Here is a 72089-nt window from a genome sequence, read left to right on the forward strand (position 1 = left end):
CCAGTTGTTTTTTACAAATAAACTAGATTCAGGCAGTGCCGAGTGTCAAATACTGTTGTAACCGTACGCTCTTTACATATAAGCTGTTTCAGACCCCTGTTCCAACCACTATATTTCTAATTGTCAAGAAATATAATGGCTTTCCAAGCGTTTTTTAAAAATTCCTTCTTCTTTGGCCGACCAGAAGCCTGAGTGTAGCCTGTCAAACAACATGCAGTGCAGCCCCCCTGGATGAGTACCGGCACCTATTTCAGCCCACTTCAAGCACTGCTTTTGGCTGATCTATCATGAATGTTGGACCGCTGGGTATGCTGTGGGGCAGTATCAATGAGTTCGCCAGCTAACTTGCCTGGATATTTTTAAAGAACTTAAGTTTTAAGCAAATTGCATGTAATTCTTCTGCTTATTTTGTCATGGGGCGGAGAGAAAATATAAAGTTTTGTAACGAGTTTCCTGCAATTCTACACATGGGGTGGAGAGAAGTGTTTGCAGTTCTGAAAATGGTGTCTGAGTGTTTGGCCGTCCGACCAAACAGAGCAACCAAGAAAAAAGGACAACAGTCTCTACAGCACTTAACCAATTTGGGATTTATGGGAAAGTTGCCATACGGAAGACCCTCCTGAGAAAAAGACACATGACAGCACGCCTGGAGTTTGCAAAAAGGCACATGAAAGACTCTGAGAGCATAAGGCAAAAGATTTTGTGGTCTGATGAGACAAAAATGTAACTCTTTGGCCTGAATGCAAAGCGCTATGTATGGCGAAAATCAGGCACAGTTCATCACCCGTCTAACACCATCCTTACTGTAAAGCATGGTGGCGACAGCATCATGCTATAGGGATGCTTTTCACCGGCAGGGACTGGGAGACTGGTAAGGATAGAGGGAACAATGAATGGAGCCAAATACAGGCAACTCCTTGATAAGAACCTGCTTCAGAGTGCAAACAACCTTAGACTGGGGCAAAGATTTACGTTCCAACAGGACAATGACCCCAAGCGTATAGCCAAAGCAACACTGAATGGCTTCAGAACAAGAATCTGAAAGTCCTTGAGTGGCCCAGCCAAAGCCCAGATTTAAATCCCATTGAAAATCTGTGGAAAGACTTGAAGATTGCTGTTCACTGCGGCTCCCCATCTAACTTAACAGAATGGGAGAAAATCCCCAAATCCAGATGTCCAAAACTGATACAGACATACCCAAGACGAAGAGATATTAAAAAAATTATATAATCATCAGCATGATTGGTCAGTTTTTTAAAGTTATGAGATCATTTGCCGCGACCTAACAAATGTCCTGAGAACTTTCATAGAACCAATTTTGGTTTGCTTGGAACTCATGCACAACGTTCCTATGTTTTGGTGGAGTTTTCAACACATGGTACCAATGGAAGATAAACCCTGGTTTTAACCATCATCAACTCTAATATGAAATGTTATATTCTCTTTACAGTACAACAAGGTCACTTGAGGCAAATCTCTGTTTGTATCCTTATATACCGTATGTGTATGGATCAGAGGTTGGGGAGGTTTGGGGCACAGAATGGAGTTGCTCTGACATGCCCTGAGGCCCACACACTGACACAGTTCGTTAAGCACAGTTAAAACAATTATTTTAATGAATCCATGACTGATGTTATTTCTAACACTATCCACAAGGACAAAAAAGCATCGGTTTTGTGTCACTATGCACTTTTGACATGGCTCTTCCTCCCTCTCTGTGTTCATAATCTAATGTCCCGATATTATTTAAGCTACTTAAACTGGATGGTGATTTTCATTGACTTAGCAACTATTACATTTAGCTGTGTTGAACCTGCATCGTCCTTTGGCTGTGTTGATCCTGGAGCTTAATTTAGTTGTGTTTACCCTAGACCGTCATTTAACCTAGCTGTGTTGTTCCTGGATCCTTATAACGTTGCCCCTAACCTCATAGTAATACAGCAAACACAAACAAACACCCTCATCCCCTTCAGGAAGTTGCCCATTAAGACTAAATATGTAGTCTCTAAAAAAACATACAATTGAAGTCAGAAGTTTACATACACTTAGGTTGGAGTCATTAAAACTAGTTTTCAACCATTCCACAAATGTCTTGTTATCAAACTATCATTTTGGCAAGTCGGTTAGGACATCTACTTTGTGCATGACACAAGTAATTTTTCCAACAATTGTTTACAGACAGATTATTTAACTTAAAATTCACTGGATCACAATTCTAGTGGGTCAGAAGTGTACATACACTAAGTTGACGGGGCCTTTAAACAGCTTGGAAAATTCCAGAAAATTATGTCAAGGCTTTAGAATCGTCTGATCGGCTAATTGACATAATTTGAGTCAATTGGAGGTGTACCTGTGGATGTATTTCAAGGCCTACCTTCAAACTCAGTGCCTCTTTGCTTGACATCATGGGAAAATCCAAAGAAATCAGCCAAGACCTCAGAAAAAAATTGTTGACCTCCACAAGTCTGGTTCATAATTGGGAGCAATTTCCAAATGCCTGAAGGTACCACGTTCATCTGTACGAACAATAGAACGCAAGTATAAACACCATGGGACAACGCAGCCGTCATACCGCTCAGGAAGGAGATGTGTTCTGTCTCCTAGAGATGAACGTACTTTGGTGCGAAAAGTGCAAATCAATCCCTGAAAAGCAGCAAAGGACCTTGTGAAGATGCTGAAGGAAACAGGTACAAAAGTATCTATATCCACAGTAAAATGAGTCCTATATCGACATAACCTGAAAGGCTGCTCAGCAAGGAAGAAGCCACTGCTCCAAACCTGCCATAAAAAGCCAGACTATGGTTTGCAACTGCACATGGGGACAAAGATCGTACTTTTTGGAGAAATGTTCTCTGGTCTGATGAAACAAAAATAGAGCTGTTTGGGCATAATGACCATCGTTATGTTTGGAGGAAAAAGGGGGAAGCTTGTAAGCCAAAGAACACCATCCCAACCGTGAAGCATGGGGGTTGCAGTTTCATGTTGTGGGGGTGCTTTGCTGCAGGAGGGACTGGTGCACTTCACAAAATAGATGGCATCATGAGGATGGAAAATTATGTGGATATATTGAAGCAACATCTCAAGACATCAGTCAGGAAATTAAAGTTTGGTCGCAAATGGGTCTTCCAAATGGACAATGACCTCAAGCATACTTCCAAAGTTGTGGCAAAATGGCTTAAGGACAACAAAGTCAAGGTATTGGAGTTGCCATCACAAAACCCTGACCTCAATCCCATAGAAAATGTCTGGGCAGAATTGAAAAAGCGTGTGCGAACAAGGAGGCCTACAAACCTGACTCAGTTACACCAGCTCTGTCAGGAGGAATGGGCCAAAATTCACCCAACTTATTGTGGGAAGCTTGTGGAAGGCTACCCGCAACGTTTGACCTAAGTTAAACAATTTAAAGGCAATGCTACCAAATACTAATTGAGTGTATGTTAACTTCTGACCCACTGAGAATGTGATGAAAGAAATATAACTAAATAATCATCTCTACTATTATTCTGACATTTCACATTCTTAAAATAAAGTGGTGATCCTAACTGACCTAAGACAGGAATTGACAGAAAATGTCAGGAATTGTGAAAAACTGAGTTTAAATGTATTTGGCTAAGGTGTATACAGGACTTCAACTGTATCTGCAAGGCAAGCTCTAAAATCATGAGATTAGGATGAGCACTGAACAAACAGTAAACCAATGTCTAAACTTGCAGTGGCATTGGTCTACATATTATTTAAATCTAGGAAAACATTAAGTGTATCAACGTTGTATTTGCATTCCATCAGCCTTAATTGTTGAGTGTTTAATTGAGCCTGCCTGGAGTGCCAGATGGGTGGGGTTTGCACTTTTGGAACTATTCAATTTGCAATCATGTGCAGCTAAAATATTTTGAAAGAAAATGAATACTATTTGAACCCAAGTCTGAGCTATACAGGCATCCATGTTTGTGAACAGAAATGCACAAGAATGGCAACATTTGGTCTTGGCACCTGTTCCTTTCAAAAAAGACTAGCAGTGCAAACATTTAGACGCCCTCCCACCACCTTTCTTATCAGCACATTGTCTGCAAAGTGTTAATTCAATCACGCCAAGGCTCTTTGCTCTGTCACTCGCTTCTCCCATCATACTTTAGGCTCAGCGGAGCGTCCCTCAATGATGGCACCTTTGACTCTACAATAGAAGCTAATTTGTTAGAATCTTTCACAGGTCAGAAGCTGCTTAAAGGTGAAGAGTGTGCCTTGGCCAACAGGAAAATTAAGCCATCCACCGTGCTGGTTATGGTGTTGGTGGGGCGGAGGGGGGATTAAATGCCCACCCCCGCTTTATGACCATAGACATACAATACATAAATATACATTTTCCTCCCCCCGATGCCGGGAATGAGATCTTGCCACCCTTCCCAGATTGCACAGGTTAATAGATTGTTTCCAATCACATGGCTCACAATGAACAGCGAATTGTTTTCTCTCTTTAGTCTTACTTGGTCAGCCAGGAAAACATATGAGGTAATATGGCTGTAGCTAAATATAGCATATAATAGATCTCTCGCTAAGGCATAAGGAGAGGGGTGACGGCAGAGCTATGATTAATGAAAATAATAATGCTCTTGAAATTGACATTTTTCTTATTCTTTTTTGGCCCTTCAACTTTTTCCTCCATGGTCATTCTGACTGTTCATGCGCGATGTGATTTGTGTGCAATTGCTGGCATGTTTTTTGATTGGGTCCATTTTTCCCGTTAGGCTTCGTCTGGCCATGTCGTTGATTGGAAAAGTCCTCTACATTATTTGCACTAAACTTATTTCATAAGCCAAATAATGAGGTAAAATAAGAGGAGGGAAGCAGACCAGAGGGATCCAATCAATCTAAAATTAAATCCATTATCCAGCCCTCAGGAATTGACCTTCTTTCTTTGTACAATTTACACAGCAACCACAGCACACACAAAAAGACATTGCCCTGGTTCACAGTTCACGCTCAATAGTTGCCCAACAAATCCCTTTACGCTCATAATAGCCAATAATGTAGCTTTGCATCTCCACCATCTGATTCCACTGAGCTAAAGGTATCCATCTGGCTGTGAGCAAACATTTACAACATATGGCCTCAGATGGAAATAGTTTGTCTATTACATCAGAGTGTTAACGCAAACAGCAACAAAAGGAGACATCAATTTAATTGTTCCCTTACGAAAAAAGATTGCAGTCGGAGTGCAGTATAACTGCAGTACACTGCAGTATAACTGCAGTTAGAATGTAGTATAACTACAGTATGCTGCAAATACTGCATCCAAAATATACGTTTTTGTTACTCCATACATTTTATAGTGAAACTGTAGTTCCAGTGCAGTATAACTGCAGTTATTCTGCAATTACTGTGTCCAAAATACCACAGTCGACTGAGGTTAGTGCGCTTTTTACAGCAGTTTCAAAACTGCAATCTTTTTAGTAAGGGATTCTTTCAGTAGTTTTTCTTTAATCTCATATTGAATCTTTGGAAATAAAAATACAGTATAGTATAGGATTTGTTGACTTGATGTCATACTCTAATTGAGCATACTTTCATAATGAATTCAGAACATTATGTTAACATCACTTTGACAATAGATAAAAAATATGTTATGTAGACACAATCTGGGTTGACAGTATGTTTAGTGCTGTCAGGGCAATTCCTTAAGAGGCCTTTAAAAAATGATGCTATCCTCCTTCACATAGACAACTGTGAAATGTCTTTGGACATAATTTACAATATGTTTTACTGTAGACACCACTTGTTCCTGACAGTGCAAATCCCTGAATTCTGAGAGGTGTGTGCTTTTTTCCGATTCCATTCTCTCACAGTTTTGGCTATCCAAGACACTCCTGAACATTGAGGTCATCGCCAATAGAAGGTATTTTTACTATTTACTTCATGTTTGCTTAGTTACTAGTTTATCACTGAGAGTTTTTTGAGGCAGTTAGGTTAAACACATTTAGCCTGATATTGTTAGAGACACACTGTAGCCTACCTTCATATCATTAACTTGCATGTTTGACTGCTTCACAATTCAAACAATAGAGGGTGGGCTTGGTATTAAGTCACATGGGAGAAAAGATAAGTAGAAGACAAGGAAGTCTTAAACAAGTAATTAACAGTGTGGATTAAAATAATGTTTCATTCTGTTACCCATCATATTCTCCTGGTGAGGAAGCTTTGGGTGAGTGCTTGATGTACAGTATAGTGTTTTAGTGCATTACTAAAAGAGAAATACCCTCACTTTTGTCTTTTCAACAACAAAAAACACATGCAAAAATCAATGCCTTTTAATTCAACACTATTGATATACCTAGATAATGCAGCAATTGAACTCTGACAGTGGTGATGAGACGATGTAGATGAAGAGTAATTGTGCCCTGACCCATGTAACGCCTTGGCCACCATATCACCTCAGCTTCCCACTGCACATTCCACCTTACAAACCCTTGGCTTTGGCAAGGTGATAAATTACAGTTCTTAACTACCATTGATTACTTTGTGCTTCTCCACTTTGTGTGACAACTGTTCAGTCACTCTGAATGGACCTTAATGGCACATTAGAGGGAGGAAAGCATACAGCTTCCCTAGCATTGATTAAACCTGCTTGTTGCTTAATAACTTAGACAAACTGACACGTACTGGCCTTTGGTGGCTAGAGACCAAACAGAGACATGAGACCAATATCTGGCAAAACTGGAGGGCTTTATGGGTCTTCATCACCTAAGGTGACATTTAAAACCAGGTTTCAGAGGATTGAAATGGACAGTGACAGTGACAGTGCAGAGCTCATACAACTGTGGTTGTATTTTGGAGCTGCCATTGTTTAAAATAAGTCTTCTCTGGTACTGTTATGGCCTTGGGGAGAATGAGATATCTATCCAGTTTGACCAGTGGCAACACCTAGCTAGTAGAGTTCATGGAATTGGCACGTATTATGACAGGACAGTTCTAAACAAACGTAATTGCACATGATTCATTTAAATCATTACTGGGAGGAATATTACTCAATATGAACAGGAATTGGGTCTTCTTTGTTGAAGTGTCTCAAGCATTACATTTTAGTTAACCATTTTTAGCAATTGTTAAAAAATCCTGAAATTATGAGAAAAGAGTAAATGCCATATAAAATGGTGGTCCCACATGATGTCAGACAAATATTACAGACAAGTGTTACTCTTCTCCAGCACGGGATAAGCAAGTCTGATTTTAAAGCCAGAAGTAAAAAAGGATTGAGAAGCAGGGTTGATCTGTGAATGTAGTTCCAGTTGAAGATGATGATAGGTACAAGGCTGCAATCTGAAACAATCAATTTTGACATTTTTGTCAGCTTGTGACCTATTGGTGATACTATTGACCCAGTCATCTACAAAGTGTCAACAACATGTCAACCAACGTCAGATAAAAAAAAAGAAATAAAGTAACACTCATTAGAATAAAGATAATATAATCTCTGAAATAATAGTGGCAGCTTGAGGAGTCTATAAGAATCTGTCTCAAAGATGTCTATTGTCTCTGAACTGCAAGTCAAAATGCCACGAGAGATTTCCCCTGGCAGGTCAGCATGCCTCTGGGGTCGAGGCTTTTGCCCTGGCCTGGTGCTCCAGGCCACCATCAGGCCACAGTTAGTTCAGAGTGGGCCTGGCACTGCTGTCACCCACAGATCATGTGAAACCACAGAGAGTCAAGCCGGTATACTCAGGGTTAAACTGATTAGTTATGCACTTGTGCTCCGTGGGTCAGAGTTTAAAGAACAAAAGTGTTATTATAGGATCTGTATTTCTCCTCTGGGTTACTTAATGCCATCATTTCTTTTAGCACACAAAATTCAGTTGAAGATGGTCCCTGAAAGAGTTGTGCCATTCCTTCTCTTCAGCTGTCCTTTCTTTCCTCTTTCTGTGGCAATCACAAATCCCCTACACTCCCTGTTACTTTCCCACCAAACCCCCATTCCAAACTCACTATACCTCTAGTATAACACACACAAACTCATTATACCTTACCATACCTCTCTTTTATAAAACACACAAATTCACTATAGCTCACCATACCTTTCTTTTATTTTTATTTTTGTATTATATTTAGCATTTATTTAACTAGGCAAGTCAGTTAAGAACAGATTCTTATTTACAATGACGGCCTACCAAAAGGCAAAAGGCCTGCTGCGGAGATGGGGGCTGGGATTAAAAATAACAAATAAAATAAAAATATAGGACAAAATACACATCACGACAAGAGAGACACCACAACACTACATAAACAGAGACCAAAGACAACAACATAGCATAGCAGCAACACATGACAACACAGCATGGTAGCAACACAACATGACAACAACATGGAAGCAACACACCATGGCAGCAGCACAAAACAGGGCACAAACATTGTTGGGCACAGACAACAGCACATAGGGCAAGAAGATAGAGACAACAATACATAATGCAAAGCAGCCACAACTGTCAGTAAGAGTGTCCATTATTGAGTCTTTGAATGAAGAGATTGAGATAAAACTGTCCACTTTGAGTGTTTGCTGCAGCTCGTTCCAGTCGCTAGCTGCAGCGAACTGAAAAGACGAGCAACCCAGGGATGTGTGTGCTTTGGGGACCTTTAACAGAATGTGACTGGCAGAAAAGGTGTTGTATGTGGTGGATGAGGGCTGCAGTAAATATCTCAGATAGGGGGGAGTGAGGACTAAGAGGGTTAAATAAATAAGCAACAACCAGTGGGTCTTGCAACGGGTATACAGAGATGACCAGTTTACAGAAGATTATGGAGTGCAGTAATGTGTTCTATAAGGAGCATTGGTGGTAAATCTGATGGCCGAATGGTAAAGAACATCTAGCCACTCGAGAGCACCCTTACCTGCCGATCTTTAAATTACGTCTCCATAATTTAGCATGGGTAGGATGGTCATCTGAATCAAGGTTAGTTTGGCAGTTGGGGGTGAAAGAGGAGCATTTACGATAGAGAAAACCAAGTCTAGATTTAACTTTAGCCTGTAGCTTTGATATGTGCTGAGAGAAGGACAGTGTATCGTCTAGCCATACTCCCAAGTACTTGTATGAGGTGACTACCTCAAGCTCTAAACCCTCAGAGGTGTAATCACACCTGTGGGGAGAGGAGCATTCTTCTTACCAAACCATATAACCTTTTGTTTTGGAGGTGTTCAGAGCAAGGGGAAGCTTGCTGGACACTAAGAAAGCTTTGTTGTAGAGCATTTAACACAAAATCCGGGGAGGGGCCAGTTGAGAATAAGGCTGTATCATCTGCATATAAATGGATGAGAGAGCTGTCTACTGCCTGAGCTATTTTGTTGATGTAAATTGAGAAGAGCGTGGAGCCTAGGATCAAGCCTTGTGGTACACCCTTGGTGACAGGCAGTGGCTGAGACAGCAGATGCTCTGACTTTATACACCGCACTCTTTGAGAGAGGTAGTTAGCAAATTACAACCCACAGACTCACCATAACACACTATACCTCTCTATTATAACACACACAAACTCACTATACCTCACCATACCGCTCTTTTATAACACACACAAACTCTCTTCCATTCTCTCTTCTCTTTCTGTTTTTCTCTGGCTTTCACTCAACCTCCTGCTCTGTTTTACAGTTTTCCTCTCACTTTCACCCACACTCCTCTCTGGGAAATGTCGATCTTTTCCTGACAAGTTCTTCACTGACTGGAAAAGAAGCAAGGCCTCTGGAGATTATCAGAGGTCTTCTGCCAAAAATATGTGTGGGAATAGTTTGGATGGGAAGGGACTTTTAATTGTTGTTGTTTTTTTCTTCTGGAATTATCCAGTGGAAAAATTCAGTGATTCTTCATTTGTTTACCTTATGTAAAAATAAGGCATGAAACTGTGGGTGGCAATGATTAAATATGAGTAGTCATAAAATGTGATAGAAGCATAGATGAAGAGTCAATTTTAGTTTGTTTTTGGTTTATCAGTGTTATACTTTAACTTTTTCTCAATTAGAAAAATATAATATTGCTATATAGTACTTGTAAGATACATAGGGGTAATTAATAAATCAGCCAACTTTGAAGAGAGCATATTTAGTCTCTATGTTTATACACTTAGGAACCTGCCTCTACCAACAGCTGGGATAACAAACGCTGTACTTTCAGATTCATTAAATGCACAATCAGATGGTTTCCTGACTGGAGCGTTTTCAGGTTCAACTAAGAGTTAGAGGACTTGGAGGGGGCTCTGGAGGTTCATGGATGTCTAGAGGCAGATGTTATTTTTGTTGGCCAAATTGTCGTGATCTGTAATGATTATATCCCAGACATCCTCTCCTAAAAGACTCAATCAACTGATTGATTTATATACAGTAGCTACTGTATGTATGGATGGAAATTGCACATTAATGCAGGAAAATATATGTCATTGCCTGTACACTTTAAGCTTTGTTCATACTACAAGCTTTGTTTCAGATTCAGCATTTTATTCATATTGAAGTAAGAACATTGTAATTTATAAAGTAAAAAGTCAAGCAAAAGAAGCTTGGGCTGACCTGACAAGCTAATAGCCATTTGTTTGCCAAACAAGCCAGGTGGAATTTCGTTTGATAATAATATTTGTGAACAGAAAAGAAATGCACACAACATGCTGTATCAGCCTGGTATCAGTTTATAATAAGCATCACATTGTGAAGCTTTTGCAAAAATATATACATCACAGTAATTGACACCTAAGTCAATACATTGCATTCAATGTACAAAACCTTTGAGTCAACCCTGCAACGCTTTTCAAATGTGTCAGTGTATTTGACGCATAGGTTAAAACACTGGATTCAATGTACAAAATGTTTGTGCAACGCTTTTTAAATGTCAGTATATTTTATTCATATGTTAATACATTAGATTAAATGTACAAAAAAATATATACAATAAAAACACTTGTGTCACTATGACGACACATTTAACATGCATTAGAAAGTAGATGCATTTTAAGTTAATGATAAAGCTGCAATGGGTAAATTCTACTTATTTCTACTTGGAAAGAGACATATACAGGCAAACAGACATACAGACAGTACAGTATTTGCCTTGTCAAAATAAATGGACCTAATGTGGAAGTTGATTTAGACCCTCAGGAAATCTATTTCAACTGTTTTGATTGAGTTTTCTGGTGAGCATGGCAGTGAGAATGTTTGGTTATTTGTTATTGTTTGGTACATAGGAGTCTAAACAAAACAAACCTTTGAGACTCAAATTTTTGGGAAAAGGGATTCAATATAAAGTCCCAGTTTACGTTCTTTATTCCATGTAAACATATCCCAGTGATGTTGTTGGCAAGAAGTTGATACTGCATTGAGTGATTCCTCTCTGGTGGCACTATTTCTTAGAGATGTAGTCATGTGATACAGAGGGATAACTTTGAAAAGGGGACGAGTTTCCCATGTTCCCAGAGAAGGGGTAGGCAATCACTGAGGCATAGTCTGTTGCTTTTCTCTCCGCACAACGCAACTGAAGTCCTTCAACGGATCAATTTAGCTAGGTCAATCTGTTGTTACAAAATGTCACTTACCATCTTTGTTCCGTAATAGACTTAAAAGGGCATTTATTGCTGGTGCACAATGAGGCTAGATTCGTATAGCAGATAAGCATAACAAAGTGAAGGTAGGGGGCCATCATAGAGCACAGAGAGATGTGTCTAAGCAACTGTATTTACACATTGTTTCATGCTGATGAAAGGAACGGAATGTTGTTGAATAACATTACTGATTAATAAATTCTGCCCAATCCTAAAGTTGACGGTCTCAAAATTATACTAATTATTATACTAATAATAATTGTCTTGAAAATCAGAAAATGCTTATCAAACTTTTAGAATAATATTGTATTGATTCAAAATGTCCCACGCAGCAACCTTTTACATTTGCCCTTTCTTAATTTACCTTAATGTCAATGTTAAATATGTGAACAGAGAAGGTCAACGAATGACACAACTGAATTAGTGCGGCTAAACAATGCATCTGTTATTTTTGAAATGACACTGTTATTACATTATGAGCAGCTCCTATGGTTGAAGAATAGTTGTTGATAGAATGGAGCATTTTCAGTTCCTCTGGACCACCAAGCGTAATCAATGACTACATGAGTCTTTTTAATCATATCCTCATGAAATATAAAAAATACAATATTTTGGTAGGTGTTTCCTTTTGTTTACATATTTATTCAATTATTTTTCATTTTGAATTTCATTTTGATAACTTGAATGACTCAGCCCCTCTGACATGGCGTCTGGGGATGCATGCCTACCACAGTGATGGCCTGGGTCTGGCTGCTTTGTCCATATCACAGAGAGAACACCAATAGAGAAGAGCAAGGGAAGCTGGCTAATGTAAACCAGGGGACGCAGGGTGTGAAAGCCCTGCTCTGTTTTGACACGTTTACAAAACAATACAAGAATCTACATTAATCTGGAGCTGGAGTGGCTGTGGGAAGCAGGGTGAACCATCCATATGTGGTGTGATGGTGGCGTGCAGGAGGAAGGAGGCTGAGGAGCTCCCCTAAGCCAAGGCCTGGGATTTGAATCACTGCTCCACAGGAAGCTTGACTGGCTGGTTTGTTTAGCTGGATGTGATTTTGAGTGGCAGGAGGGGTGTTGCCTGGTCATAAGAAACACAATGGGGCATACTTTCTGAACACGACTAATAGGCAATAATGACGTGGCCACCGTCCAAGCAATTCGTTGTCCATGTCTGCAGATTAAGATATGCCCCTCCTTTTATTAATCACGCAGGGCCCCAGCCTGTGCAGTGGTAGGAGAGTATGAGCATGTATTGAGAGTTAATTTTCTATGGAGTCATTGTAGTTTAGTCATTTGTAACCCTGAGTTATTAATCCATAGCTTGCAGGTACAGGTCATTGGATTATTTAGAATTCCTTATATTTAGATATGCATAACCTGATGCAAAATGTAAGTGCAATTTTGTCTGGACAACATAGATGTTCAGTCTTACTAACATTTGGCTAAACACGCTAGTAACATATTGTATAAACAGACAGGACGAAAAAACCCAGGAGTATCCTATTGCAGGAAATAACTAATCTCGCTCTCTCAGGAACTGATTCCAGGAAAGGGGGTACAAGAGAGAAAGAAAAAAGATAGGGAGTTAGGCATTGGGATTTAGAACACTGAACAAGATAGATTCTTCCAAATTCTAATTGGAGAACAGTTGATTTAATTGGCAAGGGTAGTGGGCAGGCAGGAATGCCCCTGGGGGCGATGTGAACATGGAGTGGCTCTGCTCAACGCTCGGGGACGGATCACTTCCAAAGACAAACCGTGGGAGCTGGCAGGACAGATTGCAGTGGGGGGGAAGGGGGAGACCAAATTCATGGCGGAGTGAGAAGCTTTCAACAGAGAGGCATCTTTATTTGGAGGACGAAGGCTATTTCAGAGGCAGAGCCGCTCGGGGTAGTGATGTGTAATGTGACTCTGACCCTGGGAGGACAGAAGTGGATACGGTCCATCAGTCCCTGTAACCCGAGGCTTTGGTGGCAGATAAACCTAAATTAAGATGATCACAACAAACTCCTAAGTACTCTTAGCATTTCAATCTCTCTCATTGTATCTGCTTTGTGAAAGCTGAAGATCTATACATAAAAAAAAATGTAATCACTTCATAGGAGAGACAATTTAAAAAAAATTTTTTTAATTAAAACGCTTTTTGTTGTTGCAGAACTTCCTTCTTGAACATGTGAACTTTCATGTGCCTTATTAACAAAGTGCTTTAATAACAAACTCGTATGTGATCTGTGTTTGCTCTTTCTACCATCAATAAAACCAACAGAACATATGTATTCACATATGTATCAGAGGGGGAAAAAGTGTGGGTTACTGACAATTGCTTGTCAACTGGTGTGTGCTCCCATATATAGGCTAGTGAGCAGCAAATGTCTACGCACGGTATTGAATAATACACAGTTGCTTAATCAAGCCCTCTTTACTGATAACATTTTTTCTGAGTAGAACTTCAACAGCTAATCGTAAAGCTTGTGTCTGCTGTCCATGTAGATGATAAACGATGTCTATGGGATGGAGAGGCTCATGTGCAAAGCGAAGCAATGCAAAGGGGGAACCCAGGTGTTGGAGTGTTTTTTCTGTCTCTGCGAAGAGGAAGGGTGGGGGAGTGAGGACAGATGACCTACAGAGGGTTCAGAGGCAGGGGCCAGGCACTGGAGACCTTCACAGTCTGCCTCAGGGGAACACAGACACTACTTATCTCTTCCTACACTTTTACTTATTTTTTATGCTCTTCCACAGTCCTGCTTTCATTTCCCTTTTCCTCCCAGTTCAGGAGAACAACGATTGTAGCATTATTTCCTACTTAAAAGTGTTGTATTAAATATGCTGGCAAGCATTTTAAGAGAGGAGAGGGGTTGTTTTTGTTGTTTTTAATGTAACCTCATCTACAGTTATGCATCATTCTTATAATACATTATAAACCTACAGTATATTGTGTAATGGTATTTTTATGCAGTCTGCCCCCTTTTCAGGAAAAGGAAAAAAAATAAGTTTACTGGAACATACACACATACCCCCCTCCCACACACACACCTATTATGAAATGAATGGCTCTGTACAATGTTCTTCTTGCTATTCCACTGTTAAGTTTAAGAGTATAGTCAGTGCTGCTTCTCTGCTTTTGTAGCGACCGTAGCAGATTTAATCCCTTTACAGTATATGACAGGCCTGCCCTCACCTTGCCCAGCACTTAAAGAAGTAATCTCTCAAAAAGTCGTCGTTCAATTAAAGCCTGTGTGAATGTGCGTCCATGCAGAGGAGAGTGCTGTATGCTGAGGAAGAATGGGCCCATTCCTGATGTAAATGCAGAGATGCATATCAGTGTTAATCCATTGCTTTGTAGTCAAAGCCATACCCAAAGTCTGTCTAATTTCCCTCGCCCTCCCTTTTGCAGCCAGAAGTGTATCGATCGGCAGTAATTGAAGTGTACTTGATAATCCGCAAGGCAACAGGGGAGAGGGACACCCTCATCTCTCACATCGATGCACAGAGAATGGGGTTGTGGGGTTGTGTGTGTTTGACTGTGAGTGTGTGGCGGAGGGGAGCTCTCTAAGGTATGGGCGGGTAGAGCAACACCCCCTTCACCATTTCTTCTCAGCTGATTAAACTCATTGAGAGCCAGACGAGTGGAACAAATAGATATAAAGGTTTGCCTGGCAGCTTACAGCCATTCAGATTTCTTCATTGAAACAGACAGAGCCTAGTCTCCAAGGCCTGTTTTATACTAACATTACGCCGCTGGAGTGCCTGTTTCTGAAATGAACCATACATTATGCATCACACACGCTAAGATATCTCAGGTGGAAACTTTAAGAGTGTTTAATTGGCTTATATGGTTAGATACCTTTCTTGGACCAGTGATCACTAAAAATGCATGTTAAAACTTTACACTGCTGTATGATCAAATACTTGCCTTACACATCATAGACAGAATGCACAATACCTTATACGTCTGAATGAACAATACCTTATACGTCTAAATGAACAATGTACGCAATGTACAGAGACATCATATGACTGATCCAGTCAATCTGCTGATGTCAAAACTGGCTCAAGATTTGACAATATATGAGCGGAATCCGAGTCCTTTCCCCCCTCCAAATATTTACTATATTCGTCAAGTTGGTGAGTTTCCTCCTGAAAGGTTTATGGGTGGGTTCAGTGGGTAGGACCCTCCAGGCCATGTGGACTAAGGAGGAGTCTTAATCAGAGGTCAAAGTAAAAACTGAGGTCACCCAAGAGGTGAGAGAAAACGAGGATGCTTCATAGGGTTTAAGAAGGGAAAACCCCATATCATTCATGACAAGAATTAGAGGCCAAGAATGTTCAATACAAAGAAGTATACAGGAGATTCCCGGATAAATGTGGAAAAATATGCCCCCTGTGCCAGTATATGATACCAAATATATATATTTTTTAAACATAAGTCTTGAAAAAAGGAGGCATAGTGGTGAAATAGCTTGAGTAGGGCTTGGAAAATGCGCTCAATTCTTGAATTGCTCTGGATAGCGATAACAGCCTTTAATCAAGAGTTATTGATATATCAACATCTATGTAGAGTCTGGTTGTGAGGTCAGGTGAAAAGGATACCTTTCTAGGACCCTTCATCGCTCTTCCATAAACATTATCACACTGTCAAATATGTTAAACGGCATACGTTTTTGTTCATGAAGGTTTAGATTTTAGATTTTTTATTTTTATTTATAAATGACTTTGATGAGCAATACCATGTAATTAAATAATTTATGTTAAACATCAATGAAAGCACAATTGGTATTCTATGTAAATGTCATTCAATAATTTCATTGGCATGACCACAAGGCACGCTGAAAGTGCCAGGGTCCCTACTGGAGGGGGATTAGGGGTATGAGGTATCATATTCATAATCAGTATGCTTCAGCCTGCTCTCTCTCTCTCTCTCTCTCGCTCGCACACACACACACGCACACACGCACGCAGGCACACGGCACGCACGCACGCACGCAGGCAGGCACAGTGGCTCACTGACATAGAGCGCCTGCCCTGCAGAGAAAATAAGAAATAACCATAACTCGTCTCTCCGTCGGCTTGCCCTGTGTGACCCCTGTTTTAAGTGGGCAGCAGGTAATTGCTGAGGCGGTGTTGCCCATCAGCCTACAACTCCATGTGTGTCATCTCTATTTATTATATTCTACACGCTCCTCAGGCCTTGGTAATCCATTTCACAAGGATACAGGGCTGATATCAGCTGCCATGCGCATTATGAGGCGAGCCCTCCTCTTATCAAGTGCAGAATTGCCGGCTAGAGGTCAGGAACAGATAACCAGGGGTGTAAACCCCCCAGACAGAGGTGAGAAGGTGATGTTGAGAGGGGGTACAAAGAACAAAATACACAGCAAGGGAAAGGTTACGACCCTTGTAAGGTGCCTCTTGTTATGGCTGACCTTCAGAATTTCATCATCAGCGCTCCTGACTGCTTAATAATTCGGAGGCACCGGTCTCATCTCGCTCTTGAGGCAGGCGGGGCGAGACTGCAGACGCCCCCTCTCTGATTTTCTCCCAGCACTATAAGCAGACCTTTATAGACCGGCAACAACTCCATCAATCACAGGGTCTACCTCCCTACTCCTTAGGCTGCCCCATGTCCCCTATCTCCCACCACACCAATGCTGGGCTAATATTGTTGTGTCTGAAGAAACAGCTCTGTGCTTGTACACATTTGGCCAGAATAGAGCGAATTCTGTCTCCAAAGTGTTGGGTTTTTATGATTCATATCTATCATGTTTGGGGGACAGAGAATACATACGGACCACATAGGTCCCATGTTTGTAGAAAGCAATATATACAGTAAATATACAGTATATACTACACTACATGATCAACGGTATGTGGACACCTGCTTGTTGAACATCTAATTCCAAAATCATGGGCATTAATATGGAGTTGGTCCCCCCTTTGCTGCTATAACAGCCTCCACTCTTCTGAGAAGGTTTCCCACTAGATGTTGGAACATTGCTGCGGGGATTTGCTTCCATTCAGCCACAAGAGCATTAGTGAGGTTCGGCACTGATGGGCGATTAGGCCTGGCTCGCAGTCTTCGTTCCAATTCATCCTAAAGTTGTTTGATGGGGTTGAGGTCAGGGCTCTGTGCAGGCCAGAAAAGTTCTTCCACACCGATCACGACAAACCATTTCTGTATGGACCTCGCTTTGTGCACGGGGGCATTGTCATGCTGAAAGAGGAAAGGGCCTTCCCCAAACTGTTGCCCCTTAGTTGGAAGCACAGAATCGTCTAGAATGTCATTGTATGCTGTAGCGTTAAGATTTCCCTTCACTGGAACTAAGGGGCCTAGCCCAAATCATAAAAAACAGCCCCAGACTATTATTCCTCCTCCACCAAACTTTACTGTTGGCACTATACATTGGGGCAGGTAGCGTTCTCCTGGAGTCTTCTCGGACCAGACCCAAATCCCCATTATTCGCATGAAGAGGAGACCACGAAACAGGGGGCTCAGATCCGGGTGCTTGGTGAGAATTTGTCGGCAAGTGGATAACCCGCCTTTACCATCCATCCTACTGGAGAACATGCAATCACTGGAGAATAAACTGGATTAGCTCCGTTTGAGACTATCGTACCAACGATATCTTATGTTTCACCGAGTCGTGGCTGAACGAAGACATGGATAATATACAGTTGGCTGGGTTTTCCGTGCATGGGGTGGTGGTCTGTGTATATTTGTCAACAACAGCTGGTGCGCAATCTCTAATATTTAGGAAGTATCGAGGTTTTGCTCTCCTGAGGTAGAGTACCTCATGATAAGCTGTAGACCACACTATTTACAAAGAGTTTCCATCACAGGAGGTTGGTGGCACCGGGTTCGTGGTAATGACTGCCGAATGTGGAATGGTATCAAATATATCAAACACAGGGTTTCCAGGTGTTGCACCACTCCAACCGATGCTTAGGCTTGTGTGCGGCTGCTATGATATGAAACCCATTTCATGAAGCTACATGTAACAGTTATTTTGCTGACATTGCTTCCAGAGGCAGTTTGGAACTCAGTACTGAGTGTTGCAACCAAGGACAGATGATTTTTACACGCTACGCGCTTCAGCACTCGCCGGTCTTGTTCTATGAGCTTGTGTGGCCTACCACTTCACGGCTGAGCTGTTGTTGCTCCAAGACGTTTCCACTTCACAATAACAGCACTTACAGTTGACCGGGCAGCTCTAGCAGGGCAGATATTTGATGAACTGACTTGTTGCAAAGGTGGCATCCTATGACGGTGCCACGTTGAAAGTCACTGAGCTCTTCAGTGAGGCCATTCTACTGCCAATGTTTGTCTATGGAGATTGCATGGCTGTGTACTCGATGTTATACACCTGTCAGCAACGGGTGTGGCTGAAATACCCAAAGGGATGTCCACATACTATTGTATATGTAGTGCATATTGTCCTATAGTGGACTCATTTAGTTTTGGTTCTCACCCAATGTGCAATACACTGTTTGGGAATTACCCTGTTGTCAAGTAGTAAAAGCATAGTAAAAATGTAATGTGGTTGCAACATCCTCAGTAAACATTAATTATTTGGGAGTCTGTCTGTATACTCAGCCCAGGATCCCACACAAGCAACTGTGTGTATTTGCCAAAGGGATTGGGTCTTGGGTGTATATACTTTTGATACTCAATGTAGGAATTGTGGTACAGAAACATACAGTCATGGCATTCATTAGAAACCAGGACATTAAAAACAGCCATATTCAAGTAGAAAAGTGTGCAGAAATCCACAATAGTACTACAGTAGATTAGGCTGGCACGGTAATTGTACTATTATGGATGAAGACTGTGATTGTGATGAAAATAAAATAACCGTCATAACAAACTGTAAAAAAAATTAAATGGACGAACTTTTCCCAATAGCAGTAAAGTAAAAGTAAGCCTGGTTCACATCTTAAAGCCAATATAAGGAGAGAAGAGAGGAGCCAAAACTAGCCAGCTTTAGAATTTTGTGTTGTGGAGCAAACATCTGACTGAAGACAGTCAGGCATTCAAAAAGACAAGATGTGCAGTTGAGTTAGTTTCTTGATTCCTAGTACAAACGCATGCAGTCAGGAGCGGAGGAGAGGAGAAAAGGTTTTAAATGTTTTGTTTTTCTATTCGAATAGTTATAACTATGACAATGGTAATTCGGCTGACAAATAACTGTCATCCAGAATTCAATGACCGTCACAGGCCTAACAGTATCCTTGGATCAGGACCAAGGTATTAGCACTACTGATGTCTTTGACCTGGAAAAGCTGCGAGGTCAGCTGTTGGCGGGGGTAAGGGATGGGTAAGCCAGACACCTATCCAGAACAATAGACAGGTGACCATGACCACACATCTCATTTGGGAGACTTGATTAGTGTTTTTTACTCCTTCCCCCAACATCCCTGGGCATGTGCAGTGTACATCCGCTCCATCATTAAGCCTCTACCCATGGGTTAAGGACCCAGCCATATGGTGTTGCTAGCAGAGTGTGCAGAGGCTCAGTGACGGCCATGATCTGATGAATCTTTCTCAGAAAATGTTTTTTTCTGTGATGACATTACAGTTAGCCAGCTGGACTGAACCAGACTTTCCCTGTATGAGAATGCATGTGTGTGTTTATGTGTGTGTTTCTGTGTGAGCAATTTTATCTGAAGAAAGCCAACCAATAGTTTCACTTTTCAGATTTTCGAAAATGCATTATCAATCAGGCAGACACATTGCCCCAGCTGTGTTGACAAATGTATGTTTAACTATAATCCAAACTATTCGTGACTTTCAAATGATGTGTCCATTTTGACCAGTGGTAGAACTTTAAGGGAGGGATTGTAACATGATTCAATTCAATACATATAAGTCGTGTGGAGGCTGAAAGGTTGCCCTTGGAGTCGTTAAAGGCATGTTCAATAGCTGCAACAACAATAGTTGCCAGTTTCACAGTTAAGACATAGTGAGTTGTCTGGCAACATGTTTAGTATTCGGCAAGCAGAGCGCACGAAGATAAAAGAGAAAATGTCTACTCTGAGGCTCAGACAATCCAAAAGAAGCTATCAAGTCCCCAACATAACTATGACTTTACTGATAGAAAAGAGATACTATCAGCATCCACAGGCTAAATCCATGTTGATACCGATACTATTTTGTTAGGCAGAGAGAAGTTTGTAAGACCTTTAGTGCATTAAAAACAAACACAACACAGATATCTAGCATTGTATGTAATGTATGCGAGGTTATGTGATGTTTATGCTTGAGTCAGAGGAGGGATGTTCTGACAGATCACAATTCTAATGAAATTAATCTGCTGCATGATAAAACACTTTTCCGTTTTGGTGGGAGGTGTGGGAATGGGGGGGGGGGGGTCAAATTGGCTAATAGAAGAGCTTCTTGACACATCCTGTTTAATGTTGGTGTCAGGGCTTTCGGAAGGATTGGACCAATACGCAGCGTGATCGTAGTTCCACATCTTTTATTCAGTCGTGAAACTCATGCAATAAACCATAAACTTGAAATACAAAAACAAGAAAGCAGTGACGCAGAGCAGGCATACACTACTCACAAAAGAATCACCCACAAAACACCAGTGGGACAAACATCAACTTAAATATGGCCTCCAATTAGAGACAACGACAACCGGCTGCCTCTAATTGGAAGTCATGTCAAACAAAAACTAACCTAGAAATACAAAACTAGAATCTAAACATAGAAATACAAAAACGGACAAACACCCCCTGTCACGCCCTGACCTACTCTACCATAGAAAATAACAACTTACTATGGTCAGGACGTGACAGTTGGAAACATCTGATTTCACACAGGGCATCTATTTAAACAGTTACAGCAGATCAGACATGACTTGACTCATTTTATCCCCTCATAATATTATTGTGCTATTTAAAGCGACCTACTAACCTAAAAACAGGATGAAACCAACTGTGGTCAGATAAACATGAGCTCATTCGCTCTGGAGAGATATGAACAATTGTAATATTTAAACCCAACCAGAGGACTAAGAGTCAGTAATTTGAATGTTCATTTATGATCTATGCAAAGGCTGATTAATCAATGGGGAAATCATGATCTGAGCTACGGTGGGATGGTTTGCAATTGTTATTGCCCCTATTATTGCCCCAGTCTAGAGAATATTGAAAATATCCTTAGTTATATTTTATAATATTAATAACGCTAACTTGGTGAGGTAAGGTAAGGTTGATTTCGGCAGGTTACACTTTCCCCAAGCAATCTCTTGTAAAGTTCACAGAGTCCATGCATTCTAGGCCCCCACTCATCACCCCACTCAGCACACACAGGAACATACTTTCATGTATTCTAATAGACCTTGAGGCCTCTTGACTGTTTAATTTTGCCCTTTTGTGTGTTGGAGGGTACAAGGCGAGGGGGGTAGAGGGACCTATGGGAGGCATTTAGCAGTCATTTCAACAGACCAAACTCTATTGCAGATGGGAATTATTAATTTGTATCTGCTTTTCTTCAGCTCTACCACTTACCAATGGGGAGAAAGTATCATTCTATTCCATTTTTGTATTTCTGAAGTCCCTGGGCTTCGGGCATAGACTGATCCAGGGTCGTGAGTGTTAAATGTCAAGCCTTGTAGTGAGCTGTCAAAGAACAGAATAGTGCTTGGATGATTGATGACTGGAGAGCCTGAAACCAAAACCCCCCAATTGCAAATGTTACCTTGCATCAGTCGTCTTACCCTCCACCTTCTCACCCTGATACTTGTTCACTATTCAAGGTCAGTATGCACACCCTGACACACCAACTTACTGACATCTCTCTCGGCTTCTTGACACACCTACCAGCTTCATTTTCACATGATATTAAACCGTTTAATCCCAATAAAAGGGAGAAGAATAAGTCAAAAGGGCCCTCTATTCCATTGTGCTTTTTTCTCATTTTGGCTAGTTCTGCACCTTGCTAGCTTCTCTCTGTAAACTGAGACTCAAGCCCTGGCATTCGCAGTCATTCAAGATGGGGGTTGGGAGAATGCAAGGGGTGGGTGTGGAGGGGGTACAGAATAACTTTGAGCTCTCAAATCAGATGACAAGATTATTAATGGCCCAGGGTATATCATATCTGGTTACATGCATATTCATTGTGGATCTGTACAGATGGGACTGCTGGCTGTGAAAACTTTCTGCTGTCTTCAATGATGAGGTCAATTTGTTTTCAGCTCTGCATTGTAATGGTTTACAGAAGACAGTTTACAGGACAGTTTCAGTTCTACTTATTATTCATTTATACATTTCTGTAGGGCATGTTATAACAATTCATTTCTCTGACACAATTTGAAAATTGTGAAAAAACTTAAATAAACAATGAAAGTTATTGAGCTGACAAATCTGGCTTATGTTTGTTGTAAGTTCTTAGTTTAGACCGATAGCATTTGTAGCCTAAGATGTTACACACCCCAAAACATTGTACTACAATGTTATTACTGCTTGTGCATCCTATGAAACCCAATGCAATGCAATGACCCTCCTCAGATGCCAGCCAGTGACAGTTTAATCGCGGAGCACTTCTGATTAAGAGATCTCTGTGAACACAGTTGTGATCAAAGTCTGTCATAGCATTACAATAGTTTCATTTGTTTGCCCTGGCAGGGACATGCATCGTGCTCACTGGCTGGTTAATCAGAGGGCCTCTCTATCATCTTCATCAGGTTCTCCTGTGGTCCCACAGAATGTACAGCGAGAGAGTGTGTTCTGCTCACATTACTTTATCTTCCTCTCCCCCACCGCCTCTCACTCTAGTCTCTGAGATACTATCGAAGCCCTGAAAGCGCAACCCATTCAGCAGATCAAAGAAGGCTCTCTCAAACCTCAACATGGTAATTACAATTAATTTACATGTAAGTGGTATTTAGACTTCATTAACATTGAAGATAGGAAAACACATTGTACAAAATGCATATATATCCTGTTAGCCGCCCCCCCTCCCCCCGCTCTGCATTGTGGGTGGCTAAGCGGAAAGGGTTATGAAACCAGAGCTTTGGAAAAGCACAACACCTGCCAATCTGACCTGCAGTGACAAGCCATAGTCTCATCACTCGCATTAACAACACAGATAAACATAAAGCTAAATACCAGGCCATACTCTGTTAACTTTTATGTGTATAGGAATGATTGGGTTTTTGCTTCACTACACAAGAGGGATCAAAGTACCTGGGAGGGACATCAGAGGCCTAGTCTCCCAATGGAGATGCTCCTCTATTTCCTTTTAATTTCAATGCATATATAAGTGTCACTGTTCCCTCCCAAAGCTATCTAAAACGTTGGTAGGTCTGTCACATACAAGGTATTCCAGTGACGTATTTACACAGGGGAGGGAATTTATAGCATGAGATAAACTTGTCTAAGCAGGCGACTTGTAAAACTGCTTTTGAACAATTTGACCTTATAAAACCACACTATGTATGCAATCTCTGTTTCCGGCACATCAGGTTTTACACTGCACAAACCATTTACAAAATGAAGGCCCTATTATCAAACTATGGATTTTAAATCTGAAATGTATGGCTTAGACTAGAGGAGTTGGTGACATGCAACAAAAAGTAGGACTAGAGCACCAGTAAAGCGTTTGTTAATGACCATTTAAACAGTGTGTGGGTATTGTTCTCCTTACTGAGTGTAAAAACAATTAAATGTATATTATTTAATAGCTGAAAACAAGATTTAAATACATTTGAATTGGAGGTCCTTAAAAAGCAGAGGATGCAGTCAGACGTCTGCAAATGTTTGTTTGCCACACCGCTCGCTGGTGTTGGACATCCTGACATTCTCTTCTTTTACCTCCTCTTTCTGTAGTTTGCTAACTGGTGCCAGTGAGCAGTCAGAGATGTGTGTGGGCTCTACCTCCATGGCATTGGATGCACTTGCATAGAGTGCACTGGGCCTGAGTCCAAAAGTGCAGGGCTTGTGCTCTTGAAGAGTCAGGGTAAGAGGAGATTAACCCATGTGATCTGGCTGTTCTGGGAGAGATATGACTGAGCGTGGTGCTGAGGTGCTGCAGAGGGCACTGCAGGCCGGAACAGGTTCAGCCTGCATGCTTATCTTTGGGCCCCACTGTTGACAAAACTCCCTCGATCGCAGAGTGCTGAGAGTGGTGTAAAAAACGTGTTTACAATTCGAGGACTTGAGGACCGATAACTATTAACAGAATAACCCTGCCACACCCATTCACAAGAGGGGAAAACATATGGCTGCTAGTTTTGTTTGAAGCCACACATGACATCCAGAAAAAGAGAAAGCCCTTTAGTTGAGTGCCTAGACATAGCTATACTATGGTATTAATAAATACCACATATAAATACACATAAATATGTATTTTAACTGTTTAGTGTACATAAAAATGCAACATGCTAAAAACAATTGTGTTTAAAGTAGTTTATCATTTTCCTAGAAGTTTTTACACTTTCTCTCCTAGAAGTTTGTAAACATCTTTATGGAGACCTAAAACGATTTATTCTAATAGCTATCGTTAACGCACAATGTTGTTTGCATGCTTTTCGATTGGAGTACTTGATGTCACTAAAACGTATACCTTCAAATACAAATTGAAAACATTACATTTGAACTAAATTCAGAAGATGGAATTGGCTTTGGATTCTCCTGTACGGCTAGGCCAGAATAGAACATTGTATAGCACAGGGACAAGGGGTCTTTGGGAGGCCGGGCCAGACTTAGACATGGTGTGACAATTACTCCACCTCTTACTCTTTCTCTGTAAGTTGGGGCTGCCCCTGACCTGTCCAGTAGTAATGGTTTCTTTCCAAACCCATTCCTCTTATGCTTTTACTGTATTTAAATATAAAAGAGAGGGCACGTGATCCAGCTGACCAAGGAGATAATATTGGACCTTGAAGTGTTTTTTCAGACATATGAGGGATCAATTACACATGGCTGGGTGAATGGGTGACAAAAACACAGTAGAGTACTTCACCTATAGATCGACAGTGCAGCTGCAGGGTTGATGGTCAAGGGGTGAATTGTGTCGCCCTTCTTTTGGCTGTGATCTGACTGACTCCAGCTCAAAGCATAGCCACCTAGTGTGCTACAGGATACCATTGCATCAGTGACAGGTGGATATTACTGTATAATAACTATGTCATAGTTATTGTGTGATAAAATATAATTATCCTACAGGCGAACATTTTTTAAACGGGGTGAGAACAAACCCCACATTTCAAAAAAGCACTTGTTTTGAACCAGACAAATAGGAAAGTGAAAATACAGCAGGACCCAAAGAAGGCCAATGTTATTTTACTGTTTATTTCTAGAGGCTGACAGGGATGACTGACATCTCCCCCAAAATAATGACCTCCATTTTTGCCCAAACATACTATCTTTACAATTGTTCCAGGCATTAGAAATGTGAAGCAGCTGTTTCCCTCCATGTAAATTCAATCTCAGAGCTTTTCCGACAAAATATGAGGATGGTCCTACAATAAATGTTATGTCTGGAGGATGCACATGTAGCTAGGGGCTCAATCGAACCCGCATTACCTCAAAGTCAAAATGACTGCTTTGATAAAGCTAGCTATATGTTGTTCTCTCCTAGCTAGCCAGCAGCATTTTAAAATCAGGTTGGTTTAGGCACTGTAGCCTATAAAGCTGTTGTTGATTGATTTATGAGTCTGTAAGATGGGTATGCTCTGAAGCTTGTTAGCTAGCGAGCTGGCAAATTTAGCATTGGCATGATATTTCAGCAAACATCGTGGCATCATGCAAAGTATTAGCTAATTAAATAGCTAGCTAGCTATTCTTGTGAAGTCAACATGCAAGCTACAATTTGATATAACAGAATAATCAGTGTGTTGGCCTAATGTAATTTACAATTCAGTGCTAGAAGAAATGTGTGTAACACTTATTCAGTTTATGTTGCATTCAAACGTGTTCTTCAGCAATCCATATAAAGTATTATTCCATCCATCAGAACCCTGCCCATAGAGTTTTGGCTCAATCCATTAACTTTATTATCTGACATTGAGGGGCTGAACCTGGCTTTGTGATGACATTTCATGTGGAGATCAGCCCTTCATTCAGTTCTCCACACACATCTCTCGCTGTCTATAATGCCTTGACTTTTAGGTCAGTGAAACTTACATGACATCCTTTGCTATGTCAGAGAATCCTATCTTGCTGACAGAAAAGCAGGGTAGATTTACCTGTTGACAGAGGGAAACTTATCTAAACAATTGCACCTGATAATGACAATAGATCAACACATTCTTTAGTCCAGCAGGTTAACCTGGGACAGCACTCAAAACAAACAATCAAATAGCAATTTCATGGAAGTACTGTAAGTGAACCATGTTGTGATATTTGGATTACAGGATAGAGTGCATTGGTGGAACTGAATTCACAAAAGTCAGAGATTTTTTTTTTTTTTTAGAAGTAACAATGCAGGAGATGGTAGAAATGAAACAACCTTCATGTCCTCCTGTTCTTCTGTGGAGAGTGTCTGGAGAGAGTCCGGAGCAGGAGGAGGAGAAGGAAAATGGTTCTCTAGCATGTCGTTCTAATGGACAAACCCCAGGAGGAAACGTCTTTAGGAAAAGAGGAAAAGAGAACTCAAAGAGGGAATTCCTTTTGACAATATTTTACATTTAACTCTTTGTTGGGATGTCTGCTGAAAAAAAGGACACAACTGTTAGTGACTGGACCAGCCTTAGCAATGCTGTATAAGGAGAGAAAAGAAGGCGGCAGTAGCTGGTACTTTAAAGTGTCAAGGCCTTTGTAGCCATGACTAGTTTATGATGCTGATGTCAAGCATCCCACTCAATGAGGCCTTTGTCCCAGGCCGAGACCAGGGCAGTGGGAAAACTGCCCACTCTTAGTCGGCAGGGCTATCCATCTTTCCGTGAGGCCTTGCCGTCCCCTTTGCACCAAAACTCTTGTGTATTAAACATCTCTTGGGTTAATGTGCTGGAAAATTGGCTTGCATTTTTATTGGGGGAGGCCAGCTAAATGAAAGAAAAACATCTCAGGGAGGGCAGAGAAGGATGTGAAAAATATCTGTAGGAGTGATCTGGGAGGGCTGGCCCCTCAAGACTTATATCCTGTGACCTCGATAAAAGACAAACCCCTCTCTGACACACCAGAGATGACATTGTACTCCAGGAGAGTCTAGTTCCATTCATTCATCACTACAGTCATGACCAGCAGTTGTTACTGTAGAAGTATTGACCCGGTCATGATGTCTGTATGAGAACATTAGATATAAATCTCAGAGAACACCAGAGAAAGTTCAAATAAAATAAAATAAAATGGTCTTGGTCACATGCTTCGTAAACAACAGGTGGAATGCTTAATTACGGGTCCTTTTCCAACAACACAGAGTTAAAAATAAAGATAAAATGTCATCAAAAATTTTAATAGTGACATGAGGAATAAATACACAGTAAATAACGAATATCAATAACGAGTACAAATAGCCTGGTTATATACAAGGAGTACCAATATTGAGTTGATGTGCAGGGGTATGGGGTAATTGTAGCACAATGTACACATATGTAGGGGTAAAGTGAGTTTGTACAAATAAGTGTACATGCAGATAGTCCGGGTAGACATTTGATTAGCTATTTAGCATTCTGGTTTAGCAGTCGTTTGGTTTTGGGGTAGAAGCTGTTCAGGGTCCTGTTGGTTCCAGACCTAATGCACTGATACGCAGGGTGGCAGGTAGCCTAGTGGTTAGAGTGTTGGAATAGTTACTGAAAGGTTGCAAGATTGAATCCCCGAGCTGACAAGGTAAAAATCTGTCGTTCTGCCCCTGAACAAGGCAGTTAACCCACTGTTCCTAGGCCGTCATTGAAAATAAGAATTTGTCCTTAACTGAATAAAGGTTAAAAAAACACTGCTTGGGTCCCTGGAGTATTTGACATTTTTTTGGGCCTTCCTCTGACACTGCCTGGTTTAGAGTGATGTACTAGGCCGTACTCACCACCCTCTGTTGTGCCTTGCGATCGGGTGCCTTGCAGATGCCGTACCAAGCTGTGATGCAGCCAGTCAAGATGCTCTTAATGGTACAGCTGTAGAACTTCGAGGATCTGAGGGCCCATGCCAAATCTTTTCAGCCTCCTGAGGGGGAAGAGGCGCTAGCGTGCCCTCTTCACAACTGTGTGGGTGTGTGTGGACCATGTTAATTCCTTAGTGATGTGAACACTGAGAGTCTTGAAGATCTGCACCCGCTCCACTACTGCCCCATTGATGTGGATGGGGGCGTGCTCGCCCCTCCGTTTCCTGTAGTCCACAATCAGCTCCTTTGTCTTGTTGACATTAAGGGAGAGGCTGTTGTCCTGGCACCACACTGCCAAGTCTCTGACCTCATCCCTATAGGCTGCCTCATCGTCACCGATGATCAGTCCTACGACTGTAGTGTCATCAGCAAACTTAATGATGGTGTTGGAGTCATGCGTGGCCACGCAGTCATGGGTGAACAGAGAGTACAGGAGGGGACTAAGCACACACCCCTTAGTGGCCACCGTGATGATGGTCAGCGTGGCGGATGTGTTGTTGTCTACCCTCACCGCCTGGAGGCGAACCGTTAAGAAGTCCAGGATCCAGTTGTAGAGGTAGGTGTTCAGTCCCAGGGTCCTGAGCTTGGTGATGAGCTTGGAGGAGACTGGGGTGTTGAATGCAGAGCTGAAGTCAATGAACAGCATTCTTACATAGGTATTAATTTTGTCAAGGTGGGTGAGGGCAGTGTGGAGCGCAAGAGAGATTGTGTCATCTGTAGATTTGTTGGGGAAGTATGCAAATTGAAGTGGGTAAAGGGTGTCTGGGATGATGGTGTTGATCTGAGCCATGACTAGTCTTTCAAAGCATTTCATGTCAATAGATGTGAGTGCTATGAGGCAGTAGTCATTTAGGCAGGTTACCTTGGCGTTCTAGAGCACAAGGATTATGGTGGTCTGCTTGAACCAAGTTGGTATTATAGACCAAGTCAGGGATAGGTTGAAAATGTCAGTGAAGCCACTTGCCAGCTGGTCAGCGCATGCTCTGAATATGCTTTCTGGTATTCCATCTGGCCCTGAGGCCTTGCGGAAATTAACCTGTTAAAAGGTCTTACTCACATCGGCTACAGAGAGCGAGATCACACAGTCATCATGAACAGCTGAAGCTCTCATGCAAGCTTTAGTGTTGCTTGCCTCGAAGCGAGCATAGAAGGCATTTAGCTCTTCTGGTAGGCTCGCGTCGCTGGGCAGCTTGCGGCTGGGGTTTCCCTTTTTAATCCGTAATAATTTGCAAGCCTTGCTATATCCATCGAGCATCAGAGCCAGCATAGTAGGATTTGATCGTAGTCCTGTATTGACACTTTCGTTGTTTGATGGCTCGTCTGAGGTAGTAGTGGGATTTCTTATAAGCGTCCGGATTAGTGTCCCGCTCCTTGAATGTGGCAGCTCTAGCTTTCAGCTCAGTGTGGATGTTGCCTGTAATCCATGGCTTCTGGTGGGGGTAAGTAAGGTCACTGTCGGGACAACGTCATCGATGCACTTATTAAATTAACTAGTGTAGCCCACAGCCATATGGCATAGCCTGATCAGGGCCTAACATAAGGACAACTCAGAGTATGCTATTCTGTTCTTCTGAAATAGACTACATTTTCTTCAGTAGGCTATATTAAATGTATGAATTGTTCCAAAGGTCTGCATCAGTGGCTTGTAGGCCAGGAGATAATACATTTGGAAGCCAGGAGATGCTAAACGTGGTCATGTTAATTAACGGTCAATTACCGTGAGACCAGCAGTTATTTGCTTAACAATCACCAGCTGACAAAATTCCATGACCACCACAGCCCTAGCGATCACTAACCTCGATTTGGATGAACATTTCTACTTCAACGAGTCGGCAATTGTGGACGTTCTGCTTACTCAGGACCAAGCCCTAATCCCCAGAACTCAAAATAGGAAGTGGCGGCGAAATAGAGGCAGCTGAGGCGGCATCATGACGAGACCACGTCGGTGAGCAAATAGACCGCAATTGCCCTCTGTTCTATTGGCGAACATGCAGTCACTGGAGAACAAACTGGATGAGCTCCATTCAAGACTATCCTATCAACGGGTACTGAAAATCTGTAATGTCTTGTGTTTCCCAGAGTTCTGGCTGAACGAGGACATGGATATATGGTACATCTCGCTGGTTTTTCTATGCACCATCATGACCGGACGGCAGACTAGGGTAAGATGAAGAGAAGAGGGGTGCTTGATCTCTAAAGTTAAGGAAGTCTTGAGTTTTTGCACACCTGAGTTAGAATACCTCATGATAAGCTGCAGACCATACTATTCCCAAGAGAGTTTTCATCTATATTTTCCGTAGCTGTCTATTTACCACCACAAACCGATGCTGGCACTAAGAACGGACTCAACGAGCTGTATAGGGCCGTAAGCAAACAAGAAAATGCACATTTCTCATGTTTTTAATGCAGTGAAACTGAAATCTTTTTTTTTACCAGCATTTTATCTGTGCAACTAGAGGCTACAAAACTCTAAATCACCTTTACTCCACACACAGAAATGCATAGAAGGCCCTCCCTCGCCCTCCCTTTGGCAAATCAGATCATAACACTATACTTTTTCTTCCTGCTTACAGGAAAAACTCAAACAGGAAGTACCAATGACAACCTCAATAAAGAACTGGTCCGATGAAGCGGATACTAAGCTACAGGACTGTTTCGCTAGCACGGACTGGAATATGTTCCGGGATTCATCCGATAACATTGAGGAGTTTACCACATCAGTCACTGGCTTCATTAAAAGACAAGATTTGCTCCGAATTTCGTGGTATTATTTTATACTATTTTATAGCATGAAGAATAAAATTGAACATAGCTGAATAAAATAGAAAGTATATTTTCTCCAAATGATTTCCGAGGGAGTGTGCACATGCAGCTATTCTGTGTTGAGTGGATTTATAAAGAAAAAGGTCCTCCTATATGCTTATTTTAGATGTATATATTACCTTAAGTTGTGATACAAACAATAGGCTATACGTTTAGCTTTTTAATACATTCCAAGGCTGCTTGATGCGACTGTAATGATGATTTGAAAAAAGTTGCATGAAAGGCCTGAGCACTGCTTTGTTTTTTTCTCAGGCTGCACACACTTCATCAGTCTCTCATTCACAATTTGACAAGCACTTGATAATGTTCTCACCAGGACTTGAATTCCCCTGAGGCATCCTCCTTGAGTGGTCATAATGCCCCTAAAAAAAAATCGATGCCATTTGCAGCCAAAGTAGCTGTTGTGCCCTTGGGCTGAAAATAATAATTATAATTCCCTCTCACTCACATGGCTCTCTCAGGTATCTCAATTCTTATTAGCCAATGTCCATCACCTGATCGGGTCCTTCTCACAGGCATCTCAGCTCCGAAGTAGGCAACAAGTGAAGCCAGATGCATTGGGATGCAACTGCGTGTGCCCTTCTTATTGAATTCCGAGGAGCATATTGAAGATGTTGGAAGAACTGTCCACATTTATTTTTCGTCAGTCAACAAGACGAGAAGGCCTAACAAACCGCAAAAGCACTAGCCTATGTCAATCTACTATCCCCTATAGTACAAAAGTTGACCTATTTTATTGGTCAACTTGTCCTTCTGTGTGAGAAATAAATATTTCAAATATACTCTACATCAGTTGTGGGATGCGATAGATCTCAAATTAATACAACCACTCATAAAAAAAAAATCTTTAAAAGCAATGAGGCTGATGCAACAGATCAGAATGTTTAGCTTAAAATGTTGATAAAATATTAGGCTATTTCTTCACATTAAAAGCGCAGAAATGCGCACACGGCAAATGCGCACATGACAATAGGCTATAAGCGCGGATGTTCCAAAATGTAATCAATTAGAGGGATAACACAGTATGCAAAAGTGACAGCAAATGCGAGTATGCATCTAATGCTGTATTATAAAGGTGCATTTTTAATGGTGAAAATGATCTTCCCTAAACTTGAAACTCTCACGCCGCCTATGTATGCCACTTAGGCTCTACAGCAGTTGTAAAACGGATTAATGTGCTTCATTTTAAGAAATTATTTGGCCACTTTAGTTGTGATACAAACCTTATCAAAACAAACTGTATAGGCCTGTATGTGTGCAACTATGATTTGAAAAAGTCGCAAAAAATTACTGCACACGCTGGGCATCATTCACAAGTGATAATATATAATTCACAAGTGATAATACATCATTCACAATTGCTAGTACGTCATTCACACGTAATAGATTAACATTGTCACCAATCAGACTATTCTTAGTTTAATATTGTCTTTACATATAGGCCTACTAAGTCATACACAGTGCATCGGAAAGTAGTCAGACCCCTTGAATTTTTCTACATTTTGTTATTTTACAGCCTTATTCTGAAATTTATGAAATTGTGTTTTTCCTCATCAATTTACACACAATACCACATAATGACATAGAAAATCAGGTTTAGACATTTTTGCACATTTATTAAAAATAAAAAACTTAACGTCTATGGGCTAGGTGGGACATTAGCATCCCACTCTATTCAACAGCCAGTGGAAGAGCGTGGCGTGAAATAGAAAAACCTCAAAAATGCTATAATTTCAATATTTCAAACATACGACTATTTTACATCATTTGAAAGATAAGACTCTCGTTAATCTAACCACACTGTCCGATTTCAAAAAGGCTTTACAGCGAAAGCAAAACATTAGATTATGTTAGGAGAGTACATAGACACAAATAACCACACAGCCATTTTTCAAGCAAGCATATATGTCACAAAAACCCAAAACACAGCTAAATGCAGCACTAACCTTTGATGATCGTCATCAGATGACACTCCTAGGACATGATGTTATACAATACATGCATGTTTTGTTCAATCAAGTTCATATTTATATCAAAAAACAGCTTTTTACATTGGCGTGTGATGTTCAGAAATTGTATTCCCACTGAAAACTTCCGGTGAATTTTCTAAATTACTCATGATAAATGTTGACAAAATACATAACAATTATTTTAAGAATTATAGATACAGAACTCCTTTATGCAATCGCTATGTCAGATTTTAAAATAGCTTTTCGGCGAAAGCACATTTTGCAATATTCTGAGTACATAGCTCAGCCATCACGACTAGCTAATTTGACACCCGCCAAGTTCGGAGCTCACTAAACTCAGAATTAGTATTAGAAAAATTGGATTACCTTTGCTGTTCTTCGTCAGAATGCACTCCCAGGACTTCTACTTCCACAACAAATGTTGTTTTTGTTCCAAATAATCCATAGTTATGTGCAAATACCTCCGTTTTGTTCGTGCATTCAGGTCACTATGCAAAGGGTAACGCGCAAGCGCATTTCAAGACAAAAAAATTCAAAATGTTCCATTACCATACTTAGAAGCATGTCAAACGCTGTATAAAATCAATTTTTATGGTATTTTTCTCGTAAAATAGCGATAATATTCCAACCGGACAATGCTGTATTCATTCAAAAGGGAAGAGAAAAAATGGCGAGGTCTCGTGAACGCGCATTTCCAATCTTTTAGTCACCGGGCAGACCACTGACAAACTGTGCTCCTGTTATCTGCCCAGAGACAGGAGACGCCTCAATCCGCTTTCTGAACGCTTTAGAGAGCCAATGGAAGCCTTAGAAAGTGCTACATAACCCCACGGGCACTGTAGTTTCGATAGAGAAGCAAATGGAGAACTACAAATTCGCAGAAAGGCCACTTCCTACATGGAATTTTCTCAGGTTTTTGCCTGCCATATGAGTTCTGTTATACTCACAGACACCATTCAAACAGTTTTAGAAACTTCAGAGTGTTTCCTATCCAAATCTACAAATAATATGCATATTCTCGTTTCTGGGAAAGAGTAGTAACCAGTTTAAATCGGGTATGTTTTTTATCTGGCCGTGAAAATACTGCCCCCTAGCCCAGACAGGTTAAATATCATATTTACATAAGTATTCAGACCATTTACTCAGTACTTTGTTGAAGTACCTTTGACAGTGATTACAGCATCGAGTCTTCTTGGGTATGACGCTACAAGCTTGGCACACCTGTATTTGGCAAGTTTTTCCCATTCTTCTCTGCAGATCCTCTCAAGCTCTGTCAGGCTGGATGGGGAGCATTGCTGCACAGCTATATTCAAGTCTCTCCAGAGATGTTCGATTGGGTTCAAGTCCGGGCTCTGGCTGGGCCAGTCCTGCGTTGTCTTGGCTGTGTGCTTAGGGTTGTTGTCCTTTTGGAAGTTGAACCTTCACCCGCAGTCTAAAGTCCTGAGCGCTCTGGAGCAGGTTTTCATCAAGGAGCTCTCTGTACTTTGCTCTGTTCATCTTTGCCTCAATCCTGACTAGTATCCCAGTCCCTGCCTCTGAAAAACATCCCCAGAGCATGATGCTGCCTCCACCATGCTTCACCAAAGGGATGTTGCCAGGTTTCCTCCAGATGTGACGCTTGGCATTCAGGCCAAAGTGTTCAGTTTTGGTTTCACCAGACCCGAGAATCTTGTTTATCATAGTCTGAGAGTCTTGAGGTGCCATTTGACAAACTACAAGCGGGCTGTCATGTGCCTTTTACTGAGTAGCTGCTTCTGTCTGGCCACTCTACCATGAAGACCAGATTGGTGGATTGCTGCAGAGATGGTTGTCCTTCTGAAAGGTTCTCTCATCTCCACAGAGGAACTCTGGAGCTCTGTCAGGAGTGACCATCGGGTTCTTGGTCACCTCCCTGACTAAGGCCCTTAGCCCCTGATTGCTCAGTTTGGCCAGGCAGCCAGCCAGCTCTAGGAAGAGTCTTCAATTTAAGAATGATGGAGGCCACGGTGTTCTTCTGGACCTTCAATGCTGCAGAAATGTTTAGGTACACTTCCCCAGATCTGTGCCTTGACACAATCCTGCCTTGGAGCTCAACGGACAATTTCTTTGATCTCAAAGCTTGGTTTTTGCTCTGACATGCACGGTCAACTGTGGGACCTTATATAGATAGCTGTGTGCCTTTCCAAATCATGAATATACCACAGGTGGACTCCAATCAAGTTGTAGAAACATCTCAAGGATGATCAAGGATGATCAATGGAGCTCAATTTCGAGTCTCATAGCAAAGGGTCTGAATACTTATGTAATTTAAATGTATTTTATTTAACCTTTATTTAACTAGGCAGGATTAGTTAAGAACAAATTCTTATTTACAATGACGGCCTACCCCAGCCAAACCCTAACCCAGACGACGCTGGGCCAATTGCGCGTCGCCCTTTGGGGACTCCCAATTACGGCCGGTTGTGATACCCAGGATCGAAAAAGGGTCTGATGTGTCGCCTCTAGCACAGAGATGCAGTGCCTTAGACCGCTGTGCCACTCTGGTTTTATTTTTTTAACATTTTTAATAAATTAGCAAACATTTCTAAAAACCTGTTATCTTTGTCATTATGGGGTATTGTGTGTAAATTTCTGGAAAAAAATGTAATCCATTTTTGAAGAAGGCTGTAACATAACAAAATTTGAAATAAGTCAAGAGGTCCGGCGCCGACAAAGATGGCCGCTTCGCTTCGCGTTCCTGGGAAACTATGCATGATCTCGCCATCACGGTTGACAACTCCATTGTGTCCTCCTCCCAGAGTGCTAAGAACCTTGGCGTGACCCTGGACAACACCCTGTCGTTCTCCACTAACATCAAGGCGGTGACCCGATCCTGTAGGTTCATGCTCTACAACATTCGCAGAGTACGACCCTGCCTCACACAGGAAGCGGCGCAGGTCCTAATCCAGGCACTTGTCATCTCCCGTCTGGATTACTGCAACTTGCTGTTGACTGGGCTCCCTGCCTGTGCCATTAAACCCCTACAACTCATCCAGAACGCCGCAGCCCGTCTGGTGTTCAACCTTCCCAAGTTCTCTCACGTCACCCCGCTCCTACGCTCTCTCCACTGGCTTCCAGTTGAAGCTCGCATCCGCTACAAGACCATGGTGCTTGGCTACGGAGCTGTGAGGGGAACGGCACCTCCGTACCTTCAGGCTCTGATCAGGCCCTACACCCAAACAAGGGCACTGCGTTCATCCACCTCTGGCCTGCTCGCCTCCCTACCTCTGAGGAAGCACAGTTCCCGCTCAGCCCAGTCAAAACTGTTCGCTGCTCTGGCACCCCAATGGTGGAACAAGCTCCCTCACGACGCCAGGACAGCGGAGTCAATCACCACCTTCCGGAGACACCTGAAACCCCACCTCTTTAAGGAATACCTAGGATAGGATATAGTAATCCTTCTAACCCCCCCTAAAAGATTTAGATGTACTATTGTAAAGTGGTTGTTCCACTGGATATCATAAGGTGAATGCACCAATTTGTAAGTCGCTCTGGATAAGAGCGTCTGCTAAATGACTTAAATGTAAATATAATGTAAATATGCAGTATTTAGCTTTTTTATGTGTTATTTCTTACATTGTTACCCCAGGTAAACTTAGGTTTTACTACATACAGTCGGGAGCAATGTCAACTCATCAACATTACGACCAGAAATACGACTTTCCCGAAGCGGATCCTCTGTTTGGCCCACCACCCAGGACAATGGATCGGATCCCAGCCGGTGAGCCAAGACAACGGCGCCGCTGAAGAAGGGGCAGACGGAGCGGTCTTCTGGTCAGGCTCCGTAGACGGGCACATCGCGCACCGCTCCCGAGCATACTACTCGCCAATGTCCAGTCTCTTGACAACAAGGTAGACGAAATCCGAGCAAGGGTAGCATTCCAGAGAGACATCCGAGACTGTAACATTCTTTGTTTCACGGAAACATGGCTCACTCGAGACATGCTATCTGAGTCGGTACAGACACCTGGTTTCTTCACGCATCGTGCCGACAGAAACAAGCATCTCTCTGGTAAGAAGAAGGGTGGGGGTGTATGCCTTTTGATTAACGAGATGTGGTGTGATCATAACAACATACAGGAACTCAAGTCATTTTGTTCACCTGACTTAGAATTCCTCACTATCAAATGCCGACTGCATTATCTACCAAGAGAATTCTCTTCGATTGTAATCACAGCCGTGTATATCCCCCCCAAGCAGACACATCGACGGCCCTGAAAGAACTTCATTGGACTCTATGTAAACTGGAAACCACATATCCTGAGGCTGCATTTATTGTAGCCGGGGATTTTAACAAGGCTAATCTGAAAACAAGACTCTATCAGCATATCGGTTGTGCTACCAGGGCTGGCAAAACCCTAGACCACTGTTATTCTAACTTCCGCGACGCATATAAGGCCCTACCCCGCCCTCCCTTTGGAAAAGCTGACCACGACTCCATTTTGTTGCTCCCAGCCTATAGACAGAAACTAAAACAGGAAGCTCCTGCCCTCAGGTCTGTTCAACGCTGGTCCGACCAATCGGATTCCACGCTTCAAGATTGCTTCGATCACGTGGACTGGGATATGTTCCGCATTGCTGCGAACAACAACATTGATGAATACGCTGACTCGGTGTGCGAGTTCATTAACAAGTGCATCGGTGATGTCGTACCAACAGCGTCTATTAAAATATTCCCCAACCAGAAACCGTGGATTGATGGCAGCATTCGCGCAAAACTGAATGCGCGAACCACTGCTTTTAATCAGGGCAAAGTAACCGGAAACATGACCGAATATTAACAGTGTAGCTATTCCCTCCGCAAGGCAATCAAACAAGCTAAGCGTAAGAACAGAGACAAAGTGGAGTCGCAATTCAATGGCTCAGACACGAGAGGTATGTGGCAGGGTCTACAGTCAATCACGGACTACAAAAGAAAAATCAGCCCTGTCGCGGATCACGATGCCTTGCTCCCAGACAGACTAAACAACTTTTTTGCTCGCTTTGAGGACAATACAGTGCCACTAACACGGCCTGCTACCGAAACCTGCGGGCTCTCCTTCACTGCAGCCAACGTGAGTAAAACATTTAAACGTGTTAACGCTCGCAAGGCTGCAGGCCCAGACAGCATCCCCGGCCGCGTCCTCAGAGCACACGCAGACCAGCTGGCTGGTGTGTTTACGGACATATTCAATCAATCCTTATCCCAGTCTGCTGACCCCACTTGCTTCAAGAGGGCCACCATTGTTCCTGTTCCCAAGAAAGCTAAGTTAACTGAGCTAAATGACTACCGCCCTGTAGCACTCACTTCCGTCATCATGAAGTGCTTTGAGAGACTAGTCAATGACCATATCGCCTCCACCCTACCTGACACCCTAGACCCACTCCAATTTGCTTACCGACCCAATAGGTCCACAGACGACGCAATCGCCATCACACTGCACACTGCCCTAACTTATCTGGACAAGCGGAATACCTATGTAAGAATGCTGTTCATCGATTACAGCTCAGCATTTAACACCATAGTACCCTCCAAACTCGTCATTAAGCTCGAGACCCTGGGTCTCGACCCCGCCCTGTGCAATTGGGTCCTGGACTTCCTGACGGGCCGCCCCCAGGTGGTGAGGGTAGGAAACAACATCTCCACCCCGCTGATCCTCAACACTGGGTCCCCACAAGGGTGCGTTCTCAGCCCTCTTCTGTTCTCCCTGTTCACCCACGACTGCGTGGCCGTGCACGCATCCAACTCAATCATCAAGTTTGCAGACGACACTACAGTGGTAGGCTTGATTACCAACAACGACGAGACGGCCTACAGGGAGGAGGTGAGGGCCCTCCTCCCTGTGTGGTGTCAGGAAAATAATCTCGCACTCAATGTCAACAAAACTAAAGAGATGATCGTGGACTTCAGGAAACAGCAGAGGGAGCAGCCCCCTATCTACATTGACGGGACAGTAGTGGAGAGGGTGGGGAGTTTTAAGTTCCTCGGCGTACACATCACGGACAAACTGAAATGGTCCACCCACACAGACAGCGTGGTGAAGAAGGCGCAGCAGCGCCTCTTCAACCTCAGGAGGCTGAAGAAATTCGGCTTGTCACCAAAAACACTCACAAACTTTTACAGATGCACAATCGAGAGCATCCTGTCTGGCTGTATCACCGCCTGGTACGGCAGCTGCTCCGCCCATAACCGGAAGGCTCTCCAGAGGGTAGTGAGGTCTGCACAACGCATCACCGGGTGCAAACTACCTGCCCTCCAGGACACCTACACCACCCGATGTCACAGGAAAGCCAAAAAGATCATCAAGGACAGCAACCACCCGAGCCACTGCCTGTTCACCCCGCTAACATCCAGAAGGCGAGGTCAGTACAGGTGCGTCAAAGCTGGAACCGAGAGACTGAAAAACAGCTTCTATCTCAAGGCCATCAGACAGTTAAACACCCATCACTAACATTGAGTGGCTGCTGCCAGCATACTGACTCAACTCAAGCCACTTTAATAATGGGAAAATTGATGTAATAAATGTATCACTTGCCACTTTATATTATTTATATTAGATAATGTTTACATAACCTACATTATTCATCTCATATGTATATACTGTACGCCATACCATCTACTGCATCTTGCCATCTTGATGTAATTAGATGTATCACTAGCCACTTTAAACAATGCCACTTTATATAATGTTTTCATAACCTACATTACTCATCTCATATGTATATACTGTACTCTATACCATCTACTGCATCTTGCCATCCTGATGTAATGTATCACTAGCCACCTTAAACAATGCTGCTTTATATGTTTTCATACCCTACAATACTCATCTCATATGTATATACTGTACTCCATACCATCTATTACATCTTGCCTATGCCGTTCGGCCATCACTCATTTATACATTTTTATGTACATATTCGTATTCATTCCTTTACACTTGTGTGTACAAGGTAGTAGTTGTGGAATTGGTATATTACTTGTTAGATATTACTGCATGGCCGGAACTAGAAGCACAAGCATTTCGCTACACTTGCATTAACAGCTGCTAACCATGTGTATGTGACAAATAGATTTGATTTGATTTCATTTGATATTTTCCAAAGGCACTGTATGTGTGAAATTAGTTTTGATTTAGAATGGACCATTATCATGCACCTTTCTCAGAACAGGGGGAAAATAGCAGGGGGGAAAAATAGGCTATATGTCATCTATGCACTTAAACAGTGAATGGAGGACACTTTTCCTGTGGTAAATTTTCATGCCAGCCAGGTCAGCTATACGAAGCAATGTGCTTAATATTAGGATATTTGGAATGTTAAGAAATACATATAGAAAGCCTAGAAAGCTGATGGGATCCTCCTCTTTTTAAGAGGCCATCAAAACTCTGTTTTCTCACTCAATTGCATTGCCTATAGAAAAGTTGCGCAACATGAGCTCATGGGCTCTCATGAAGTGTTTGATTTGATTTCCGATTGCATTTGCATTGATGTCAGAGTGATTAGAGAGACATTAGAGTGCTGAGTACCAGGCAGTTAGCAAGTTTGGTAGGCTACTAATGACCATCAGCAGCATCAGAACTTGGAAAGCCTAGTTACCGTGACTAAACGGTCACATGGAATTTGACTGCGGTCATGACTCGTGACCGCCTGTGTGGCGGTAATATGGTGACCGTAACAGCCCTAGTGATCAATGTTTTTTTTGGTTTTTTTTATATAAAATTATGATGGAAACATGTACAAAAAAAGTTAAGATCAGTGTAGAAATCCCAAAATAGATTTGAAGCAGTAGAAGAAATATGTTGAAATACAGTATCTTGCTTTAATAACCCTACAATCAAGGGTTACATCTTATGATAAATTCATGAGCTCAATATTGTCAGCAATATTACAACAACAGGTTCAACTAACCCCAGTCTTTTGGTCCAATAGCTTATTTTGAGCGTGCGGGTTTAATCAAAATCTATACAAAGTTCTGGTGTCACCTGGTAGCCATCATTGTTCTTGATGTGTGGGCTAAGTCAAACATGGGTATGGAACACATCTGTCCAATCAATGAGTCTGGAGTGACTGACCTACTGGACATATTTATGGATGTGGGAGTCTAATTAGGAGCGTCTTCCCAGGGTCTGAGAGAGAAGCTCACAGAACAGCTGGTCAACACTGGACTCTTGTTCCAGGGTCAAATGTGTGGCAGGCCGTCACAGACAGTGGAACAGCTATAGGTCTACAGAGGCCAATTTACTTAATTGCTAGCCCTGAGGATGCGGACTCCCTGGTATCTCTTCACTCGGACACTTGTAGATGACGCTGTGGTAGCCAAATCAACTATGCAGAGTAGGTGTACATCATAGAGAAAAGCCTTTGTCTGTTTTAATGTGTTTATGGTACAAACGTGTTTTTTATGTAAGAATTAGGGTAATAGATTGTTCAATTGCTGTAAAGGTATAGTTCAGAAAAATATTTCAAACTTAACAACTCAAACCATTATTGGTTTTCAATACAGTATAATGTGCTTATACAATTATTTCGGGAAAATGTTGGCAAAATTAGACCCCATCCAAGGGATAGGAAAAGGTAATTAGTAAAACTGTATGCAACCAAAATAAGGACATGTTTTATGAAGTGTAAAAAGCTTTCCAGTAATAGTCCTCAAGCAAACAGGACACTAAATCAAACATTGGTCATTGACATCCAGCAATCTTATCTCTAGATTTTTTCTCAGTCATTGCCCCAATGGTCAAAATGTTTTGGTCCCAGAAGTCTCTTAACACACAGATGTTACAGTAACATGGCCAGGAAATCAAGCCCAAACATGACCTCTGACCCTGCCTGTTAGCTGATCCAGCATCGCCTCTTTTGAAATAGACTCCATACTTCTATAAATTACCACATTTTCCCACCATATCCCGCCATTCATGTTGTCTGACTCCGGCCATTCTCCAGTGAGGGGCCTGCGGTCAACGAATAGTGATGGCACAGTTTGCTGAAAGCTGTCCCCTAAGGTTCAAAAAGGTCAAAGGGCTCACACCAGGGTCAGGGCCTGTCTTTATGTCTATGTCTCTTCCCACCAAAGGGTTTGTGATGAATAGGGAGCCCCAGGAAACAAAAGCTGTCAGCAAAGACAAGCAACTGTGCTCTATACAGCAGCTCTGCTAGCCGCCTGCCCTGCAAAAAGAAATACTCATTTTCGAATGAAACTAAGTGAAGAAAAGGAAAGAAAGCATCGAGGGACTAGATAATGACTTGACAGGCAACCCACAATCATCATTGGATCAGTCACTGGAGAAAATAACACATAGGGGACAAAGACATGCATAACTTTCTATTTTGGACTTGTCTCAAATCCATGTACGGGGACCTAAGCACTTAATTTGCTGTCCCCGTGCAAACTAATGGGATCATACAGTTCTAAAAAAATTCCACTTGGGTTGTATAGCTTTTTTTAATGTATTATTGAGTAACTAAATCTTATTTTTTATAGAAGACAGTTTTGTTTTATGTAAACATTTCTACATAAGAAAAATACATTTTGTTGTGTTACAACCTGAATTCAAAATGGATTAAATATAAAACAATCTAAACACAATACCCCATAATGTCAAAATGAAAAACAGAAATATCTAATTTGCATAAGTATTCACACCCCTGAGTCAATATGTTGCAGAAGCAAAGCTGTGAGTCTTTCTGGGTAAGTTTCCAAGAGCTTTCCACACCTGGTTTGTGCAACATTTGTCAATTATTGTAAAGTAGCGGTAGGTTTGTAGAAAATCGAAGGACCATGAATGTAATAAGAAATCTTGGGTGCTGGCTTAAGCCGGTAGCAACCACTACAGAATGTCCGGTCAGAACAAGGATGAGGCAGATGTCCAGGTTAATGGGGGTTTAATGGAAGAAGATGTCCACATTCATTGTGGAGTAACTAAAATGTTGTTGATCCATCCTCAGTTTTCTCTTATCACAGCCATTAAACTCTATAAATGTTTAAACGTGAGACATTGGCCTCATGGTGAAATCCCTGACCGGTTTCCTTCCTCTCCGTCAAGTGAGTTAGGAAGGAAGCCTGTATCTTTGCAGTGACTGGTGTATTGATTCAACATCCAAAGTGTAATGAATAACTTCACCATGCTCAAAGGGATATTCAATCTACCAATAGGTGCCCTTCTTTGCGAGGCATTTCCTCCCTGGTCTTTGTGGTTGAATCTGTGTGTGAAATGCAATGCTCGACTAAGGGACCATACAGATAATTGTATGTGTGGGGGACAGAGATGAGGCAGTCATGAAAAAAAATGATGTACTATTATTGTACACAGAGTTTAGGCTTGCCATACAACGGGTTGGATACTATTTGACTCAAGACATTTCAGCATTACAATTTTAGCTCTTTTTTTCTTTTAAGAATTTCAACGGACATAATTCCACCTTGACATTATGGGGTATGGTGTGTAGGCCAGTGACAAAAAAAATCTGTTTTTTTAATCCATTTAAAATTCAGGCTGTAACACAACAAAGATGTTATCGTGGGTGTAGCAAAATGCTTATGTTCATAGCTCCAGAGGTGCAGTAATACCTGGCTTTACTTTTCTTTGTCTTGATTACACAGGGTAGATAAACATGCAAATGCCCAAAATTTAAAGAAAGGAATATTTTTTGGGGGAAATATTACAACGAGCAATGTCAGAATCCAGAATATATATATGTATATGATGGTGTGTACAAACATTATGGACAGTATATGAATAGAAAAGGTGTGCATAGCAGTAGTTATATATGATGGGCCTACAGTATATACATATGAAGTGGGTAAAACAGTATTTAAACTTTATTAAAGTGACCAGTGTTCATTGACAATGTGCATAGGGAAGCAGTCTCTAAGGTGCAGAGTTGAGTACCAGGTGGTAGCCGGCTAGTAACAATGACACAATTTCAGTGTAGGGTACTGGGCGGAGGCCGGCAAGTGTTGACTATTTAACAGTCTGATGGCCTGGAGACAGAAGTTGTTTTTCATTCTCTCAGTCCCAGATTTGATGCATCTGTACTGTCTTCGCCTTCTAGATGGCAGCGAGGTGAACAGGCCGTGGCTCGGGTGGCTGATGTCCTCGATCTTTTTGTCCTTTCTGTGACACCGGTTGCTGTAGATGTCCTGGAGCGCAGTGCCCCCGGTGATGTGTTGGGCTGACCACACCACCCTCTGGAGAGCCCTGTGGTTGTGGAAGTTGCCGTACCAGGCAGTGATACTGCCCAACAGGATGCTCTCAATGGTGCATCTAGAAGTTTGTGAGTGTCTTAGGGGCCAAGCTACATTTCTTCAGCCTCCTGAGGTCCTTCTCCTTCTTAACCACACTGTCTGTGTGGATTGACCATTTCAGGTTGTCAGTGATGTGCACGCTGAGGAATTTGAAGCTTTTGACCCTCTCCACTGCTCCCTCTGTTGTCTCCTAAAGTCCATGATCAGCTCCTTCATTTTATTGATGTTGAGGGAGAGGTTATTTTCCTGGCACCATTCCGCCAACGCCCTCACCTCCTCCCTGTAGTCTGTTGATTGATGATTGAATTGGAGACGAGCATGGCGAAGCAGTCATGGGAGTACAGGTTGAGGATCAGTGTAGTAGAGGTGTTGTTGCCTACCTTCACCACCTTGGGTCGGCCCGTCAGGAAGTCCAGCACCCAGGGCCCCAAGCTTAGTGATGAGCTTGGAGGGCACTATGGTGTAGAAGGCTGAGCTGTAGTTGATGAACAGCATTCTTACATAGGTATTCCTCTTGTCCAGATGGGATAGGGCCGTGTGCAGTGCAGTGGCGATTGTATCATCCGTGGATCTGTTGGGGTGGTATACAAAATGTAGTGGGTCTAGGGTGTTGGGTAAGGAGGAGGAGATATGATCCTTAACTAGCCTCTCAAAGCAATTCATGATGATAGAAGTGAAAATTACCTTTACTTCTTGGGTACAGGAACATTGAAGCAAGTGGGGACAACAGACTGGGACAGGGAGAGATTGAATATGTCCGTAAACACTCCAGCCAGCTGGTCTGCACATGCTCTGAGGATGTGACTAGGGATGCCATCTGGGCCAGCAGCCTTACGAGGGTTAACACGCTTAAATGTCTTACGTCGGCCACGGAGAACGAGAGCTCACAGTCCTCGTGAGCTGGCTAATAAGGTTTCCGGGAGCAATTCGTCGATGACCGCAATGTGACTGGTTTTCCCTTTATAATCCGTGATTATCTGGAGTCCCTGCCACATACATCTTGTGTCTGAGGCGATGAATTACGACTCTAATTTGTCTCTGTACTGATGTTGTGCCTGTTTGATTACCTTACGGAGGGCACAGCTGGACTGTTTGTACTCATCCATGTTCCCAGCCACCATGCCGTGGTTAAATGCGGTGGTTTGGACTTTCAGTTTTGCACGAATGCTGCCATCTATCCACGGTTTTTGGTGCGTCCCACCCACGGTTCACACTATTCAACAGCCAGTGAAAAATCAGAGCGCCAAATTCAAAACCACAAAATGTCATAATTCAAAGTTCTCATACATATGACTATTTTACACCATTTTAAAGATACACGTCTCCTTAATGTAACCACATTGTCCGATTTCAAAAAGGCTTTATGGTGAAAGCATAAAGTTAGATTTTGTTAGGACAGTTCCAACACAAGAAAAACCACACAGCCATTTTCCTAGCAATGACAGGCGTCACAAAAAACTGAAAACCAGCTAAAATTATGCACTAACCTTTGACGATCTTCATCAGATGACACTCCTAGGACATCATGTTACACAATACATGCATTCTTTGTTCGATCAAGTTGAAATTTATATCCAAAAACAGCATTTTACATTGGCGTGTGATGTTCAGAAAATATTTTGCCTCCAATACTGCCGGTGAACAACAATTTACAAACAATTTACAAAAATACTCATCATAAACGTTGATAAAATATTAAACTGTTATTCAAAGAATTATAGATGAACATCTCCTTTATGCAACTGCTGTGACAGATTTCAAAAAAGCTTCATGGGGAAAGCACACTTTGCAATAATCTGAGTACTGCGCTCAGAAAAAGTCATCAAGCAATACAGATACCCGCCTTTTTGGAGTCATCTAAAATCATAAATAGCATTAGAAATATTCACTTACCTTTGATGATCTTCATCAGAAGGCACTTCCAGGAATCCCAGGTCCACAATAAATGTTGTTTTGTTCGATAAAGTCTATAATTTATGTCCAAATACCTCCTTGTTGTTTGCGCGTTCAGTAAGCTACTCCAAGTGTAGGATGCGCAGCCAAAATGTCACGAAGAAAAGTTAAAAAAAGTTATATTTACATTCGTTCAAACATGTCAAAGGTTGTATAGAATCAATCTTTAGGGCCTTTTTAACTTAGAACTTCAATAATTTTCCAACCGGACGATTCCAATGTCTTGAAAAACGTTTTGGAACACAGCTACCCATCATGTGAATGCGTGCCAATGAACTCATGTGCTTTCCTGAGTCAACAACTTCCAACTTCCTTTGTTGGCTCTCTGTTCACCATAGACGCCTCAAACAACTTTCTAAAGACTGTTGACATCTAGTGGAAGCCTTAGGAAGTGCAAAATGAACCCTAAGTCACTGTGTGTTGAATAGGCAATGACTTGAAAGGACTACAAGCACCAGATTTCCCACTTCCTGGTTAGATTTTTCTCAGGTTGTTGCCTGCCATATGAGTTCTGTTATACTCACGGACATCATTCAAACAGTTTTAGAAACTTCAGAGTGTTTTCTATCCAAATCTACTAATAATATGCATATTCTAGTTCCTGGGCCCGAGTAGTAGGCCGTTTAATTTGGGTACATTTTTCGTCCGGCCATGAAATACTGCCCCCTACCCAAGAGAGGATAAGTTCTAAACATCATAGCGGGAACAACATTCTCTATGCACTTCCTGATGAATTCAGTCACCGAGTCGGTGTATACATCAATGTTGTTCTCAAAGGCAACCCGGAACATATCCCAGTCCGCAAAATGAAAACAATCTACAGCATAGATTCCAATTGGTCAGACCAAAGTTGATCAGTCCTTTGTATTTTACCCCATTTTTCTCCCCAATTTCAATCTTGTCTCATCTTTGTAACTCCCCAACGGGCTCAGGAGGCGAAGGTCGAGTCATGCGTCCTCTGAAACATGACCCGCCAAACCACGCTTGTTAACCTCTATGGGCTCCATCAACAGCAGGTGCATTTCAAGAGCGGCAAATTTGAATCCAAATAAATGTCAAAATTCAAATTTTTCAAACATACAACTATTTTACACCCTTTGAAAGATAAACATCTCCTTAATCTAACCACGTTTTACGATTTCAAAAAGGTTTTACGGCGAAAGCATAAATTTAGAGTATGTTAGGACAGTACATTTACAAGAGTTGTGTGTAATGTTTTGTCAATTCAAAGACAGGGTCACCAAAACCATAAAACCAGCTAAAATGATGCACTAACCTTTTACAATCTCCATCAGATGACACTCCTAGGACATTATGTTAGACAATGCATGCATTTTTAGTTCTATCAAGTTCATATTTATATCCAAAAACAGCGTTTTACTATGGCATTGATGTTGAGGAAATCGTTTCCCTCCAATAACCGGCAGTCAAGTCAGCGTCACAAATTAAATAATTAAAATTAGAAAACATTGGTAAAATATTATATTGTCATTTAAAGAATTATAGATTTACATCTCTTGAACGCAATCAACTTGCCAGATTTAAAAATAACCTTACTGGGAAATCACACTTTGCAATAATCTGAGCACTGCGCCCAGAAAAATACGCGTTGCGATACAGACTAGACGTCATGTTGGGGAGATCTAAAATCGAAAATACTATGTAAATAATCCATTACCTTTGATTCTCTTCATCAGATGTCACTTCCAGGTATCACAGGTCCATAACGAATGTAGTTTTGTTCAAAAAAGCTCATCATTTATGTCCAAAAATCTCCGTCTTGTTAGCACATGATCTAAGCCAGCCGGACTTCTCGTCATGAACGAGGGGAAAAAATATATTTACGTTCGTTCAAACATGTCAAACGTTGTATAGCATAAATCATTAGGGCCTTTTTTAACCAGAACATGAATAATATTCAAGGTGGACGAATGCATACTCTTTTATAACGTATTGGAACGAGGGTACCCAACATGAACTCGCGCGCCAGGTGTCTAATGGGACATCATCGTTCCATGGCTCTTGTTCGGTCAGATCTCCCTCCAGAAGACTCAAAACACTTTGTAAAGGCTGGTGACATCTAGTGGAAGCAATAGGAAGTGCCAAAATATTCCTCAGCCCCTGTGTTTTTCAATGGGATAGGTTTAAAGGTAATACAACACATCAGGTATCCACTTCCTGTCAGAAAATGTCTCAGGGTTTTGCCTGCCAAATGAGTTCTGTTATACTCACAGACACCATTCAAACAGTTTTAGAAAATGTAGGGTGTTTTCTATCCATATGTAATAAGTATATGCATATTCTAGTTACTGGGTAGGAGTGGTAACCAGATTAAATCGGGTATGTTTTTTTTATCCAGCCGTGTCAATACTGCCCCCTAGCTCTAACAGGTTAACACCCACCCACCTAACCGGAAGCCAGCAGCACCAATGTGTCGGAGGAATCACTGTTCAACTGTCAACTGTGGTCAGCCTGCAGACGCCCGGCCCATCTCAAGGAGTCGCTTGAGTGCGATGAGCCAAGTAAAGCCCCACCGGCCAAACCCTCCCTTAACCCGGACGATGCTGGGCCAATTGTGTACTGCCCTATGGGACTCCCGATCACAGCCGGTTGTGATACAGTGCCTTAGACCGACGCACCACTCGGAAGGACCCACCGGTACTTTCTGTTTAAGTTTCTGCCATTAGAAAGGGAATAGCAGAATGGAGGGGGGATCTGATTTGCCGAAGGGATGGCGGGGTAGGGCCTTGTAGACTTCCAGGAAGGGGGAATAGCAATGGTCTTGATGAGCGAGTTGCGCAGGCGATGTGTTGATAAAACCTTGTTCATGTTTTCCTCAGATTGCTTTATTAAAACCTCTTCAGCGTCTCATCCCATTAGCGGGATCAAAATCCAGCGAAAAATCATATCGCCATTAGCATAACAAAATGTAATAATTTGAAGGAAAAAATAAAATATATATTTTTTTCGTTTTATAGATACACCTCTCCTGAATCGACCCACGTCGTCCGATTTCAAAAAGGTTTTACAGGAAAAGCAAATCATTAGATTATGTTAGAGGAGTCCATCGTAAAAAGCAGCAACGTAGCCATTTTCCGACCAACCACTTGCATCACAAATAACCAAAAAACAGCTAAATGCAGCACTAACCTTTTACAAACTTCATCAGATGACACACCTAGGACATCATGTTACACAATGCATGCATTCTTTTGTTCAATAAAGTTCATATTTATATATGAAAACAGCATTTTACATCGGCGTCTGACGTTGACTAACTATTTTCCCGTCAAAAGCATCCGATGAAACAGTGCTACATTTTACTGAATTACTATTCGAAAACATGTTTAAAATGTAATATTGTCATTCTAAGATTTATAGATGAATATCTCTTGAAAGCACCTGTCATACCAGATTTAAAAATAACTTTACTGGGTAATCACACTTAGCGATAAAAGGGGATGCGATACTCAGAAAATGACCTAGTAAATACAGCTCGGCGCCATCTTGGAACAATCGCAGATCACATCTAATATTGTATAATATTGTCAATAATCCCTTACCTTTAGTTGTCTTCATCAGAAAGCACTTCCAGGAATCCCAGGACCACAACAGATGTATTTTCGGTCGAAAAAGTCCATCCTTTATGTTCCATTAGCATGCTGTTGTTAGCGCGTCTCAAAGCAGTATCCAAAAGCTCTGCCGGCCGCGGGACAGCAGTGTCGGGAAAAAGCAATTTTTTCCCATTTAGGTTCGTTCAAACATGTCAAACGTTGTATAACATAAATTTTCAGGGCCTGTTTCAACAAGAGAGCCAATAAGATTCGAGGGGGACGATTTCAATGTGTTTCAAAACGTTTCCAAAGGTGGGGGTAGACAGGGCCGCCGGCGTCATAATGGTGATGGCCCTCCCCCTGTGACCAATTTCCAACGCGTCTCATTGACTGAGTTTCGACAGTAGAAGGCTCAAAACACTTTGTAAAGACTGGCGACATCTTGTGGAAGCAATAGGAAGTGCTCAAATAACGATAGTTCACGGTGTGAATAATAGGCAACGACGTGAAGTTGAGTCCACAATTCAGAATTCCACTTCCTGTTTCAATCGGTCTCGGGGTTTTGACTGCCCTATGAGTTCTGTTATACTCACAGACACCATTCAAACAGTTTTAGAAACTTTAGGGTGTTTTCTATCCACAGGTATTAATTATATGCATATCCTAGCTTCTGAGTCTGATTAGTAGGCCGTTGAAAATGGGCACGAATTTTTTCCAAAATGCGCTGTGGCCCCCCCTATCCTAGGGTAACGTCAAGAGGTTTTAAAGTCCCCAGCTACAATAAATGCGGCCTCAGGATATGCGATTTTCAGTTTGCACAAAGTCCAGTGTAGTTCCTTGAGAGCCATCACGGTGTCGACTTGAGGGGGAATATACACAGCAGTGATGATGACCGAAGAGAATTCTCTCGGGAGGTAACGTGGTCTACATTTGATCAAAATCAAATTAAATCACATTTTATTTGTCACATGCCCGAAAACAACAGGTGTAGTCCTTACAGTGAAATGCTTACTTACGAGCCCTAACCAACAATTCAGTTAAAAAACACACACAAAAAACTAATACTAAACAATAAATAAGAATAAGATCTAAAAGTAACAAATAATTAAAGAGCAACAGTAAAATAACAATTGTGAGGCTATATAAAGGGGTTACCGGTACAGAGTCAATGTGTGAGAGCACCGGTTAGTCGAGGTAATTGAGGTAATATGTACATGTAGGTAGAGTTATTAATGTGACAATGCATAGATAAAAACAGAGAGTAGCAGCAGTGTAAAAGAGGGGGGGCAATGCAAATCTGGGTAGCAATTTGATTAGATGTTCAGGAGTCTTATTGCTTGGGGGTAGAAGCTGTTTAGAAGCCTCTTGGACCTAGACTTGGCGCTCTGGTACCGCTTGCCATGCGGTAGCAGAGAACAGTTCATGACTAGGGTGGCTGGAGTCTTTGATAATATTTAGGGCCTTCCTCTGACACTGACTGGTATAGAGGTCCTGGATGGCAGGAAGCTTGGCCCCAGTGATGTACTGTGCCGTATGCACTACCCTCTGTAGTGCCTTGTGGTCGGAGGCCGAGCAGTTGCCATACCAGGCAGTGATGCAACCAGTCAGGATGCTCTCAAAAGTTCAGCTGTAGAACCTTTTGAGGATCTGAGTACCCATGCCAAATCTTCAGTCTCCTGAGGGGGAATAGGTTTTGTTGTGCCCTCTTCACAACTGTCTTGGTGTGCTTGGACCATGTCAGTTTGTTGGTGATGTGGACACCAAGGAACTTGAAGCTCTCAACCTGCTCCACTACAGCCCCGTCGATGAGAATGGGGGCGTTTTCGGTCCTCCTTTTCCTGTAGTCCACAATCATCTGCTTTGTCTTGATCACGTTGAGGGAAAGGTTGTTGTCCTGGCACCTCACGGTCAGGTCTCTGACCTCCTCCCTATAGGCTGTCTCGTCGTTGATCATGCCTACCACTGTTGTGTCATGGGCAAACTTAATGATGGTGTGCAGTCATGAGTGAACAGGGAGTACAGGAGGGAACTGAGCATGCACCCCTGATGGTGAGGTATTCCAGATTGGGAAAACAAAAGGACTTGAGTTCCTATACGTTACCACAATCACACCATGAGTAGTTAATCATGAAACATATACCTCCTCCTTTCTTTTTCCCAGAGTGTTCTTTCTTCCTGATGTATGGAGAATCCTGCTGGCTATATGGATGGAGACAATATATCCAGAGAGAGCCGTGAGTATGTTACAGTCCCTGATGTCTCTCTGGAAGGAGATCCTCGCCCTGAGCTCATCAACTTTATTGTCCAGGGACTGAACATTGGCGAGTTATCTACTCAGAAGCGGTGGATGGTATGCATGCCTCCTGAGTCGGACTAAAAGCCCACTCCGTATTCCTCTTCTCTGTCGGCAGAGTCTTGGAGCAGCCCCTGGGATGAGTGGAAATGCATTTGGGGGTACGAACAAAGGATCCAATTCTGGAAAGTCGAATTTCTGGTCTAAATGCTGGTGAGTGACCGCCAATCTAATATTCACAACTTCGCTTGTAGATAATAATGCAAGAAACAGTCTGAGAAAATATTTGTCTCACAAATATTTCAAAAAAGCAATAACACACTTTCTTTATACTGCAAAGTTGGCTAGTGAACATGTCTGTCCGCACCATCTTGTATTTTTTAAATAAATAAATAAATCCCTAGTACAAAGCTTCATAATAAAAACACTTTTTCCTCCTCAACTTGTTTTCCCTGACATTGTATTACATTTGACCCTTGTAAAACTGTATCAGCAAACTAATAACCAAGTTTGCCTCTAATCTATTGCCTGTGTTCCCCTCTCCTCCTTTAATGTGTTGCAGCTTCCAGTGGTTGAAACCGGCTGAGATTTTAAGCAAATGGCATCTGGCTAAAGGTCATCAGGGGGCCCAGTGGGTGAAAGGTTGAATAACCTGAAGGAAAGTAGTGGTTCTTTCAGAGGGGAGATGTTTAATAGGTTTAGACGCTAGTTCCCTTTGTTTTAGTTTTCCAGATACTACTCCAGGTTCCCCCTTATCCTTGCCTGTGTTATGTATGACACTTCAATGTTTAGCACTTGATTTATTTCATTCACCAAGCACACCTTCTTGATCAAGTACAGGTGTGTTACAGACGTAGGATCTTAATTTGATCACTTTTTTGTTGCTGAGAATTGCAGATGAGCTTCGTGATTTACTTAAATTCACAAAAAACCTGTAATAACACACAGTTATATTAACAGTATTGGACTTTTCATGTAGCCTACTTTTGTCCAGCTAATAGCTTAACCACTGATCAAGCAACAATATGCACTAAACATTCAAATCCTTTTGCTGCAGGAATATTTTGCTAAAACAACACTGGTCAAATTAAGATCCTACGTCTGTATTCACTCTATCAAAGTAGCATTTTGATCGCTTCAATACATCTGTGGATCCTTCACCACAAACTGTGTGGTAATATTACTTTCTGATTATTCATGATAATCTGTTTATTATGATTTCAAAATACAGGTGTGTAAAACAGAACCTATACTTTTCTTCCAAATTAGGCGTTGAGTACTGGGAGAGAGGGGCAGGGAAATTAGAGGAATTACTGGTTGATTTTAACCAGATGATTGCTTCAGTTGGACACCAGAGAGTTTTCATTAGGGGCTCTAATTTCAAGCCTCCCTCTGCATTCCAACAGATGGACAAACTCCCCCAGGCCTTTAAGATCATTTTACTTAGGCCATGTGGCAAGTCTGAATGCACACGCATAGACAAACAAACCACCCCCAAATCGTTTGGTGTGGAGTACCTACTATATACTGTATACCTCCATGGTAACCTCCTTGACAATACATTTCATACAGTGGAATGCAATGACCTGTGTTATCAGCTCTCGTGCGACAGAATACTACCTTGAGTTATGGCAGCAGAGTGTTTCTTGTAATGCCCTTCACATGTCACACAAATGTACTCCTAAAGGACTGAAGATCATCTTTCCTTGGAGACCAGGGTGTTTCTCTAAACATCATAAAACAGAGTAGGAGCTGTTGTCCATTTGACACCTTCCACTCTCTGAGACCTCAATGTTGTCTTCACATCAAATTTCTATTGTTTTTTTTTAGGGATCGGGTAACCATTACATTTTCAGAGTGAATTCTGGTTGATCTGTATCCCTGAATTGAAATATTTCACATACCATTGATACCTATTAGTATCTCCTCTTATTTAAATCAAGAATCTCATTGGTCAAAATTACAACCACCAATCTAAACAAGAGAGACTGCTTAGTGACAGCCCCAAGTCTGGTTAACTTCTAATCCCCCCATTAATTTTCCAGCACAATAAATCAAATCTCTACAACTGTTGGCTTGGGAATGACCTTTGATCTCTTAAAAAAAGAAGGTTAACTCACCCAGCATGAATTGTAAAAAGTGGCCAGCTATACAAACACAAGCAATTTCCCCAATGTAAGAGTCAGGGAGCTGTAGGTTGAATCAAAGTTTGTCTCTGATGTCTGGAAATGTAGGTTTAATTGAATGTAATTCATCAAATTGTTTAGTTCAGCTAATAGTTGGGAACATTTAGCATATCATGATTATTTGATAACATTCCTCCTCCCACAAATAGTTTCTTCCCTCTGGACACACATTATGTATGCATAATATTTATAGGCTGTCACAAGTCATGTTGTGTCACAATGATATTTGACTTGATATCTTAAAAATAAAGATGGTAGGCTGTAGCAGATCTCTTAACAGTAAACCAATTTGATACTGTAGCTTCTACACTCTCAGAAAAAAAGAGTTACAAAATGGTTCTTCAGCTGTCCCCATAGCATAACCATTTTTTGTTACAGGTAGAACCCTTTTTTATTCCATTTAGAACCCTTTTGGAAACAAAAAGGGGTTTTCAAAGGGTTCTCATATGGAGACACCCGAAAAACCCTTTTAGTGTCTAGATAGCACCTAAAACACAGAATTTGTAATATAGTTGTACTCCCTTTGAAATCCCTCATTTTATGACGTTATTCATTAGCGGAGGCACTGGGTCTAAATGGGGTTGTCATTGTTTCCAGTCCATTACCTTCAGATTTCTGGGTAAATGAAGCCACAGGTTGCCAGTCAGGTCCACTATCATGTACTTGCAAAATTGTTTGTAAACACTAAACAGAGAGTTGGATGCAGGGCAGTCATGTGCTTATGCTAATGATGAGAGGAGGGACCACTATGAGTGAGGCCCCATGCTGCTGTTTAACTCTCTCTGGCTGCCTGGTCATGTGTGATTAAGAGGTTTGTGTTACTGGTGCCCTGCTGAGAAACTTTCCCTTGGTGCTTTTTGTCCCATTCACCACATCTGTTAGTGGCCACTAATAAAGACCATACAGTACTTTTACCAGTGGCTATATCAATTCTCCCTTGTGAATTGAAGTCTCTTCTCTTTCTCTTAGTAGTTACCATTTTTCAACATCCTTATTATTATCTCAGAGTTTCATATTTTGGTAAATTTTTAAGCATATAATTATGCCTCTCATATAGCACAGTAACGATCATTTATTGAATGGGTAGGCCTATTGATACATTGTGGAGGTGCATCTTGAGAGTTTTTAGCCATGGCATACATCTGAAATCCAGTTCAGATCCGAAGGGCCTCTTTTAAAGAAATCAGAACAAAGAGGAAAGCCTCAACACCTAGACACTGTTATTGTAAAACAACTGGGAATCATTTAAAACTCAATCAATTATCTTTCAAATGAACATCCAGAGAGTCTGAGGCGGAGCCCTCAGTTCTTATTGACTGAGGATAATAAATAGTCTTTAAATTGTCCCTGAAATTGTGTCCAACGGTGATTACAACTGGTATCATGCTGTGTTTGTGTGCAATGGAGAGAGGGGAGAGAAAGAAAGGCTGAGACAGTGGCAGAGAGAGAGAGAGAGAGAGAGAGAGAGAGAGAGAGAGAGAGAGAGAGACAGAGAAACAGAGAAACAGAGAAACAGAGAGAGACACACACACTCATGACAATTTTTTTGCCTTTGCATGTACAATAATGAGTGGATTAACTAAGCTGTGTCTGTAGTTTTGGAGGCCCGGAGTGGTCTTTCACAGTTTTCAGGGGGGATTTCATGAGTTGTCAGTAGTCTTTTGAAATTCAGTGGGGTCTCCCCCTTGACTCCTCTTTATCCTGGAGAGGAGAAAAACCCTTTCATGACATCCTCATTATGCAACCTCAAATTCCAATCAGACAAAATGTGTAAATGCTACATTCAGATTACAAATCTGTTGGTTGAAAAAGGTAATGACTAAAACTGTCATGAGTACTGTTAACAGTATGCTATGTGATTAAATACATTTGTACCTTATCTTTGTCTCACATGAATGTAAACATGTCATAGATAAAGTGAGGTGACTGAAAGGTAAGAGCAAGGGTTCATCTTTGGTTGTAGACCAAACAACTGTAGGCCAAAATTCGACTCTGACTAATAATGAAAGCTAACCTAGATTATAATCAGTGTATTATAAAGGCATGCAGACTGATTTGAACAATATTAAAAATGTCCCTTTAAATTAGATACAAATAATATAGTGTGCATTGTGCTCAGGATTCATTATTCAAAACAATGCAAATGAAATCAAGTTTGTCAACACTGTGCATCTCCCCTTTCATCCCTCTGTCCCAACCCCTTGGCTAGAACCACCTGTGCTGGTGCCAAGGAAGCCGGGGTGTACTTGTCGAGAGCACCGTGGAGTCAACTGATATTGTCAGGATGCTAGAGTGGAGATGTAGTATGCTGTTTTGAGGGGGAGAGACAGAGCAGAGGGAGTCCAGCCAGGACAAGGCCTTGAGTCACACCAGCTGCACCCTGTCTTTGAGGAGGGGATGGAGATCTGCTCATTGAGGTTGGCAAATGCTGGCTCATAAACTTTTCCCTGCCTCTCCCTTTGATTGTCCTTGGACATCTGCCTGGCCCTCCCATCAGGAATGTGCAGCAGCTGTTTGCTGCAAGTGCCTTCGCCGTGTGAACTCAAGCCTGTGCACAGGGCCTGGCTTAATGAATTGAGCCAACTCAAAGTGGGTCGCCTGGGACACTGGGCCCTGGTGCATAACTCTGCCCTAGGGATGACAGGCAAGCGCAGGGAAAGGGGCTGGGAAATGTATATTATGAAGGTTAACCATTTGCCCTCACACTGTAATTGGCTTAGATTGTCCAGCGACTGGATTTGCAGGGGGGAAAACCTGCGCTTTCCCGCAGTGCAAAAGTTCAGCTGCGCCTGACAGAATTGTGTGCGTGTGTGTGTGTTCGTGTGTGTGTGTTTGAGAAAGTGAAAGAAATGGGAAAGTAAGAGAGGGAAGGAGTGGTGAAGGTGTGACAATTAAGGTTCAATGCTGTATTAGGTGTTCTAGCTGACAAATATCCTTGAAGTGAGACTCTTTCAACTCTGTATAATGCAAAGTAAACAGAGGAGGAGGGGTGGGTCATTAAATATTGTGCTTGGTGTTATGGGGTTAAACCTCCTTTCATCTTATGCTAAGAAACCAATTTTTGATTTTATTTAACCTTTATTTAACTAGGCAAGTCAGTTAAGAACAAATTCTTATTTACAATGATGGCCTACCCCGGCCAAACCCAGACGACGCTGGGCAAATTGTGTGCCGCCCTATGGGACTCCCAATCACGGCCGGATATGATACAGCCAATAAGCTCTTACAGATCACTGCATAATTAGAAGTTTTGCCACATTTCTCCAAATTTCGAAGTGTTTTTGAGTTTACTCCTCTTTCTCAGTATCGTTCCATTCTTCCAAACGCCAAATGTCAATGTTGCTCCAAACATCAAATTTAGAAGGTTAAGGATTTGGGTAGGATTAAAACATTACATTTAGGCACTCATTCCTAATGGTTAAGGTTAGGATTAAGGTTTGGGATAGAGTTAAAACAGAAGAAGAAAAAATGTGCGTCCACAACTGGGATCGAACACACAACCTTCTGATCTAGAGTCAAGGGACTACAGCCATCCACAACAGTAAAGCCTACTTGATAGTAATAGGGCTCACTGTTGCCCCTAGTGGCCAGTTTTGAAGGCATTTCCCCGCTTCCTCAGGACATGGATAGATGTCCAATTAAGGGAAAGGGGGATACCTAGTCAGTTGTACAACTGAATGCATTCAACTGAAACATGTCTTCTGCATTCAACCCAACCCCTCTGAATCAGAGGTGCGGGGGGCTGCCATAATCTACATCCACGTCTTCAGTGCCCAGGGAACAGTGGGTTAACTGCCTTGCTCAGGGGCAGAACGACAGATTTTTACCTTGTCAGCTGGGGGATTTGATCCAGCAACCTTTCGGTTACTGGCCCAACGTTCTAAGAACTCACTCTTAAGCGATCTGCCTGGGGAAACAGCAACAACTAGGGAGAAATGGGCAGCTATTAGTCTCTTTGTAATCAGAAACATTGTACTTATTGTACATAGTTTCTGTTCGAAGTTCCTCAGTGTGTGCACGGCCAAATACATGTGCACATAGACACACACCCACTCACGTTCACACACTTGCACTCATAACTACAAACATATACCTCCTGCCAACACACTGAGATAGGGAGAGACATCTTGGCAAAGGGTACAATTACAAAGGTGGAGGATGCTCAAAAGATGGAAATTCCCTGATGCAAAGAGGAATGCTTTGATATTCCCTCTTTATTTCTTTAAAGCCAAGGAGAGGTTAAGATCTTAGTGTCCCAACTCATCTAAGCTTTAATCTAAAGTAGACGAGAGGATTACTGATAATGTGGGCAGTCCTCGCCCAAGATGAGCTGGCAAACATGACTTGGTGCTGACTGAAGGGAGAGTGGAATCTGATGCTGCTGCCTGTTTGTTTGAAAGAGGGGATTAGACAGAGGATGCAGAATACAGGAAGGTAAATAGCATAGAGGGATTGGCCTCTATGTGAAGCCAGTATAGACCACCACAAGTTAGGGCTCAAGGGGCTTTGGGTTTTACATAGTTTGGTTGCACCCTAAAGTCTTGCTTTCTGATAAGTCATGTATTGATACCCAGAGACAATTAAATAGTAATAGGGGTATTATGCTCATTAGTAACCTGTGTTATTGCTTTTATTTTCATTTCCTCATTTATTCCTGCATGACTAGAGATGCTTGCTGGTGAGGGGAGCTCCATGGGCCATAATGAGTTGTTTAAAATCTAATTAGAAACTAACAAGTCCCTGGTTATTTGTTTCTGCCTCAATACTTGAGAGTTCCCAGATGTTGTGGATGGTAGGGAGTTGATTGTTTATACAGCAGTGAATCTTTTCCAAACACACACATTCTATCAGCCCACATGGCTATCTATCAAGAGAGGCAGAAGTTACAGTTTTTCTGAAGTCAGGCAGGCACAAAAGCCCTTCAGCAGCAAATTACAACTCCCACCCCACCTGCTGAAGCCAGCGTGCTGGTGGCGCAGTGTTCAGATGGTAACCTGCCTCCAATCGATCGGTTGTTATTGCAGCTGTGCTCCGGTTGATGGTTTATTTAAGCGGCTCCACATGCTTGTTGAGGGGAAGGCAGCTGAATACATAAAACAGGCTCTCAGAACTCACTTTGTGGTCCGGGTAAGACTAAATGGAATAATAAAATCCAAATGGTTTCATCCTATGTTCTCGGCTCTTAAATCCGGGAAGTCACTGCTTACCTTTATGATCCGATGCATTCAGGGAGAATGTATGCATGTGTGTTAAAGAAAGGGCTTTGAAAAGAAAGACTTCTGGCCAACAGGATGGCCCCGTAATGCCAGATCTAATCATCCATCAGCATGTCTTGTATGGAAAGGTTTATTTTGTCTTTTTAAATACTCCCAGGAATATGTATTTAATGTTACCAAAAGGAATAATGCATTGGGGACATGATTTACATTTTGGGATGTGTAGCATCACGGGATGAAGGGTCATCCTGCTCCTCTGAATATCCCTCACTATAGGTATGTGCTGGTGAAGCCACATTCTGAGAGTTTTAAAGTTCTTCTTAATGGCACTAAAACTTTCACAAGTTCCAGTTTAAAGTAATAGGATTGTCTCCATTAACTGGTATATTTGCTTAACAAAACAATTGACAAAACATGTTGTGCAAGTTAGTTAAAAGCTTCTGAGAAAGCAAAGAACAGTAGGTTTCAAAAAGCATGCACATCAGAGTAGTTGCTACTGTAATGTCTCTGTACAGAATGCAAAAACCTTTTAAGCAAATGGAGTAAAGATACGTTTGTTCAAGCCATTCCATATTTGTTAAGTTTCACCTGCTTAGATTGGTTTTGAACAATGTCTATAGCCCCACTGTGTGCTCTGTTAAGTCAAAACTAAACAAAACACACTCACTCAAATACCTATATAGCAGTGGAGGCTCCTCAGAGGAGGAAAGGGAGGACCATCCTCCTCAGTGAATTTCAGAAAAATAAAAATAGGGAAACATTTAAAAAGTTATCCTTTTTAGATAAAACTATACTAAATATAGTCACGTCACCAAATAATTTATTAAAACACACTGTTTTGCAATGAAGGTCTACAGTAGCCTCAACAGCACTCTGTAGGGTAGCACCATGATGTAGTTGGAGGACAGATAGCTTCCATCCTCCTCTGGGTACGCTGACTTCAATACAAAACCTAGGAGGCTCATGGCTCGCACCCCCTTCCATATACTTACTTATTAATTATGACAACTTCCGGAGGATGTCCTCCAACCTATCAGAGCTCTTGCAACATGAACTGACATGTTGTCCATCAGAGAATGACTGTAGTAGTGAAAGCATAAGCTACAGCTAGCTAGCACTGCAGTGCATAAAATGTGGTGAGTAGTTGACTCAAAGAGAGAGAAAGACAATAGTTGAACAGTTTTGAACTTATTAATTTCTTCAAAAATGAAGGAGAAGGGCCTCCCGAGTGGCGCAGCAGTCTGTTGTACTGCACTGCAATGCTTAAGGCATCACTACAGACCTGGGTTCGATCACAGGCTGTTTCGCAGCTGGCCGCGACTGGGAGACCCATGAGGCACCGCACAATTGTCCGGGTTAGGGGCGGGTTTGGCAGGCCAGGATGTCCTTGTCCCATCTAACTCTAGCGACTCCTTGTGGCGGACCAGGCATATGCAAGCTGACGACGGTCGCCAGTTGTATGGTGTTTCCTCCGACACATTGGTGCTTCCGGGTTAAGCATGCAGTGTGTAAAGAAGCACTGCGGCTTGGCATGGTCGTGTTTCGGAGGACGCATGGCTTTTGACCTTTGCTTCTCCGGAGTCCATACGGGAGTTGCAGCGATGAGACAAGACTGTAACTACAAATTGGGGAGAGAGAGCTAGCTAGCAATATTTCAACAACAAAAAAATCAACTTTCACTTACTTAGCTAGCTAATGCAGCTAGCTAGTTTACCCTACTCAAACACCCGGCTCAAACAAAGGAAATGTTATGTTAGCTAGCTGGCTATGGCTGTCCAACACTGGAACTCTTCCAAGTCCAAGTCAATGTCCTATCCTGCCGTTCCTTGACTTCGGCGATGTCATTTACAAAATAGCCTCCAACACTCTACTCAGCAAATTGGATGCAGTCTATCACAGTGCCATCCGTTTTGTCACCAAAGCCACATATACAACCCACCACTGTGACCTGTATGCTCTCGTTGGCTGGCCCTCGCTTCATATTCGTCGCCAAACCCACTGGCTCCAGGTCATCTATAAGTCTTTGCTAGGTAAAGCCCGCCTTATCTCAGCTCACTGGTGACCATAGCAGCACCCACCCGTAGCACGCGCTCCAGCAGGTATATTTCACTGGTCACCCCCAAAGTCTATTCCTCCTTTGGCCGCCTTTCCTTCCAGTTCTCTGCTGCCAATGACTGGAACGAATTGCAAAAATCCCTGAAGCTGGAGACCCATATTGCCCTCACTAACTTTAAGCACCAGCTGTCAGAGCAGCTCACAGATCACTGCACCTGTACATAGCTCATTTGTAATTAGCCCAACCAACTACCTCATCCCCATACTGTTATATATTTTTTTTGCTCCTTTGCACCCCAGTATCTCTACTTGCACATTCATCTTCTGCACATCTATCACTCCAGTGTTTAATTGCTAAATTGTAATTATTTTGCCACTATGGCCTATTTATTGCCTTACCTCCCTTACCTTACCTCATTTGCACACACTGTATATATACTTTTTTTCTCTATTGTGTTATTGACTGTATGTTTGTTTATGCCATGTGTAGCTCTGTGTTGTTGTTTGTGTCTCACTGCTTTGCTTTATCTTGGCCAGGTCGCAGTTGTAAATGAGAACTTGTTCTCAACTAGCCTACCTGGTTAAATAAAGGTGAAATAAAAACATTTTTTTTGAAATGTCAGTTTTTGGTTTTAGTAATTTATTGCCACCGGGGCCTGCCGGTGTAACTGCTAAACTGCTTACTGACTGTATATTGTACTGCATGATTGTAGCGGGTTTACTAACGCGTTAGTTCTATTAGCTATGTTGACTATGATGTTACTTTAGCTAATATGGGCTACAATGTAGGCTGGTGTGTAGCGGTTAGCTGTTATGTTATGAAGGTTTGGCTTGGAAATGTTTTTCCACCTGGTCACAGACAGCTGATGTGTTGTGCATTGAAGTCCACAAGCGAAGGGAAAAGGTGAGAGGAGGAGCGTGCGTAGATGCGAGAAGGAATACAACGAGCTGTTTCTATGTGGCTGCGATGAAAGTGAACTGTGTTTATGTGTTATCAGCGGTGTATTCATTCTGCCGATTCTGTTGAAAAACCTTTCTGAAATGCAAGCAAACGGAATGAAACAGGGATAAACATACCTTAATTTGTCCAATAGAAACACTCATTTGCAACTGTTGGACTAATGATTACACCCTAGATCAGCTAGATGCAGGCAAGAGTGTGCAAGGCGGTATTGAATGTGTCACTGTCTGTCACCTCAAATTTGTCTCTCGACCTGTGTGCACCTACGTTGTAAATTTTCATTCATAGGCTAGGTTGTAGCAACCTCATGATGGGTATCGGGAAAATGTGAATATCATGTCGTAGCCTAAACCTATCGATGTTACGATGAACTGGGTGAATGGAATATGAAGGACAGTCACCAATATGCTGTAATAGAAATAAGGCCATGATCATTAAAAAAAATATTGTCCTCCCTCATCTTAAACGGCACCAACCCCACTGCTATATAGTATTATTCTCAAAGGTTGTCTAAATTATTTTGTCCTATACGTTAATGCCTGAATAATGCCCATTTCATTTACTTTGCTCCGTTCAGCCTTCCCTCCATCCTGTCTCCAAGTGCCTGTCACTGAAAAACATCCTCACAGCAAGAGGCTGCCACCCCCGTGCTTCACCAAAGGGATGGTGACGGTTTCCTCCAGACGTGACTCTTGGCATTCAGGCCAAAGCGTTCAATCTTGGTTTTATCAGACCAGAGAATATTGTTCCCCATGGCCTCAGAGTCCTGTAGGTGCCTTTTGGCAAACTCCAAGCGGGCTGTGCCTTTTACTGAGCAGTGTCTTCCATCTGGCCACTACCATGAAGGCCTGATTGGTGCTGCAGCAGAGATGATTGTCCTTCTGGAAGGTTCTCCCATCTCCACAGAGGAAATCTGGAGCTCTGTCAGAGTGACCATCGGGTTCTTGGTCACCTTCCTGACTAAGGCCCTTCTCCCCCAATTGCTCAGTTTGGCCGGGCGGCCAGATCTAGGAAGAGTCTTTATGGTTCAAAACTTCCATTTAAAAATGATGTTGCCAACTGTGTTCTTGAGGACCTTGAATGCTGCAGAAATTTTTTGGTACCCTTCCCCAAATCTGTGCCTCGACACAATCCTGTCTCGGAGCTCTACGGACAATTCCTTCGACCTCAAGGCTTGGTTTTTGCTCTGACATGCACTGTCAACTGTGGGACCTTATATAGACAGGTGTGTGTTTTTCCAAATCATGCCCAAGCAATTGAATTTACCACAAGTGGACTCCTATGAAGTTGTAGGAACATATCAAGGATGATCAATGAAAACAGGATGCACCGGAGCTAAATTTCGAGTCTCATAGCAAAGGGTCTGAATTCTTATGTAAATAAGGTATTTCTGTTTTGAATTTTGAATGCATTTGATACAAACCTGTTTTTGCTTTGTAATTATGGGGTTCTGTGTTTAGATTGATGACGACAAAAAATATTTGATCAATTTTAGAATAAGGCTGTAACGTAACAAAATGTGGATAAAGGGAAGGGGTCTGAATACTTTCAAATGCACTGTATAAGTACAATGATAGACAATGGGATTCAACGTATTATCCACACAGCATAGTTGACTGAAATGAGGAACAGTCCTTCACTTTCTATCCAAAAACCAATTTAGTGGTAGGTATTTTTGTTTATCAAAAGAGAATCACCATTACAATTATATATACTGTACCAGTCAAAAGTTTGGACACACCTACTCATTCCATGTTTTTTCTTTATTTTTACTGTTTTCTACATTGTAGAATAATAGTGAGGCCATCAAAACTATCAAATAACACATATAAAATCATGTACTAACTAAAAAAGTGTTACATATTTTTGATTCTTCAAAGTAGCCACCCTTTGCTTTGATGACAGCTTTGCACACGCTTGGTATTCTCTCAACCAGCTATAATTTGACTTGTTTAACACTTTTTCGGTTACTACATGATTCCATATGTGTTATTTCATAGTTTTGATGTATTCACTATTATTCTACAATGTAGATAATAGTAAAAATAAAGAAAAACCATTGAATGAGTAGGTGTGTCCAAACTTTTGACTGGTACTGTATATAAAAAATGTACCTTATTGTCATACAAAATGTCCCCATACTCAGTGTCAATAAAGGGTTAAAACAGGTTTAAGGCTTACCAGAGACAAAATAAGCAACAGTGGTTTTATTTTCCCTTTCATTTAAAACAACGCTCTATTATTTCTAAAGGTTTCCAGTACCTACTACACACACAGCAGACACATATTTAAGTTTACAGTCCAGTAAAAAAAAACACTGCATGGTTTGTCCATAAACTGCATATGAAATATTATTTTCATTTCATATAAAACAATAATAGGTATACCCTATAGCCAATTCCAAAAGTGCAAGTAAGCAGGATTTCATGGCCCATTGCTGTCAGCTGTCAAACAGTTTCAGTTGACTTTTGTGGCCCTTGGAAACAACAAAGGTAAGTCTTGCAAAAGAGTCAGACGCTCTGCTATTTGGGATATTTCTGTCAACTCCCAGGGGACTGAGCTTGCCCTAGAAAAGGCTGAGGGCTGAAAAACATTGTTAGAGCACCACTGTTTATGCAGACTTCAGGTTCAGCAAGCATTTTCACTGATACATTATGGGCCAGTGCACACACAAACAATAGGCGCTCTCTAAGAAATGTTATTGTGCATTACTTTTTTAACACAAATTTTATATGATCTAAAGTTATGTATTTTCGGACAGGGATTTCTAAAATCTATATTGCCCCTCACAACCAGCACAAACATATACTAAATGTACAATATGCAGACAATTCTAGACACCTTGGCATTAGGAACACCTCTATTATGTGCTAAAGATTAATTTATAATCATCCATCCATCTCTGAATCATAGACCAACATCCCCAACCTTGGTGGTCTTTTTATTCCCACATTTAAAACATGGATTATATTACCTAATAATGTACAGACAGGCGTGATTTCACTCTCATTCCTTTCATGATGATACATGTTAGTCGTGGAGCAAAAAGTGTATTACTTGGAATAAATCACCAACTGCCCAATCTTAAAATGTCCATAACCTTGAGTTATAAGGTTATATGTGCTAATGTCAAATATGGGATATATCTCAAAGGAATTGCAATAGTCCTATCACCATCCAGTTGGGTTCATAGAGAATGTGCACCACAGAAATGCACGTGTAAACAAGGCAGGATGTCCTTTTCACATGACTGCAAAGCATTTCTACCATGTTTTCTTAGTACTGATTGCATGCAATATAATTAAGCGTACTGCCAATCATTAGTAGTAATATATACTTTTGTTTCTTTATTTCCAGGCTAAAGTCATCCAATATGTAAACAACACCAAGGCGACAGTAATGGAAAATTAAGTTTAATATGTGGTGTAATGTCAGTATTGGAGCAGGGACGTAGGAGGCAGTGATGTCACAGGTGAGAGTTGAGTACGGGGGCGAGAAGGCGGAAGCCTAGGAATGTATTAGCCAGCACGTGTGTTCTGTAAAAGCCTTTTTATTACTTTATATTAAACAGTATAAAACGCACAGAAGTAGACTGTGTCTTCATAAAGTAGCTATGGACATACTTTGAAAAGAGTTTTCAGGACTGAACCAGAGAGAGGAGAGAGTGGCTAGCATCAAGGAAGCATTTTGGATGGTCAGCAGCAAGCTCCGGCTCAGGAGGCTGGACAGCAAACACCCGCAGCGGCTGGGCAACAAGTTGCATACCAAGTGAGAGCACCCCCGAGCGAGTCGTTCACCATACAGCCCCCGGAATATTTGGACTTCTTAAAGTCCAAACGCAAGAGTGGGAGAAGTGGGAGTGGGAGAAATGGATCAGAAGGTTTGAAAATTTGAGACTGGAAAGATATTTGCACACCTCATCGCAGAGAAACCAGGTAAACAGGCTACTTTATTGAATGGGTGATAAGGAGATGATGTGCTAAGAGGACTCAATCTGACAGAAGAATAAAGACTGGAGTACACCAGCGGGAAAGAAAGCTTTGATGTGTTTTTTGTGCCAAATATTTGTTTTATTTACAATCGAGCTAGGTTTAATCAAGAAAATGCAACAGGCAAATGAGACTGTAGACTTGTTTATCACATCACTGTATGCACTGGCTGAAAAATGGAAAGTTCATTCCTAACTTGACCGAGAAGGCCAAAGTGCTAAGAGACTGCTCAGAAGTGATGAAGCACTACATAAAGGGATGGCCGGACCCCAGCAGACTGTACAAGGCACTCAAGCACTCTGTTTACAGTGCATGAGGTCTTCTACTAGGTTAGTGATACCATCCACAATGAGAAACAGTGTGCTCGAGTAAAAACACAAAGGACGCCAGGGAGTAGTCAAAAGCAAGGAACATGCTAGACAATCAGTATGGTGGCCAGGGTTTGGCAGTCAGTTAAGCGGGTTAGTAATGAACTGCAGGGTGTGTATCAAAGAGAGAACAAATGTGAGAGAGCCACTCATGCCAACCAAACCGACCTTGGCAGAAACATTTGTCGGTGCAGACCTATTCACATTGAGCGGCACTAACTACTTACTAGTGATGGACTATTTCTCAAGATATGTAGTGATAGCTCAGCTCAGCTCAGCTCAGCTCAGCTCAGCCCGTCGAGGTCCACAGATGTCATTGTACATTTGAAATCAATGTTTGCCCGCCACGGCATAGCAGAGACATTAGTCACCGATAATTGGGCCGCAGTTTTCAGGGAGAAACCTGCAAGCCTTCGCAACGGACTATAGCTTTGAGCATGTGATGAGCAGCCCTCGGGTTTCCATATCTGGGATTGCTCGCCTACAGATCTACACCTCTGAGCAATAGATACAGTCCAACAGAACTTCAAATGGGGCGTTGCCTATACACTACCTTACTTACCTTTTCAGCCGTGTTGAAACCAATACTTCCAGACCTTAGGAAAGTTCAACACAGGGAAAGAGAGGAGAGGTAGATGGGCACAAAATGCTACGACAAGAGACATCAGGTGCGGGACCTTTCCAGACTGTCACCAGGAGGCAATATGTGGATCACTGACACAAAAGCACAGGGCACAGTGACATCTGCACATCGCAATCCCCGCTCGTACCTTGTCAGCAGGCTACAAGGCACACTCAGGAGAAACCGCCATCATTTGGTGACTGCTACAAAGAACAATTGTGAAGACAGCCAACAGTTGCACGTACCTGAGGACGACATGTCTACCTCTGTGAACTGTCAGGTCATACCTGCCAACGTGAGAACAAGATCAGGCAGAAAAGTGATAAAACCAAAGAGTCTTGATCTTTGAGAGACTGAAAGTAACGTGTATACAAGTTTAAAGTGTTGAGGACAATTCAACAGAAAAATATTTGTCTAAGAAAATAACTGTGAAATGTTCACCTGATATACTGAGCTTTAGTGAAAAGCCAGACTAGGAACAGATCTGTTTTACAAGGGCAATAACTCCTTATGACCTGCTGAGACAAAGGCAGTCTACCCTTTGTTCTCCAGAAAGGGAGAAGTGGTGTAATGTTAATGTTGAGCAGTGATGTAAGAGGCAGTGATGTCACGGGTGAGAGCTGAGTACGGGGCGAGAAGGCGGAAGCCTAGGAATACATCCTTTTTTTACTTTATATTAAACAGTATAAACATACAGATGTAGTCTGTGTCATCATAAAGTAACGTACACAACACAATATGTTTCTAATTGATAAAGAGGATAGTATAAACAAATAAACCCATAATTTAATCGTCAACTGCATGTCCTTTCAATATCCTGCTGAACCATTTTTCCTACTGAACCCTTTTTTTCTCAACATGAAACTGCACATATACAGTATGTCACCAATTTTTCAGTATTCACCTAATACGTCCAGGGGTCCGCCTCTCAACTTTGAATTTGTGTCATCACTTCTTGTACCTGCTACACTTTCTGTAACCAGGAACATCTACCCACACTCTGCTTTTGACAAGCTCTCTAATTACCTTTGCTATTTACGGTGCTCTGGCCGTCTGCTACTGATTTCTCCATTATCTTGACAGTCAACAAACTGGTCCAATTAGAACACTGCTGCTTGAGGCTTGCCTTCGGCAGGCCTGGGCTTTAGTGACCACAAATCGTGTCTGCATTAAAAGTCACCATGTAATAACTGCCTTCAGCTTTATCGCTAAACTGCCTGTTTTCAGGGAGAAGAGGGCCTCTTTGGGCCTACACTTCGGTTTTATTTGCCTTTATTGACTGACTCAGGCACTCTGTTTAAGAGTTCTAAGCTTTGAGGGTCCTAGAGAAGCGCCTAAGCCATGTTTTTTTATCCCTCTGATCTTTCCTTAGTTGCTCCTCATCTCATGGCTCATGCAAATGTAGTGAGAATAAATCGAGGCAGTGGAGGTTGTCTTGACCAATGGGCAGAGTGAAAACTGAAGTGCTGCTATAGCTAAGATTAAGAACAAGGCCAGGGACATGGGGCCTCATTTATTTAAAAAATCTTAGATTTATACTTGAACTTAGTCGTAAGATCATTTCCGACGGCGTGCTTACATTCGATTCATAAAAGATACTGAGCATAAAAAACCTTGCTTACACAGGTTCTAAGAAGCCCATTTGTAACTTACGCACCTGTGATCTATAAATCTCAAATTAACTTAAAATTGACAGCACCTGAACGTGCCTTACAATCAGCAATTCCCCCTTATAGAATGCTAGCACAAATGAGGGTTTAGTCAGGAATAGCCATGGACCAAAAGAGAAAAGCGAACTTTTTGGAAGCCGAGATCACAGCGATGGTAGAGGAGATTGAAGACAAACAACACATATTATTTGGTTGACTAAATAGTGGGTTGACAAACAAAGCCAAACAGGTAGCTTGGGAGTGTGTTGCTGCTGCAGTGAATGAGGTGGGGCAGCAAGACAGAACTGTGGCTGATGTGAAAAAGAAATGGTCTAACCTTAAAATGCAAGGGAAAAAAGAATATCCATACATAACCAGTAGGAAAATCACTTACGTCAAATCTAGACTTTGCGTAGAGATAAGATAATTTCCACATCAAATTAAGGTTTTATAAATAACCACTTATGTGGTTTTCTGCGCAAGTCATACTTAGATCAAAATTGATTGTAAGTCCATTTTATAAATGAGGCCCCAGGGCCCATATTCACAAAACCTTCTTAAGAAGTACGAAATATGCTAACATGATTGCCAATGCTAGCTAGCTAAATCAGTTGCTAGCGACAATCATTATGAGAAGATATTTAAGAAGTTTGTTAGCAAGCTGAACCTCGGCAAGACGGAGCTGCTCTTCCTCCCGGGGAAGGACTGCCCGTTCCATGATCTCGCCATCACGGTTGACAACTCCCTTGTGTCCTCCTCCCAGAGTGCTAAGAGCCTCAGCGTGACCCTGGACAACACTCTGTCGTTCTCCACTAACATCAAGGCGTTGACCCGATCCTGTAGGTTCATGCTCTACAACATTCGCAGAGTACGACCCTGCCTCACACAGGAAGCGGCGCAGGTCCTAATCCAGGCACTTGTCATCTCCCGTCTGGATTACTGCAACTCGTTGTTGGCTGGGCTCCCTGCCTGTGCCATTAAACCCCTACAACTCATCCAGAACGCCGCAGCCCGTCTGGTGTTCAACCTTCCCAAGTTCTCTCACGTCACCCCGCTCCTCCGCTCTCTCCACTGGCTTCCAGTCGAAGCTCGCATCCGCTACAAGACCATGGTGCTTGCCTACGGAGCTGTGAGGGGAACGGCACCTCCGTACCTTCAGGCTCTGATCAGGCCCTACACCCAAACAAGGGCACTGCGTTCATCCACCTCTGGCCTGCTCGCCTCCCTACCTCTGAGGAAGCACAGTTCCCGCTCAGCCCAGTCAAAACTGTTCGCTGCTCTGGCACCCCAATGGTGGAACAAGCTCCCTCACGACGCCAGGACAGCGGAGTCAATCACCACCTTCCGGAGACACCTGAAACCCCACCTCTTTAAGGAATACCTGGGATAGGATAAAGTAATCCTTCTAACCCCCCCGTAAAAGATTTAGATGCACTATTGTAAAGTGGTTGTTCCACTGGATATTATAAGGTGAATGCACCAATTTGTAAGTCGCTCTGGATAAGAGCGTCTGCTAAATGACTTAAATGTAAATGTAAATATTTGATACGTTTGTAAGAAAATCATGACATCTTAAGATATCGTTGAGGAATTGCACTTACTATCTTATGAACGTCTTATTTTTTTCTTATAAGCTTCTTACGTTTTTGCGTAAGTGTTTTGTGAATCACAAAACCTTAAAGAAGAAATTTCTTCTTAACTGCCATTTTTTTCTTAACTATAGATTTAAGAAGAAAGTTAACCAAAGTTGCTATTCCTCAAAAAGGTTATTGGAAATCTTCTTGCACACTTTCTTCTGTTTCTCCTTAAGAAAAAAGTTAAGAAGAAATTAGATTATTGAAAATAAAGTACTTGGAAATGTTCTTAATTTCAAGATAGCTAAACACTTGTCTTAAACTCAGGGCAGTGAGAGAAGAAGCTAATGAAAGCAATTGAACATGTTTAATTCACTCACAAACTTAATCTGAAAGTTTCACTATTGATTATTTTAAACCCAAGAATATGTTTTAGGAAAGTAATTTCAGTAAGAAATATGCTAGCATGATTGCCATTCCTAGCTAGATAACTAGCTAAAATGGTTACATAGCAACAAACATCTTAATAATATTTGTAAGAACATATTTGAGAAGCTTGTAAGAAGATCATTATATCTTAACTTCTTTTTTTTAAGCTTCTTAAGTTTTTGTGTTTTGTGAATCTGGGACCAGTTCCCAATCGAATGCTAACTAATAACTCTATTTCACTATGACATCACAGTGCAAACAACGTTTTGATTTAGGGGGGTAAACATTTGAGAGGACCATCGTAAAATGCCAAAAGTGAACTGTTGCGTGCTGTTTTTGTAGCACTGAATATAACATGAAGTATGAGTTAATGGCCTATTGCTAACATCAGAAACTAGTGTATCGCAGAAATAGCCCAGTCGCTAACTAGCAGCAAGCTCACTAGCTGTTTACTAGTATTTAGCCCCTTATCAATCCCACAATGTAACATATTATTGACAGAGTGGATAAAAATTGTAATATGGGTTATAGTGAATCCTAATGGTCAGCAAACTCAAATGCGGCAGAATGCAAAACATATATACAACTCAAACTCACCAACGTTG

The 72089-nt window shown here is 41.9% G+C and overlaps 1 long non-coding RNA gene across 1 annotated transcript; it reads right to left on the reverse strand.

Annotated features, from left to right (window-relative positions):
- Window positions 1-21284: 21284 nt before the first annotated feature.
- Window positions 21285-28695, reverse strand: LOC106573770 (uncharacterized). The gene is made up of 3 exons (XR_001321417.2): window positions 28523-28695; window positions 27011-27128; window positions 21285-26747 (listed from the first exon to the last, which is right to left on the reverse strand). It is a non-coding gene; the product is annotated as an uncharacterized lncRNA (long non-coding RNA).
- Window positions 28696-72089: the final 43394 nt, after the last annotated feature.

This window comes from Salmo salar, chromosome ssa16, assembly GCF_905237065.1.
Source record: "Salmo salar chromosome ssa16, Ssal_v3.1, whole genome shotgun sequence".
NCBI classification, from domain to species: domain Eukaryota; kingdom Metazoa; phylum Chordata; class Actinopteri; order Salmoniformes; family Salmonidae; genus Salmo; species Salmo salar.